The 72,089-nt window shown below is 41.9% G+C and overlaps 2 protein-coding genes and 2 pseudogenes across 2 annotated transcripts in view; 1 reads left to right on the top strand and 3 right to left on the bottom strand.

Annotated features, from left to right (window-relative positions):
* LOC145401308 (uncharacterized) overlaps nt 1–31,593 on the top strand; it is a 110,586-nt gene extending 78,993 nt beyond the window's left edge. Inside the window, exons 2-4 of the mRNA XM_080273635.1 lie at nt 9,034–9,288; nt 28,828–29,358; nt 31,212–31,593. Of these exons, the coding sequence (XP_080129761.1) occupies nt 9,034–9,288; nt 28,828–29,358; nt 31,212–31,457 (1,032 nt within the window). The 3' untranslated portion in view covers nt 31,458–31,593. The remainder of the gene's footprint in view (nt 1–9,033; nt 9,289–28,827; nt 29,359–31,211) is intronic.
* An 8,457-nt stretch (nt 31,594–40,050) lies between these two features.
* Nucleotides 40,051–40,169, bottom strand: LOC145401482 (5S ribosomal RNA; annotated as a pseudogene).
* Nucleotides 40,170–41,704: 1,535 nt separating this feature from the next.
* LOC145401307 (transmembrane protein 70 homolog, mitochondrial) lies at nt 41,705–70,390 on the bottom strand. Its single transcript, XM_080273634.1, has 4 exons — nt 70,386–70,390; nt 63,991–64,120; nt 48,834–49,016; nt 41,705–42,472 (listed from the first exon to the last, which is right to left on the bottom strand). The coding sequence occupies exons 1-4, from the start codon at nt 70,388–70,390 to the stop codon at nt 42,212–42,214; spliced, it is 579 nt and encodes a 192-aa protein (XP_080129760.1). The 3' UTR covers nt 41,705–42,211.
* On the bottom strand, nt 67,276–67,394 carry LOC145401465 (5S ribosomal RNA; annotated as a pseudogene).
* Nucleotides 70,391–72,089: the final 1,699 nt, after the last annotated feature.

Here is a 72,089-nt window from a genome sequence, read left to right as displayed (position 1 = left end):
ATTGTAAAATGAGATTAGCTCTGCAGTGATGCAGTTCATGAAGGAGTGCTATGGAGTGTACAAATAACCATAGTACTTTCGTCTTCCACCACTGAGCTACGTGAACTAAACTGCAAGACGACAAAAATCTGGTCCTAGTTAAGGTAAAAGGACTATAGTCGAGTTTATTCTCCTCATGAGAGCACCGCAGTAGTGAGGGAGTTAAGGAAAGCTGTATCAAACATCTCAGTTTTTAAAAATCTGTCCTAAGAAAAATTCGTCTGAAGTTGACAAGAATAAAGTACAAAAGGCGTCCTCGGGCTGTAGAGGCTATCCTTTCTGTTGCATAAAGACTCTCACGTAAGGTAAACCGTCCGGCTCAAGCAAGACAAAATATATTAAGTTCAGGGATTATGCAATTTTAAATTTTTGTCTGGGTAGGAATCATCACTTTTGAATAAATTCGTTTGGCACTAGCGAGAATATAATAACAAGAGCAATCCAAGATAGCAAACCTCTGTCAAGGCGTTATTTATCGAGTTAGAAGCAAAAATGTTGAAATTGGCAGTATCCCGCAATGGTAAAGAATCCTTCAAAAAATTCCTGGATCCGGATGATATCCGAATCACCACCAAAATCTACTGAATTGTTCCTTGGTCCATACCTTTCGCCTCCAAAAAAATTCAGCAAAATCCGTTCATAACTTTTTGAGTAATCCTGCTAACAGACAAAAGAAAAAAAAAAAATACAACGCCGGCAAAAACATATATAGCCTCCTTGGCGAGAATAATAAGATTCATCTATACCAGTGAAGGATTGTTTGATTTATATATTTATTATTTTTTATTTTTATTTATTTATTTTTTTCCCAAGGGTTATTTGAACCCACTGGACTAGGGGAAACTGGCCACAAGTGCCGGGCGCTCCCGGAGTTCTTTTGTTCAGGTTATATTGAATGATTGTCTGTGTTGTGTTGTGAAAGAGAGGTGTACATGAGGTTGGTAACTGTGTTGTAGAGGGCGGGGTGCATTACAGTGGATTGTTTGTGAGTTGTAGCTATTTTGTTTTGGCACTGAAGCATGTAAGGGTGTTGACCCATCAGTGTGATTGGCTTAAACGCTCTTTACACACCTGAACTGAGATTCACACTCACAGTTACGATCAGCTCACTGGCCCAGCTCAGTGTTGTGTTTCCAGAAGAATAAGAGGGATGGGAAAATTCTACAATAACCTTCCCCCTTTTTCTTCGCAAAAATATTAGCCACTGCAGTGAATTCATCGTGTCAGTTTATGAATCTCTGTGCTGGGGTCATATTCATCAGTTTCCTTGAGCTCAAGCTGTTCATTAATGACGCTGCTTATTTATACTTTCATCGTCATTCATACGGCCACCAAACACTTCACAGCCCAGACTGTGTGAATAGTGAAATAGTATTACCAAACACAATTATTCCTCTTCCCTAATCAATCTAAGTTAACCCCCCAAACTACCCTAACCTAACCTAACATCAGCAGACTAGCCTGACCAAATCTCGGCTTTCCTGGAGTAAAACAAAGTGCCAAATCGACAATAGCACGAAAACTTGCAACCCGGAGTCCCCTTGCCACTCCGACGCGGCACACGAGTGAAAGCAATCATTTTTTCCTTGTGACATCGCACGCGGTAATATTTTGACCACTTTTATTACCTATTTCTCTCATTATTCACCAAGTTTAATGGCCACCACATTTTTGCAAGACGATTTTCGAAATGAACGTGCGTAAAAAGAGAGGCTGAAATTCTCTCCACATTGCCACAACTCTTCCTTCACATCACATTGAGAAATCACTTGCTAAGTATTCTAATATACTCTTCCTCTTAGTAGTAATATAAGTTCAGTTCCTCAACCCTCTTAATATGCTAGAAATTGTACATCCTTTCTCAACCCTGTCATGATCACGTCTTCTTTATATTAGCCGATTTCAGACGATTATATTCAGCTGCGAATGAGTCATAAGAGCCTGAGAGTGGTAATGAATAAGTGAGTAATTAAACATTTTAATGTACTCATGATTTTGATAACAATATAATCAGCTTCTAAGAATTCTAATAATATAATAAATAATTCAGTATGTAAGAATTCGAGTACAATCATTGATTCAGTAACTAAAAAGTGTTATAATTTTCCTTTTACTTTTTAGTAAAATATAATCAGTAAATCAGTATCTTGTAATCTTGGTACCAATATGCTTAGCATCTAATACTTCTATAATCTTCCTTTTTAGTAATTCAGTATCTAACAGTTCCAGTACGAATATAACCAGTACCAAATAATTCGAAGTGAAAGTGATGCATGTGGCAGTGGAAGTGTTATAATGGCTATTACTGTGTGTCAGGTCAATATTTGTTATGGACAGGAACTGATAAGGTATACTGATATGTATGTACAAAAAAGAATATACTACCTGAACCCATTTTAACCCCTTCAATCCGAGGGATCGCCATTAAGCCCAATAAAGCCCTCAGACGTCATCCAGATTAAAATACAAAGGACTTTCTCATGCTGAATGTGTTAATGGAGTGTTTCTAACTCCATCACCGCGAATAATCTCACGTATGTTGAAGTCAGACTTAGCGAAAATAAAATGGCGTTCCTTTTGGTACTAAAATGTGTAAATGTCCACCACGGCATAAGTTTGCACCACACACCCGGCTGGTAGAACATACCACCACCAATCCACCCTGGCTGCATGTGGCTCTGCAGTAGTTAATTTAAAACTCATCGTAGTCAAATCGTTATTCTCTCTCTCTCTCTCTCTCTCTCTCTCTCTGCCACCAGTATGACATCACGATGCAACCTTGCCATTTCCGCCCTCACGCCAACAGTTATAAGTCGTGAGTGGGACGTGCTCGGGTCAATGCCAAAGACCCATCTTCACTCTCAGGCTTACTTGATAAGGTACGGTGAAAAGGTCGATAAAGTTAAGTTACAAGCATATTCTTTGAGGTATCCAGTATCCACATGCTGTGCGCTCTCAAACTTCACAATTTTCACGTCTTTTATTTCTTTTTCTTTTTTTTTTCATACCTGTTCAGCATCCTAATATTTTTCATTTTAATCGAGTTTTAATCAAGGATCAGCCTAAGATTATGCTTTAACTTAAGAGGTGACACTAGTGATGAAGCAATTACTAAAGGGTACACCTAATCCCTCCAGTGTACAGAGGATATTAAGCTTAATTTTATCGTAGGAGGAGAGCAAAAATAAAAATATAATTGAACTCTGAGTGACGGGGTTAATTAGCAGGGATAAAACATAATTTTAATGCACAGAACGCTAAGGAGGGATCTTTCGAATGAAAGACGTTGATAATCTTACCTCCGTGTGAATCTCCAGGGCTAGAATCATTTAGGTAATGTAATAAACACGGACAAACGTAATTACAGACCAATTAGCAGTAAATAGCCCTAGGCCTATCAAGTCACTCATCCAGCCATATTCGTTCACGGCCTCATTAACAAAAGCGGCATTCCTTCTTTATTACATTAGAGTGTGCATTCATGAAGGGAAAAAAATCTCTTCAATCTGACGACTTTTAACTCTTGCTGTCTTTTAACAATTTTAATCAGCTCTGGAAAACTTTCGTACTGAATTCATTCATGAAGAATACATCTAACCCATCCCAGTTTGAAAAGTCTCGCCTCATCTGATAAAAATCGTCTGAATGCAGCAAGAATAAATTGTGTATAATCTTAGTGAAGGGCTACAATAATTCTTACGATTTAAACAAAAATGAATAAAGTGAATTATCAGAATACGATTTGTTTGATCGCATGTTACACTTTGGTTTTGTTGTGAAATGTTTAGTAACCGAATGAATGAATGTGAAGAATCGCCTTGTACACAACTTGGGCTTGATAGATGCTTATGTATACGGGCCCTGAATGCCAAACTTTAGGCTTAATAACTAGCCATTGGAACGCTTATAATTTTCAGAATATGTGCGAATTTCACAATTCTGTATTAATTTTAAGTATGAATATGCATATCCGTACAACTGTTCTAAGGTGTATATCCAGACAGTTTCGGGGACCCCGTCATCCTTTTCAATAGTCCTGCTCTGATATGGACTTTCTTTTTATCCTTGTAACAGGTGGGCGATTTTAAGCAAATCAGAGATATCTTGTCGAGAAAAGATTAAGCGATTATTGTTTCATACCACTTCACTGTGAAACGTGTCTCTAAAGCTAAAAAGCTAAATGAAATTTCTGGAGAGAAGAGTAAAATTTAATTATACGAAGATGTCATTGTATTCCTCAAACCCCAATATAATTCACTGGAAATAGTAAGAAGTAAAAAAAAAAAAAAAAGTGTGTCAGTATTATCACAATCATGAAATGCCCAGTCTAAAGAATTTCACGGAAATACACTGGATTCCGTACTTGGGAAAACCTAAAATTTTTCCAACGTCATTGCACTAAAAGGGGTAAAACCGTACAGCCACTGTCGCCCCAGCACGCTAGGGCGAGCTCTTCTCACCGCGGCAACCAGCGATAGTGTACAGTGTTCCCACGAGACAGTACCGTGGGCGAGACGGTCGTTACACCCTGTAACAGGGCTGACCGCAGGATCCGTCAAGTAACTGATCCGACAGGTGGTATTGACAGCCTGAGTCGCATTCTCGATGTCATGGCAGACTTCGTACAGTTGCGGGAAACAGACTCGTTCCACGCGCGTCATGAGCTTGTGTTCTTAGGGGCTTCGGAGTTTCTTCCTTACCGACTTTTTCTTCATGCCTCTCTTCAGTGTCCTTTTGCATGCTGTTAATGGTAATTACGACGATATTAGAACTATATAAATAGCGCACAAGAGAATATTCATGTGCATAGTAATATGCAAAATAAATCGCTTAGTAAAGGGTGCAACGAAGGCTCCATGCAACCTTGACCATGGGCCTTGATATCATAGTGCCCTGAATCGTCCAAATGGAAGAATTATTCACGCATATAGAAAATCTGTTAACTGGGGAGATAAAACTGTTTCTGGACGACTAGGGCCCTCCTTGGTTATATTGTAGATATAACTTCTAAAATTGTCCACGTTTTCGTCAAGCAGTTATGAAACTTTCACATAATATTCTGAAAATATGTAGGGCTCCGAAGATCGCGTCACTGGGTTGGAAAATATTGTTTACTGTGTCGTCGTTTACCGTTGAAGTGAATTAGTGTTATGTCTGTATGTCTACACCTGTACTTTTTCCCTACCGAGTTGTTTTGCATTTTCGTCTTAGCCTGTGGACGACATTTATATTTAATTCTTGCAGCTGCCAGACGATTTCATGCCGGTGTGGGGAGCACCGTGGTATTGAAGGGGTTGATGAGCTACTTTATAATATTCCTCCACATCAAGAAATCATCCCTTGGCTAATAAAATCGCCTGGAGATAGCAAGAATAGTTTTTTCTTTTTTTAATCAGCGTTATGAAGGGGGTTTACTGTTTCCATTACTATAGGTTGTTCACCTCCACGTGGCGGAGATTATCATCATTCTGCAGCGTATTTCCCATAGCTCAGTCGCCTAATAAGACAGTACTGAGGCTCTACTGTACAGTCGACATCAAAAGTCTTGTCGCCTGTGCTGTTTTTCTCTCCATGTGTGAATCTGCAGCAAATGACACTGATGGTTGATTTAGATATTTACTAATGTCATCAGTGTCGATTGCTGCTGATTCATTGCATTAATAATCAAATTCCATGGAGAGAAAAACAGGAGACACAACAGGACTCTTGATGCCGAATGTACAATCTTTGTAATGTACATTCTTTGTATAGTACTTCGTGACTAGCATCATACTTTAATGTTATCCCTTGTTACAGCTTACTAGTCAGTATGATGAGGTGGCAATTTTACGCCAAGTTAGCGCGCACCGACAGAGTATAGTTTCTGCAGCCTGCTTATCTATCTTGAAGGATAATGAAGAAAAAATGTCTTTCTCCCCTTTCATGTTTCTTGATTGCTTTCTCGGATTTAGCCACTTTCTCCCATTGTTATTCCCATTGCATTTTTTTTTTTCAATTCATCCCTTGTGTCTCCCCCTTGTCATTTCCTCCATCCAGTATTAATGATTTTACCTCATCTCTGCCTCTGTATCAGTCTGTACTCCCACGGCATAGTCCGTGCATTGTCGCCTTATTAGTTCCTCCATCGTCCTTACACACATAAAGTATTCATTTATTTACGTCCTCCATCTCTATCTGTCCATCTTTGTGTCTTCTATCCACTCTGTTTACATAAAAACAAGAAAATGACCTAAACTTTATTAACTTTTTTTTTTTTTATGGTGCTGGACAGGGATGCCTTCCCGCTGTGGCACTGACATAGCTGGGCGGCTTCGCTGCCCGGTTATGCAAACTCCCTTCAACTCCCTTCGTATCCCCTGAAAAGAGGTTGGTGAACTGCTAGCGGGAGGCAGTTCGAGCCAGCAGTCTACTTGGTTCACATTTCAGATGAACTTAGGGTACTACTACTACTACTACTACTACTACTACTGCTACTACTACTACTACTACTACTACTACTACTACTACTACTACTACTGCTGCTGCTGCTGCTGCTGCTGCTGCTACTACTACTACTACTACTACTACTACTACTACTACTACTACTATTACTGCTGCTGCTGCTGCTACTACTGCTGCTGCTGCTGCTGCTGCTGCTGCTGCTGCTGCTACTACTACTACTACTACAGGGTGACCCAGAAAAACCTCCCACATTTCAAAGGTAAATTAAAAAAAAAAATGGTTAAAGATAATCAAAATATTATTTGCACACATGAAACTTCATTCAGTACAGTTTTTATTCATCATGTTTTAAAGATGATATCCTCGAAATGGTGGCTGTCATTGTCTATACATGCTTGGAGGCGATTTGTGAAGGCTGTCATGGTTCGACAGGTCATGTCGGGTGGAACAGCGGCTATCTCCTACTGAATAGCAACTGTAAGGGCTTCAAGAGTTTGGGGTCGATGAATATATACTCGTGATTTAAGGTAGCCCCACAGAAAAAAATCACAAAGGGCGAGGTCAGGGGAACGGGCCGGCCACCCAACATCGCCATGCAACGAAATCACCCAATCCGGAAACATTTCCCTCAGCACTTGCAATGATCTTCGAGCTGTGTGTGCCATAGCTCCATCTTGCTGAAACCACACATGGAGTTCTTTAAGCTCAAGGTGTTCCAAGTTGTGGCCTTAGAAAGTTTTCGAGCATATCGATGTAACGGTCAGAAGTTACGTAACAGTTACACCACTCTCTTCAAAGAAATAAGGACCCACGATGCCAACATCGGCAGCAGCACACCACACAGTCACTCGATCGGAGTGCAACGGTCTTTTGCGTATCGTGTGAGGGTTGTCTTCAGACCAATAGTGAAAATTTTGTTTATTTACAGAGCCACTCAAATGAAAATGAGCTTCGTCACTATACAAGAGAACAGCATCTTCCAGAACACGTTGCAGAATGTTCGCATATAACTCCCTGTGGCTTATCCAGTCTCTCGCATTGAGTTCTCGCACAACCATCATTTTGTATGGATGGAAGTGAAGGTCATTGTGTAAGATTCTCCTTGCAGTTTCCCGGGATATCCCTACAGCTAAAGCATGCTTCCGTGCAAAACGTCTCGGAGACTGCACAACAGATCACCTCAATGCTTCAATATTCTCAGGCATACGAGTGCTCCTAGGTCGACCAGGTGAATTTCTTTTTAAAGCTGAGCCTGTTGCCCTGAAATTCTCAACCCACTGGAAGATGGTTTTCCGATCTGGAACGTTTTGGTTCCATGGAATACTGAAACGTCTTCGAAAGGCCCTCTGCACGGCGATCATGGAACGGTTGTTTGAGAAGAATGCTTCGACAGCAAACGCATGGTGTGCTCCCGACCACGCCATGTTGGCGACTGAGGACGGTTGGTTGGGCTACCAACAGACCCTAGCCCCGACCCTCCTGCCACATTACTGCCAGTGCTACAGCCTTCCGAAATGTGGGAGTTTTTTTTGGGTCATCCTGTACTACTACTATACTACTACTACTACTACTACTACTGCCGCTTCTTACGTACGGTAACTGAGTACGGTAAGAATCGGCGTACCTTCTCTTCCCATTTTAACAATGTACCTATCACTCTGTATTCATAAAAATAAGAGAAAACCTTTGTTTTCCACACGGTAATTGAGTACACTAGGAATTTGCTGTCACTGTTTTTCTTGCTGATGACACTTTAATCCCAGACGAGGGTGGGTTTATAATTGCGAAAGCCCCGCGCTCTCTCCTTTTCACTTCTGAGACGACTTGTGGCGGGAGAGAGCGTGCGAAGGATGGCCGAGTCCTGGGAGCCAAAAAAGCAAAGTTTTTCCTTTTTACGTATTCTGGATGCTCCTTATATTGTCTTCCCTTGCATCTCACTGGAAGAATTCTTGTGCGTTATGGGGACGACTCAGTCAGTGTTACCAAAGTATACCCTGCAACATTTTCTACTTCCCATATGTCTTCTTATGCTATACAGTCTGTCTTTTTTATTTCCAGATATTGCACGGTTGGTCTGTAATTTCGTGAGGCAACCAAAAATCTGCACTTCTTACACCAGCTAAGTCGTCCCTGCGACACACAAGACACTTGTGTCAAAGACGGTCCAATTTACGGATTACATTGTACACAGTTCAGCATTTTTGTTGAGAGATCTGGCACGACGGCTCTGTGATAGGTGTTCAGCACTCCTCTGACATTCGTGTGATCATTCAGCTTTAATATAGCCTGTACGGGTACTTTACCGTTTAATATACTTAACCGTTTGCCTTTAGTTCGATCCTCAAGAAGTAATTAGTGCTTTTTCGACCATGTCATGCCACCAGAGAGAGTAGGCTGGTCAACTAACATTATGTACTGGACTGCGGTAGACTTGTCTTTGGTCCCTACACCTCGAAAGAGGTAAAAGGGATTGGCTTTTACTTTTTAAAAAGATAAATATAGCCCGTGCATCATTCCTGTCATCCTGTCACTAATAATTATCCTCTGTTTCAGGAGACGCAGGAGGAGGTGGTGGGTTTGGGCGAGGTGGTGATCCGGCGCCCGTCCGTGGTGGTGTCAGGGGCCCTGGTGCTGCTGGCGGTGTTGGACTGTATGCTGAGCCTGGCTTGTGTGGCAGTAAGTGCAAGAGAGGCATGTGGGCTATACTCACACCACGACAAGAAGGCCCGGGGGCTGGCCACCGAGGGACACAACCGCAAAGAGAGGCTGTACCGCTGGCTGGGACAACAGAAGACAATATTCCCTCTTGTAAGTGATTTTATTTGTAACAGACATTAGCGGCCGTTTTTTCGTCATTTAAGGAGCCTCTCTAGCAGTTCTTCGTAACCAGTTTATTTCAGTGTATGGCACGTCTGTATTCCCCTGTATGTTATTTATCCAGATTATGTGGATGTCAGAGAAGGCGTATATAGGCAAACATTCAATAGACTATCAAAGCATGATATGGAATCTAGTCACTAAGAAGGAGATGCCAGAAAACCTCCTAAACCCATGAAAACACGGCCCATCGTGTTCCCTAATGCCCTTAAATCCTGCTGTGGCCATTATATTTTGATCAGTTTATTAATTTTCTTATATCACTGGGAGGAGAGAGAGTGTCGAATTCCTCCCGCTTTGGGTAGACAATCCGTCAATATTCCCTCCTCGAAAAAATGAACTTGTATGTCCAACACTCCTGAAGTTAAACTGTGCAGTGTGCAGCTTTGCGGGTGAAGTGACAAGAAGTGGAGGTCAGGAAACCTCACCTCTTCATAATGACATTGGGATGTGGTGATCCCATCGCCCAACACTTGCGTTGCAAGTAGTCTGTTGCTTTCTAGAGCAAAGAAAGGGAAATCTGTTTCTGGAGCTTCCTTTTCTTCTTTGCCTTATGTCCGCTTTGAGCTCAGATAGCGGTGATTTGAATCTCTGCTGTATAAAATTATCGATTATTTGTTTATAATTATGGTAATAAAGTCAAGCGAGGTCCTTGAATTTATTCAACACTGCTATGGCAATTTATCCAGTTATACGGAAGGAGGCCAAGGTTACATACCTGACTAAAAAGGCAAAGGGACACAGAGGTATGTGCGGATAGTATGGATACACTACATAAGGCTTGATTATAGTAGCAAGCAAAGATCATCATCATCGTGAATGGTTTATCTGGTCCTTTGTATAACCGGACCTCTCCATCAGGAAGGGTTAAGCCATACTGGCGTAGGACGAGTTGGCATCATCCAAGGGGGCACTTAAAAGCTTGTAACTTGGTAACCTTGTTGGAAGCTCAGAGTAATGAGACAGCTAGGCAGTGATTAGTTTCATACAGACACTGGAACTTTAGTCTTGAAAAATGACTGGATTCCTTCAGCAAAGGAGTTAACTAAAGTTAACCACATCAGTACCGTGCTTTATCCTTACTATGTAGAGGCGATTATATATAACTTGCGAAAGATCTCTATCGCTAAAGAGGTAAATGAAGGATATACCTAACTCCATCCATACACATCTCTCGCATGTTCAGTAACAACGTCTGATTGTATTTTTATTAATTATCATGTGCGAGATCATCAAGTGCCGGCAAAACGGAGGGTGAAGGGGAGTTGGTTGGTGAGTATGCACGTTCGAACGAGAGTGGTTTTCTACTTTCGTTTTTTACCTCCCATTAGTGGCGTTACACAATAACATTCTAAGAGAAGCGAAACTACTATAGCTCGTCCACCTTAACGTCTCTGCAACTCATTTCTCGTAGCTCAGTGGCTGAACAAAATATTACGGCTCTACATTCTTCCCATAACAGTTTTCGTGACTAGCACCGTATTCAAGAGTTAATCTATTAAAACTCAGTATTCAAGATGAAGAAATGACAAAGTTAGGTAAGTTAAAGAGGACAGAGTTTAAGAATCAATTTTGAGCTGCCCGTCGAATGTGGTATATGTGGAATTAAGTGTGCGAATGTAACTGAGCTGCTGTGAATTTTGTTGATACCGTGTGTGTATATATATATATATATATATATAAGGAAAGAAGTCTGAAATCTTATACACTCGAAAATGCTGAAGTTATAACCGTATTCTTTCAACCCAAGGACGTCATTATTTTAATTTTGCAGCTACCAGATGATCTTATTAAGCTTATTACGGACCTCTAGTAGTGAGAGTAAATGGACGCTATATTTAACCCTTCCAGTTATAAAAGTATCCCAGAAGCTGAATAGAATCGTCTTGGAATGGCACGGATAAAAAGGAAAAAAAGTGATCCTCGAATAAAGAGGTGAATTATGTTTTAGCTTTGGATAGACTTGAATCAGCCTGAATAGTAATGATTGCAAGTGGTTTCGAGGATAAACCTGAATGAACTCGCCATATTCAAAAATACATTGGTAGGGAAGAGGTAATAATAATATTGCTAACCCATGGGAACACGGCCCTTGGTGCAGTGGGAGTTGGGAAGTGCGAGGAGTGAAAGCAGGAGGGAAAAAAAACAAAAAACAAAAAAAAACGTGTGAAAGGTGCGTCTGTCTTGCGGAAAATCATTCGGCCAGGCAACGTTCAAGTGACTAAGGTGTGAGCACAGAACTGGATAAAGTTGATAACTTGAGGTAGTTGAACTTGAGTGATTCAGGTTAACACTGAAGTAACGGAAAACTCCCAGATGATTATTTACGTAACATTGTAGCAAAACAAGCGGTTCTCAAAGTGGGGGCCGTCGGCAAGATTTCAGGGGAGCCATGGCGGCTTCTGTAAAAAAAAAAAAAAAAAAGTGGGGATTCTAAAACAAATAAATATCGTATTTTAGTTTGGTAAAGAAAAAATATATTTTTATATCATTTTCCCTAATCATAATACCAGTACCATTTTAATATGTAAACATTCAGTGATGTTACCTACCAACGGATTTACTCAGATTTCACTAATACAGTTCCAGTGAGTGTGACAGGCGTTGGACCGAGCCATTGAAATGTCTTGTCCAGTACATATCCGTGTGTCATTGATTGGTGAGTGGTAATGAGATCCTCGGTGCGAATGGTCTTAGTCTTGCTTAGGATATCATTAGGAAAACATATGAGCATACTGTCCTTGAACCAAATACAGTATTGTGCTGTAGCTGAACTCAAGCACAATGCGCTCTATAATCTGATAGGGGCAGTGAGGGTTTTAAGAGTTCCCCAGAGGGGGGATAGAGTGAAAAAGATTAACGGCCATATTCTTAAAAATAATTCCTTCCCTAAACTTTTCCTTCCCTTCGAAGGATTTTTCTTTCCCTTCAGTATGCGTAAAGATTTCCTTGGAAGGGAAGGAAAAATGTTCAGGTTGGTAGCCCTGTTAAACTAAAATGACCCATCCTGCTGATATTTGGTATGATGGAGCGTTAAATTTATAAACTAATACATCAAAACACGCATATCTCGTGCTGGATAATGAAAGCACAACACATTTGAGACGTGGGAGGTCGCCACCACATCTACAGTATACTGTTGGTTTGTATTCAGCCATAAATGCCATTCTGGCCAACACCGCAGCGTGTTCACTCCTCAGGACAATATTTTGATAAATTATATTCGAGGAATATTATTACGCTTAATGTTGTTATTAGTAAGTGTAAGAATCACTTGTTAACGTCCGTCTCGTGTACTCGCATGGCGGCGCTCACCTGTTTTTTTCCTGCTGGAAGACATGAGCCGAACCACACGTGTGACCTTGACAGCAGATTTTCCTTTTTCAGGCAAATTAACAACCAAAATGTTTCTTGAAATGAATCCTCGTTTGACCCTGGCCATAATGTATAAGATTTGTCAGTGTCAGATCATAAAAGACTGGATGAATATCAGAGGTGGTACGTCGTCTGCTCTGTTTATGTCTGGTTTATTGTCTCAGCCGACATGGGTAACACTTTTAAAGAGACACAAATAGCTCTTAAACATTAGTATAGCGTTGTAAATAGCATTAATGAAATTATACAGTAACTTCTGTCAACATTTTAAATATATATAAGACAATGAACCACAACAGAAAGCACAAAATTTATGAAGGAATTTTTGAAGAGAAGGGTCAAGGAATTCCTTCAAGTTCCAACAATTTCTGCTGCCCAGAGGAAAAATCTTTCCCTTCGCGCGGCCCAGGAAGGGAAGGATTTTTTTAAGAATACCAATTCGGCTAAAGATTTCCTTCCCATGCCTCTACAAGGGAAGGAAATGTTTAAGAATACGGCCGCAACCACTGGGCTGAACTGGATACAAAGGAAATGGCAGTAAAGTGTCAATGCGACAGGCTGATCGTTGTAATTTTAAAACAGTGGAACTAACCAAACTGAACGATATGTAATTAAATATCTAACATAAAAGTGTGGTCCATTCAGGTCTGTTCAGGATCATTTACGTCCAGTTGAACCCAGTACAGCTCATCACGTCATTTAGGTTCATTGCGGCCATGCACATATTCATCCAGGCTTATGCGGGTCAGTTCAGGTTGGTATAGGGCCATTCACTTTAGACCATTGAGGCACTTGGCCCTCACATGCAATATGGCCCATTTGTAACAAACAGTTCAGGTACAGTCACATCCATGCAGGTCAGCTTCTAATAAGTTTAATCAGTCTAGTTCATTTCAAGCATGTTCAGACCCAGCCAAATAAATTAATGCTTTTCCAGTCAGTTTATGTCCTTCACGACTTTTGAGGTAATGGTAGGTTCATCAGATCGACTTAAGTCAAAATACATGGATGCTTATAGAGGCATATACCAAAAATCAGGTTATATTTGCGTTGAGTCTAGGTATTGGTATTGGGTGGTAGGGCACAATGAGGCAATTATACCCTGTGAAGATGGGCGCAGCAGTTTGCTTGGTGGTCATTTTTATAATATTGACCACGTCAGAGCAGAAATAATTGGGCTGAACGGAATGGGCTGGGATGGTGAAGTGTAGTAGAGTATGGCGAGGTGAGTCCGGACATCCATCCACCCATCATCCAATTTTTTTTCTTTTTTTTCCATCAGGAGCGTGGGAACCTGGTACTAGGCTACTCATTCCCGATATTTGAAGCGAGAGTGACCAGCCTCATTCGCGGTAGGGTGGTATTATGTAAGCAATAAGCTATAACTACTCCTTGGATAAAACCCTTACAGGTTTATTCCTGTTGAAGCGCCTTAGCGCGTTAAACCATCAGGTGTCATTTAGTTATACGGTTACCACCCAGCGTAGTGAATGATATCGTCTTTTACATGAAACTGGCTTGTCACTAAGTGTATAGTCACCTGAAGACAGCCCTGCACTGAGTGGATGGTAGGCGTCCCCCTGTAAAGATGGGCTTTGTAAGCCATACACTGTGGACAAATAATGGAAGTAATGGACAAAGAGGAGTGGATAGGATGGGATGGAATGACTGAAGGTTGTGGGGAACAAACCTAATGAGGACAAGCCATCATTGGCATTGGACAACCTTTTGGTCTACCGAACTTTATAGCAAGTACTCTTTGCTAAAGTTTGGCTGAACGAAACAATGTACAATATCAATAAAGGGTCGTTCTCGTAAGGTGTTATCTTAAGTATCGGCATTCCTGCCTTTGCAATACATGATGGTAGGTTGTAAGGCAGGCTGCAGGAAGTACACCCTATGAAGGTGGGTGTAGTAGGCTGGCTGGTATGTTCGTGGTGATAATCTGAACCAAAGCTTTCTCCAAGGCCAAGAATAAGAAGGCGAAGAACAACAGCAAAAGCAACAGAAAAATAGGTATGCACCACTCGTGTATCTCATAACGCAGATAAAAAGAACAAAAGAATGAATGTCAGGCAGTCCATTGACCTGGTAACAGCTGAAATGTCTCGCCACACGTCCAGAATCAATCCTTTCACTGGTATTGTCGCACTCAACCATTTTATTGTGACTCACTCAAACGAATTTATTGAGCCTCAGGAAATCCATATCGGTCAAGCGGTTACAAACATTGTCGTTAACTCTTTTTCAGTTATTATCACCCTGAGGTATGTTACTTTGGTTAATGTGCACACTTTTAATCCGTTTCGGGAAAATCCTTATCGGTCAGATGTTTAGCCACTTAATTCCGGTTATTTACTTAGTATATAATTTTTGCAAGCTTCAGATGGTTAAACCTGGGAAAGCCTTGTCGAACGTGGGGAGTTAGATACAACCTTCATAAACTTCTCCAGTACAAGAGGTCGTAAGTTGAGTAAATTGTAGAGCCAGGAAGAATTAAAAAAAAAAAAAATGCATCAGCGCAATGACAGGATTAATACCTTCAATTTGTTAATGTAATTTTTCATTTTGTTCTTGTTATATATATATATTTTTTTTCTTTTTATGCGTTAGCCTCATCAGTACTAAGGAGTATCTTAGAATGTGTGTGTGCAGTTTTCTGGAAGCAGCAAGAATAAATTAAAAGTACCTCATTGGACTCAATGAACCACTGACATTTTGGCGGCTGGCTTACACACGCCTCGAGCAGGATTGTGTTGGAATGATATAATTATATGGAAGTGCGGCTTAATACTCTATCGTACCGGTAAGTGTTCGTAACTCTCCCAGGCTCCTGTAACTAACACTTCTCCGGTAAAATCATCTGGCTTTAACAGGAATAGAATACCGGTACCAGAGTTGTCCCGATCGCGAAAAGGGCTAAATGGCTAAGCTGATGTGTTTTAACTCGTGAGCTTAAGCGCGCCGGCACACACACACACACACACACACACACACACACACACACACACACACACACACACACACACACACACACACACACACACACACACACACACACACACACACACACACACACACACACACACACACACACACACACACACACACACACACACACACACACACAAAGAGAGGGGGAAATCAGTGATGGATGATTACGGCATCGCTATATGATAATATAACTAAAATTGGCCGGTCTCAAATCTGTATTTAAAAAAAAAATAATAATATGACCAGTAACGTTGCACAGACTTCAGATACCAGTTACTTAGGAATGTGTAACGTCAATAATAAGCGGTGTAGCGGTGTTATATACAGTATACGCCACTGGAAGCGAAGGTCGGCAAGTATTTTGCGCATCGGTTGAAATCCCTAGAGGACATATGAAGGATATTCACTTAACCCCTTGCATCCGGTGACGTTTTTGGTGTTTTTGCTGCATGCAGACGATTTTAGTTATCTGAAAGAAGGCAAGGTGAACAGGATGATCCGTTGAGACAAGTGGAAATGTTGGGTGGGAAAGAAATACAGGTTAGGGCTTTAATTCTTTGTTTTCTCTAACGTTTCGGGCTACATAAAACTCATATACAGAGGGGAGCGTTAGAGCAAATAAGAATAAAAGCTCTAACCCGTATCTCACTCCCACTCAACTTTCCTAATGTTGAACTGTAGGGGTTAGATATAGGTCTCACTGACCCCATCACTGCAGAAGATGTCCTCTAAGATATATTAAACCCGTTCAGAGGTTGCAGATACGCCGACAGAATACGTTACCGGTTTCACGGGAATCAGTGTCACCAGGTGGGTTAACTGGTCACCTTACTCGTTTGCTACGATTATTGTCCTATTTTTGTCTTATACTCTGGTCACTTTAACTAGGCGTGAAATTGCCATCTCTCCATATTGAATGTCTGGCTGTAACGCAATACTAGGGTATGGTGCTAGTCACAGAAATGTTATGGAAAGGATATGGAACCAAAATACAGGCACTGCCTTGCTCTTCCACTGAGCTGTTGGAAATAGGCTGCAGAAAGACGAAAATCTCAAAGTTGAAGTGAACGGACCATAGATGCCATTAGATGATTAGACTGTTTACCATATATAAGACGCCTTCATATAGTGTTAGGATTAATTAACACGTTCTGTTAGAGAAACTCCTCATTTAAAATAAGCTTGACTGCAAGTAACAAGAATAACAAAGATATACTAAACTAATAAGTCATGGCAGTGAAGGGAATGCTGTGAAATACGGTAGCACAGCCTCGGGCCTCTACACCTGGATGGGGGTAATAAGGGGCTGGATGGTACCGTTATGATAAGATCCATTACAAACCCGACCCACGAGTACTTCTTTAAGGAATTATAACGTTGGCAGTATTGGACACACTGCAACACTGGACACACTGCAACAAATCACACCACGCATCACCTGCTGCTGATTTAACTTCTTCACTGCCAGGCCTCCATCAGGCTGAATAGAATAGTCTGTTGGTGGCTTGCATGATATACCTACAATCGTGTAGAAAAAATCAGTGGAGATAGAGCTTGTCAGCTTCACTAAATTGAAATAAGTAAAGGTAAATAGAGGATTTATCTTTCAGTGTGTCTTGCTATGGGCAAAGACATCATACTCCTTTCCCTCAAGCTGAGCAGTCCTCCTGAATGCCACACACCTTCACATATCATCTCAGCGCTAATGTACACCCTCCATACTGTACACATGCCGTACTAGAGTTGTCTCATTCAAGAACGGTGTGCTAGTATTTGCCGGGCTATTTTTTATTTTTCATTGATTGATTGATTGATTGATTGATTATTATTATTATTTTTTTCATTGATTGATTGATTGATTGATTGATTATTATTATTATTATTATTATTTTGGTGGCATACCGGGGTCAGTAAAGTCTGCTTAAACGAAATTCCAACATCAGATTGTTCCCTGTCTCAGCCTGGAATCGAACCCGCATACTTTCATACAGCCGTTAACTTTTCTCACCACTTCACTGCCAAAATACTAAAGAGGATATCATTACATTACTATGGTATGAGATACGATGAAACCGTTGTAACGATACTTGCATTACCTCTGTTACGTTACAAAGTAATCTAATGAAAAAAGGTTACTATAAAATGAAACTGATGGTAATCAGAAATAACCTCCATAAATCTATTCATCTTTATAAATTGAAAAATTGGAGCTGGTCTGAAATAACCTTACCTAACTTATACACTGTCCTAAAATTAAACCTGATCTAACATCTGCAAAAGGAAGCAGCCGGTAATTTAACCTGATCTAACCTATCCATCCGACCTGACGTTGCATTTTTTTAGGCACTGTTACAGTCAGGTAACATATGATGCGGCAAAAGTTAGCCAGGTAGGCTCGCAGTGACCTGGTTGTAATTCGTCTTGGTGAAGTTTAGCCTGAGTATGATAATACTAACCACTTCATGTGTACCAAAATTTGAGATGACAGGAATATTTCATTGCCATCTTGCTACTGGCTTCTGTGTCGCTGACAAATGCGAATGCAAATTTCAGCTATAATTGTTTAAAACTTGCGTCGCGAAAGGAAAAGCAAGATCTTCCTTCTCTAACAAGGATTTGTGGAGAACTTGTGGTTATTTATATATCAGCCTGCATCACAGCACACTGCCATCAGCAACGGTACAATGACCAACACACTTTTACATACGGAGAAGGGAGGTGGAGGTCACAGAACCATTCCTCCTCAAATCTTAAACGCATGTAGGGGTTATCTACTTCAATGACTTTTGTGCAGTCGATATACCTTCGATTTGCCAGTCTATGTATTATGCCAAAGTGCTTCAGAAATTAACGTTAAAAAAATCAGGGCTTACTATCTTCTTCATGATGTAAGTTTTAAATATACCACCATGAGAAATTATGGCGAGTTAAGCGTCAAAATCCAACCACACTTACCCTTTGAAATGGCAGTGAATACCTTTCACATAATAATAATAATAACTATGGGCCCCCCCAAGGGGGAATCGCACCAGCCGTGAGCCGATACATATCTAGTTCGGCTCGGAATATGACCTTGACCTTGACCCACTTTCACCAATTTCGAACTCGTAAGAGACTTTCATCCGTACTACACACCAGCAAAGTTTTGTGATATCTTCAGCGCTTGCGAAGTTATCGTGCAGACAGACACACAGACAAACTAAATACAATACTCGTAGGAGATTATCATCGCTACTACACACCTGTAAAATTTTTTGATATCTTGAGCGGTTGCGAAGTTATTGTACTAAATCACACACACACACACACACACACACACACACACACACACACACACACACACACACACACACACAATGAAAACAATACCAGCATCGCTATCACGGCTTTTAATAATAAAATAATAATAATTCAGACTTTCACTCGGCCAAATACAACGGACGCAATAACTGTTACTAACTCGGTTGCGATCATCTTTTGCGAGAAGCAAAAACTAACCCATAAACTTGGCGTGTAAAAATAAGAGGAAATGGTAAATATCCTAAAGGGCAAACACAAATGCTTACAGACAAAATAATATAATATTCTCGTGGTATTTTCTCGGAACGTTATTATCATTATTATTATTATTTTTATTATTATTATTATTATTATTATTATTATTTTACGAATAGCAGTAAAATAAGCACGTATCCTACATTGTCCTCCGGGAAGCCACACATCCACCTACCCACCCACAAAGTTCACCCACCCGTCCACCCATCCCACTCACCCCACCGGCCAATCTACCCAACACACCCAACTCCCCACGCTGCCCACTCACTTCTTCCCACCTACCCACACACCCGGTCACCTAGCCTGCCCACCCCTCCCACTTGACCCACCCCACCTGACCACATACCCACCCACTCATCCACCACCCACACTATCTGTCCACTCATCCACCACCCACACTATCTGTCCACTCATCCACCCATTCGCCCGCCCTATCCACTCATACCACCTGCCCACCCACCCATCCATCCACCCACCAACCTACCCAGCAGGCCACCAAGCTCTACCAGCAAGCTCAGAGAGAGAGAGAGAGAGGAGGGAGGGGGGCACAGTTACTTTTACAGTAGAGATGTTAGAATATTAGAGAATCCATTTTTAACATCAGGCTCTTTTGTCTCACGTTTATATGACTAGAATTGCCGGGCAATAGTTAGAATACTAAGGTTGTCTCGACCACGAGAGGGTTAATGGTGACAACACAAAGGTTCCTACAACTGATTCTCACCCGTTAACCGAAATAGAACCCTAGAATTGACCAGACTGAGAGGGTTAATACTACCTGTACCAACTTATTGCCTCTGAGCCACTGCCAAACCCGGGGGGAGGGGGAGTGTGATGGTAATAAGGATATACCGCAAATGTTGCAAATACTCAGGCCTTGAAAGGGTTAATGGAGACTAGTTTTAGCTCAGCGCCTCACTCTAATGACGCCCATTATATTCCTACTTGTTTTGGAGGATTTTCTTTAGCTTAGAAGAGATTTTTATACAACATTGTCCTTCCCCACGACGAGGCTCTCTTAAGCTGAATAAATTAGTCTGATTGGAAGAATGTTAAAGTCGTTGTATTGAAGAGGTTAAAAGACGGAAAGCTACTCCTACGTTTAGAAAAAAAAAAAAATGGTGTAGCATAATAATTATGAGTCCGGCGGTCAGGAGTTAGTGTAAATAAAGTTAAGGTTCTCACACAAGAGGAGAGTCAGAAACAGTACTATTTTTATACTCGGCTGCCTTTTAACAAGCTAGATGGTGTGGAAGTCTGATTTAGCATGTATTTTGCTGACATTCTTGGTAACCCGTACCTACTGTAATTATATTGTTTACTTGTTGCTTTCTAGTCGCCTTTCATACACTGTCCATGGTGGATGTGTCCATTCTCACCACAATTGCCCGGTTTCCCTTGGCTTTCACTGAAGGTAATGGCAAGGCATGGACTAACTAGCTCTGGCCACCGTCATTATACGGTTCACTGAACTTTTTCGGTTTCCCTGTTATTTGGAGGTGGTTTCTAGAAAATAGTGAGTTGTGAACATATTCGCATTTACGGTCGTTTATCATTAACATAATTACTTCACTTACCTGAAACTTGATGCAAATTATTATACTTCCATATACACAATACTATCTGGGTAAAGAAAAAAATACAACTTAAATTATTAAGTTCTTAAAAGGTCCAGTTAGCCCTAATAATGGCCAGGGTGGACATGCTGACTTGGCAGTCTTCACTACATACAGATGGATATTCTCCAGAAGTGTCATAAAACTCAGGGAACCTGTCTTCCACATCCTGAGACGTTCAGCTTTTGCCATTGATGAAGTTCGAGACCCTAGTCAAGGTCTAGTGTAGACCTTGGCTCTAGTGTCAAAACAAACCAGCCCACACAAGGATCGTGAGAAACAATGTAGTCAGTGTTGACAATAACGACATAACCACCATCACCATTCATGCACCTATGTCGACAGGGAGTCAGCCAGGCTTCACCTGTCCCATACCATACCTTGCTGAAGGCATACGAAAACACGGGAAATATGAAACATAGGAAGCTCGCATCTAAATCGACTCTCCATTGTCCAGCTATTTCCTCTTATATCATGGCTTTTCACTTAAGTCCTCTGCAGTAACCATGTGCCATGTTGAAGTGTTCCCCTTCAGCACATCCTAGTTCGCTGTCACCCACTCTTCTTCCCCTTTTCCTCTCGTGTCAACCCATCCAGTTTCCAGATCTACTAGTGCTCCAGCACAACCTGGTAGAACACCTCGCAACTCCCACGTTGACCATGGTTAAGAAACACAATCAAAACAGTTTCTGGGATGGGGAAAAAAAAAAAAAAAAAGCTAATTCCATGCAGAGGAAAGCACATACATACAATTCGTGACCCAGAAACACTCCCAAAGGTAGAACAACCGCATCTGGAGCAGAAACCATCCTTGCACGTGTGGGTGATGACTGGAGTTTGTTATACGCATTCTTTTCTAGGTAGAGAAGTCCAGGCATGAGACATCGAGGACGGAAAAGACAACAAGGATTGAGGATCCTTTGCAAGGTCCTTTGCTACCTTAACGAGAACAGGTGACAGGAAGGAGGCATCAGAGATACGGGCGCGTAGCACACGTCTAGCAGCATGCTTTTATCCCTTTTCTGTTCAGCTCCCTAATGCAAGAGAAACTGTTACTCCCAGTCCTTCATGTAAGCAACAGGTCAGCTCTGGAACTGTCTTCTTTTGTTTGTATTTCCTACTGCCTATGATCTCTGGTCTTTCAGACGTAGTGTGTCCAGGCATCTCGAAATGAACTGATCTTGAATTTGGCTCTGTATTTTTTTTTTTTTAATGGCTTCTAGCCTCTGGTTCCTTTTCCTTTGCATAAAAAAAAAAGGCTCTTTGGATATCGAAAAACGGAACAATTAAGGTCACCCCGAGTGCAATGAAGGTGTCACCCCCAAGACGTACCAGACGCCGTGATTTACACATGAGACCGAATACTGTAGTTCAGTGTACATGGTATAACCAGTATAGTAATTAAATGGCCATAACTTTTTCATCCTAGAAATCCTTTTCTGTATCCGGGTGGCCGGGACAATAAATCTCAGTTCTAATAAACTGGCTGCTAAGATATGCGAGGCGTGATCAAAATGTTCTAATAATGGTTAAACTCATTTCGTTGATTATTAAACTTCTACTTCAGTCACCCCTTCACAGTACTCACCTCCTGCATCCACACTCTTGTTCCCTCTTGCATCCACACACTTGTTCCACCGTTCTTGCAGTTGATGGCAACATTGCTGGAACTCCTCTGTCTTGATTATCTCAGACACTTGTTAATTCAGATTGGATGTCTTCAGTTGTATGAAACGATGTCTTTTCATCACAAGCTTTGATCTGGGGAACAACCAGAAGCTACATAGGGCTAAGCCAAGTGAAGAAGATGGTTGTTGGACTACTGGATTTTTCATTTTCCTTGCCTTAAAACTGTTGGGTAAAAGGCGCTGAATAGCTGGGCACCTTGTCACGATGAACCTGCTACTCACCATTGCAATTTTCACGTCATTTGCGTCTCACTGTCTCATGCAAACATTTCAACACTACCACGTAGAAAGCTGCATTAGCAGTGGTGTTTTGGATAGAAATTCTGGGAGCACAATAAGTCCTTCCATGTCAAACAAGCACAGCACAACTGTACAGCATAATTCCACAACAGGAGACTATATTTATGGTACTTGAGTGGGAGATATTACTAACACTATAGTTAGCTCTAAAGGTTTTCTTTAACACACCTGGGTGCTAATAAATGATATTATAGTTACCCCTGAAAGCTTTCTGTAATGCTGGTAAATATTATAGTTACCCCTGAAAGCTTTCTGTAATGCTGGTAAATGCAAATGAATAATACCAGAGTTAGCCTTAAAAGTTTTCTGTAATGCTTTTGATTGCTATGACAGTTGTTTCTCTTAAACTATCTCCTCCACCTCCGCTGCTAACTGGAAAAAATGCTTGTGAGGAGCATGTGATCTTGACTCACTACCTGTTTGAGCCCTCGCTGACCCAAATGCAAACATGGAGAACACCAGATGTTGGCCTGCTAGCTATTTGTCTGGTAGACAAGTGCATGTTACACTCCAGACCAAGTCATCACGAACACAAAACTTTTGCAGTGGAGATCATCAGAGCTTCGTTCTTTCACCCACGCTTTTTCAGCCTACATGTCAGCCACTATCAAACATCGTCACTTCTGCAGACTACATCGCCCCGTCCACACTAGGGTCATGGAGTGCGCTCTGTTGTGCGTCATGTAGTCAAAGTCGAGTTTTCGTGCCATGGAGGGTCTTGCCACGCTGTCTGTCTATTTGTCTATCTATAGCCAGATGCCATAATCCCGTGAGGGGTGACCGTTTGACTCTGAGTTACCGTAGTTGTTTTACGGGGAGGGACGCTAACCTTCCGGCAACCCACTTGTTGACACGTAGGGAACATATGGTTTGGTTATATGGTTACCATCCACAATTAGAAATAATTCCCTGGGTTACAAGAAACCATTAGGCTTGTCATTCAGTGTAAAGCCACATGAAAAGGAAAGAAGAAGAATAAAAAGTGACAGGAAAGACGAGGGAAATAGGAAGAGAGGAGAGAGGAGGGCAGAGTACACAGAAAAAGAATGATAAAGGTTTCTGAAGAAGGAGGCAGCATTACATCAGGCGAATGGATGATGGTCACCACCATCTACACACTTCTAGCATACCTACCTGTCTGAGGAGCATTTCATGGTGACAGCGCGTGCTGCAGTGCATTGATGTCCTCACAGTAGTCGTCTGGCTTCCTTTGAGAGGAGTTGTATTGTTACCTCTTTTTTTTTTTTTTTTTTTTTTTTTTCAGTACGCAATGGCAGAAGAAAGTGCAGGTATTGAATGGTCAAAGAGCAACACTCTACATGTTGTAGAACTGCTGAAGATGCATCCATCTGGCAAGTGAAAAACAAGCAATACAAGGGGAAGAACGTAAGAAGGGCAAGTTTAAAATTACCTCGAGACAACCATAGCGTGCACCACATTTTGTTTTTCGTATTATTTTTCTGTCACAACATTCTGCCACAGTGCTCTACATCACAGTCTCTTGGACTGCTGCGGTTATGGTATCCATCCACCTCCTCACCTAACTGGCACATGCTGCCCATTGTACTAGTGTGGACATTGCTTGCCTCAGCAACACGATTTGTGTGTGTGTGTGTGTGTGTGTGTGTGCGTGTGTCCGACTCTGGGCATAGGCTTCACAGCTTGCTCTCAAGGCCCAGTAGTCCTCCTACATACCATACACCTCTACATGTCACCACTTCGTCACTAACACCCACCGTCCATATTGAATACATGCTAGGGCAGTCTTACACAGGACTGGTGTATTGGTATTAGCGGGGGTATTTTTACGACCTGTCTGCGGCTCTTCTGGTAGATCAGTAAAGTCTGATTTTAAGAAATTCAAATCCTTAAACTGTTCCCTGCCCCAGCAGGGATTTGAACCTGAGTCCGGTAGGACTGCAGGCCACTTCTCTACCGATTGAGCCACCGCCTCCTTGGGCAACATGACGTGCAACAAAGCACGCTGTATGACGCCTGGTGTGGAGGGGACTGTAGAGTGACATATGAACACATACAGTACAAGACATCAAGAGGTGGCACACCCCCAAACTCAGGTCACACAAAGCAATTACAGGGATAGACTTTGGGCAACAAAAACAACATCTCTCCCTCCTCTGCAAACAATATATCAGATCAGTTGTCCTGTGCCTTCCCGGCATGGACCCTTATCCTGTCTAACATCCACTGCAACACCTTGCAGGCCATACAGAACAATGATTTGTGCATCATCAGTTATTCCATCAGTAACCCCCACACTTCACATACGCTCTGAAACCAAAGTCCTCCCTGTCACAGAATATCTTGACGTAGGAGGAATACAGTTTGATGTAGAACACAGTTTGACGTAGCAGCCTATGTTAATACACAACACCCCTGTTGTAAGAGAGAGACAACACATGTAAAACAGTCACCATACAAACATTACGAGCGTCTTCAACAACAACAACCCACCTACAGACACTGTCCTAGCAACAAAGAACACCTACACATTTATTTCACGTGCAGGACAATATACAACACCTTGATTGAAACACTATACTGCAGGCCCTATCCTCATATCCAACCCAGATATCCTTGAATGGAACTGATCAAGTTGACATAGCTGGGCCTAGAACAGGACACCATCCAGTCCTTCTCAGTTACCAGCTAATATATGGATAAGGTGGGATCACAGATGAAACGTGTCCTCTTGTACAATAGGCGCACACAGCATACTCCACATATGGAGCAATGCACAGCACATGCCCCACTAAGATGCAGACTTATTAATCTCAACTCTTCTCCTCTTACTGGTTCCCTTCAACCTCTGTCCCTTCGCTGCACAGTTGCCACTTTATCTTTTTTTTTTTTTTCGCTACTTCAGTGGTCACTGCTCCTCTGAACTGTCTGCTTGCATCCATCCACCTCTACGACGGGCGCGTAGCACCCATCTAGCAACAAACTCTCATCCCTTTTCTGTCCATCTCTCTAATGCAAGAGTTAATCGTTATTCCCAGTCCTTCATTTATGCAACAGGTCAGCTCTGGAACTGTCTCCGTCTGTCCGTATTTCCTACTTCCTATGATCTCCAGTCTTTCAAACGCAGTGTGGCCAGGCGTCTCGAAATGAATGGTGTAATGCTGTGTTTTTAAGGCGACTTCTCGTCGTAAAAACACGAGCACTGGAACGGGGTCCTTTTACTAGACCGGATGTAATGCACTAACAAAGGAACAGGGCAGAAAAAGAGACAGTAGACCGTATCACATCTATTGCTTAAGTCCTACTCATTACAGTGTACATACAATGATATTTAGTACATAGGAGAACAGAGATACAAGATTACACTCAACTGCACAGAATGGTCACATATATATTAACACTGTGGCACAGGGAAGTCGTGGATATTCTTCACTGTCACTTGGACGGAATATTACATTACGGGGGTTGTTAGTTTGAATTAATTATTATGTCACTTCAAGATAATAATAAACTGGGGCGGTTCACTTTGGATCACTGAGATTGGGAGTCTGTTTCGGGGATATTTACTATAATAGAGGTAGGGTGCGGATGGCGACACTCGACACTGTCACCAGGTCGCGGGGACACATACACTTGCCTTTCGGCTCACTCGCGCACCTACCTCTAGTTTCACAGAAAACTCCCTGGTTCCTTGATGCAGGGGGGACTGAGTTATTTACCACTTTACACTTCTTACCCTGATTACACGAGTTTCTGTTATGCCACTGTTTAATATATCTTCTACATAAACACTGTCACTGTACCCTGGATCACTGTCACTGTCACTGTCTTACCCTTGTTTCCTGGGTTATCAAATCACTGGTACTTACTGTCAGGGAGGCTCCCCTGTCTGGGGCCTCGACCTGAGGGGCGGCTCCTTTCCTAGGGCCGCGCTGGTGGGGTGCAGGGAGGCCCTGTGGTCTGGGGGCCTCGACCTGATCGGGGGCCCTCGGGGCTAGGGCCGAACAGCTGGAGTAGTCGGGCCTGCTTCCTCTGCCTCCGGGGTGTGAGGGAGCCTGGATCTCCGTTGTTGTAGACTGCGGTGGTGGGCCTGGGCGTCCTGGGACTGCGGGTGCTCAGGGGGAGAGGCACCGTCAGGGCTGGGCTGTGGCAGCGTCTCCTGCAGGGCTCCGGCAAGGCCAAAGAACTCCCGGGTGTGGGCGGTAAGTCCGTTATCGGGCCTTGCCACCACTCTAGTGTCTCCTCCGGGCCTATAAGCCTGGATGGCGACGAAGGGCTCCCCGAAGGGAAAGAGGCTAAAGGGAGACTCACGCTCTTCGTGGTTCCCTGAGTGTGTCTATAGGTCTGAGTCGGGGCTCTACTTCCCCTATTGTGCACCTTGGCTGTAGCCGTGAACTTGCCCGGCGTACGGGGGACACCTATAGGGTGATCGAGGTCACCCTTTCGCCGTGGCAAGGTACCGCCGGCGTGGTGTTCCTCCCGCAGTAGGAGACAAGCCGGAGTGAGGGGCTCAGGAGCCGCACTCTCTCCAATACGGACAGATCCTACCGTCAGGGAATTCTCCACCCTGGTACGTGCCCCGGCCGAAGCCGAGTGTCTGCCCGTACGGAAAGCGACTAACGGATGAACTGGTTCACCCGTCCGTTGCGGCAAGATACCGACCCCGGGACGCCGCTTCCGTAATTGGGTAGCGCTACACGTACGGTAGCAGGGTCTCTCTACCCTGGACCGTATTCTGGCCATAGCCAAAGAGCAACTGGAGAGGGATGCACACAGGCAACTCTCTCTCCTCAGCGTGTTAAGGCCGGAGCCTGGGGTCACCTTCCCCTTTACACACTCTGTCAGGCCGTAGCCTGTGTCTATCTCTCTTTCTCTCTTTAGGCCGTAGCCTTGGGCCTCTTGCCCTTGGGCCTCCTGCCCTAGAGGGTGTAACAAGACCGTCAATACGGTGTTACCTGGGACTGACCTCTTTTCAGTCCCACCCCTGGTCTGACGATCACTACCCCGCCCGCACAGTAGTTCAGTTTGCCTGAACGCCTGGGGTTGGGGCACTTGCGGGGAATAGGGGCTCAGGGTCGGGATGCCCCGATAACCCTCTTGCCCGGAACTACTAACCTCACCAGTGTGTCCTCCTGGGGTGGTGGTGGGGTGGCAGCTTGGTGGTGGTGTGGGGGGTGGTGAGGTGGGAGGTCCTGCGGCGGGCACGGCGGGCATTTTAAATGGATCTTGAATTTGGCTTTGTATGATTTTTTTTTCTTCTTGGAAGGAATATTTTGTGGGCTCAGCCTTTGGTTCCTTCTTCCTCACATTAAAAAATAAATATATAAAATAAATGGTGACAGCCCTGAGGGGATATTATCCCGCATTTGGTCTATTCAGCTGATCAGGTCAGATGCAGGTAATTGGATGGGTCCATCATGATGTGGCAGGGGTAAACCAGCTCTGCTGAGGATGTCGCTGATTACGCTGCGCAGTTGACCCTCATGCGGTGTGGTACGGTAAGGATCTGTCCTCTATCCCCTTGGGGCTAAGATACGAATAAATGCATGTGTTTGGATGATTAAATTTGGAGTGTGTCATCCTGTCTCAGCTACCTCCCTTTCTTTAGGAGCAGCCTAGGTACATAGATATATAGATAGACAAGCCTCTTTCATTGCCTTTGCAGTGAAAAATTTGACAAGAGTACCACTATTTGTTTTCTTGCTGCTACTGACTGAAATTTACTTCAATAAATGTAGATCATTGCCAACAGCAGCATTAATCATAGCCATCCTTTGGCTATAATATAAACACATAGTGGCTGCCCATCCCTAAACTTGTCAGTCCACGTCAATACACATTATATTTAACATTACATGCCACGACAACTCATTTAGTGATACTTCATTTCAGGCACTATACAGTATTGTATTAATATGCAGTTTGTCTTAATCCATGCAATTAATTATGTTCACTTGTTTCAGGGTTCTCCGCATGGGCACTCTCGAGGAATCTCATCCATATCGCAGTTTGTGCCCCTCACCTCCTCTGATGCCTCCTCCTCTGCTACTCCTCGCAAGACTCCAGTCTCTCTCCCCTTCTCCCCATCCTCCTCCATACCCTCTTCAGCCTCACAACACCTTTCCATCCAGCCCTCTCAGCTATCCTCCTCCACCAAGCCCTCAGTGCCCTCCCTTCTCAAGCCCTCAGCTCTTCCTCTTCAGCAAGGCTTATCTCACTCTCTCCCTCCACCATCCACCACAACTGTTTCCTACTTAAGCCACCATGACCCACACAAATCAAGACAGGATCGCAGGCATTCGTTACATCCACTTGTTACTCCCCATCACCCACCACACCCACATGCCTTCCACTACCCTAAGAAAGTTCCATCAAACCATGCCTCCTATCCCCACCTACCAGGCACCCACTTCCCAGCTCACTCTCCCCATCCTTCCCTTTACTACCCCCACTTTGTCACCCCTATGATGCCCCACTATCCTGCAATGGGACAGGTAAGTGGTAGTACCATGGAAGACATTTTACTATTTTAATGGTTGCATTGGTAAGGCAATTGTGGTAGCAGGCTCAACACAATATTAGTAGGACACATCTATTCAGTAATAGATGTAATTCCTGATAATTATGGTAGTAATGGCAGGAACTGATCTGGTGTACGAATACCAAGGATTGGTTTTGCTGTAGTGGGGGTAATAGGCAGTGCCATTGATAGAGGTCGTGCTAGTAGTTGTGCTTTAATCCTAAAATGTCTACAGCAGCATTATAGTGAGTAACTGGCATGTATGGCAGTGCAGTGAGGAACATGGTGTATGTGCTGTAGTTGGAAGTGTAGAGTGCTGGAACAGTACATGAGTAGATCCAGAGGTGTTCCCCAGGTGACAATGGTTTTTGATACAGGGATCATCATTGATACAGGGATCATCATCATCCGGACCTTCTTTTCCACCCTAGGGCAGGGTGAGGAGTAGGAGTGTCCAGACAGCCAAAATTTGCCAAATCCAATGGACCAAGCTTCCATTCTCTCATCATTAAAGCCCCCGAAATCCTGGTTCTATCGGATACATCAAAAACATTTACCACGTTCTTTAGCTTCACGTAAACGTATCCGATAGGGATTATTTTACTTTATGTATAGAAACTGTACCTTTTCCTGGCATTTAATCATTTCTCCACACAAGTATGATACAGCTCTACCATGGCTTACAGACTACCAGTTTCACATTAATGTTCACAACTTCTCTTTCTTAGCTCACTAGTCTGATAATATATTAAAATATCAAACATTATTTTGGTAGTTACGAAAGAAAGTGTACAGAACTCTCATCAGTTTGGAAGTTGATGTGGCCAACTCATAAAAACTATCAGATATTCAATATTCCTGCATCCATCCTTCTTCCAGATCTGGTAGATTTTTGCTACTGGTTGTGCTAGGTGCTGTTGATATATGCATGATAGTTCTGAGAGGATCTGACACACAAGCAAAATGCTGCAAACCTTAGATGACAAGAAATAATGAAGATCAGGAACAGTTACTGGCAACAACAGACCTAATTGCTGTAATTTTTTATACCAGTCCACATTTCTCATTTACAGGATATCACAGTATATGTCATGTAAAATGCAGAAAGATAAATTGGCAACATCTTAATAGGAAGACAAGTGTATATACTTTGTAGTGATGGCATCATTATGGTTAAGGCCAGACAGTCTTGGTCAGTTTAAGGAAATCTTTACTTGAAAAGTTAAACTTACCTCACTAACCCATTCAGGACTGTTGTTCTATCTATCTATCTATCTATTGCCAGACTGTTGTTACACTTTAGTATTTTTACTCTTGCCAGTACTAAACAATGTTTTTTTCAGCCTAGTGATGTCCTTACTCTGTAGGTTAAGCATAGGAACTTTGTTGGGATTACAACTTATCTCCTTGAACCACTTCTGTATGATGATGGCTTTTAAATTACCATACCTACATCACCACTGAATGCAATACACATTAAGAGTTAGATATATTATTTCCATTCTTTTAAAAATGCTTTACTGGACTTTATGTCTGTATGCATGTACTCTCAGTGTACACAATAGCATAAGGCAGTGGCCGACGTAATATTCATGAAGGTAAAGTTTGTCATAAAGCTTAGTTCTTTAGTTCTGTTCATACTGTGATAATATTATCATTAATCCCACCTTATCTACAAAACATTGATATATATATATATATATATATATATATATATATATATATATATATCAGAAAATGGTTTTGCAATATCCCTTTATTATATTTATTTATTTATTTATTCAGGAATATCAACATCACATTTCTGGTAAAAAGAGGAGCAAGAAGCACCACAAAACCCCTGAAGAAGTCAAGCATCACAGTAAAAAGCACAGGAGGAAGCAAAAGAAAGACGAGGAGGAGAGGAAGAGGAAACGAAACAAAAAGAAACGAGAGCTGACGGATGAACAGATAGAACGAACCTATACCGGGTTGGACAGAGAGATAGCTGAGGAGTTTATAGACAGTGCAATGGAGCCTGCACTGTCTATTCAGCGGGCCTTTCACGGTAGTTTCAGCCAAGATTCCTTCTAGTGAATTTTGGAATTGAAGAGGATATGTTGTTTGGATGTATGGAGACGGGGATAGGACAGTAACAGGTAGGATAGGATAGGATAAGATAAGGAAGGGGATAGGATATTAACAGGTAGGACAGAATAAGATCAGATGGATCGAGACAGGATATTAACATGTAGGATAGAACAGGATCAGATGGACAAAGACGATATTAACAGGTAGGGTAGGACAGGATCTGATTAAGGAACTTTTTACCTGAGCTATGACATCCTATAGCTTAGTCAGTTCAGAATAGGTTTTAATACATTATTATTACACAGGAATATATGTGGCTCTTCAGATAATGATCACACTAAGGATTATTATTTTTTTTTAGTTAGCTTAGATGACAGCAGAAGCAATATTTGCAGTGAGCAGGTTAGTTGTATTAAGCTCATATTTATAAACATAACAGTCAGCTAGGTGGGTAAGAGAAAAGTGAGGGGGTATGGATTACTCTGAGCTGAAGTCAGAATTTTGGAGGTATGATAAAAGTATTTCCTTCAGATGATGGTGGTATGTTCAGTTTTATTGACGTATCAGTCTATATGGATGCAAGTTAAAAATATTTCATAGTATATAGCATATCCCTATACAGAATACACCAAAATGAATATGTATACTCTGTCCTGCACACTACAGAAATGTGTCACAACTATTCAGTAAAATACCACAGACGTACTGTAGTGGGCCTTCCAAATGCAGAATTTTTAACTAGCCAGTTTAGATAGTCGTTAAGGAAATCAAGTTTAACTGGTTGGCCAGACAACTGAAAATAATAATAATAATAATAATAATAAAAAAAAAAATAAAAAAATAGCAGATTGTCATGTCTTCCACAAATGGAAAGTTCCACTCCTTTATACTTGGGGAGGGGGGGGGGTGAGGAACACTATCCTTATATTGGACTTTTATACGTTATCTGGAGCCAGTAACAACTTGAGCTATTTATTCTGTGAGAGATAACCCAATGGTGAGAGCAGTCCCTTGCCCATAACAATAAATCTGGACTGTCAGTGGCACAAATCATACATAAAATTAATGTCTAACACAATGACTGCCAGCTATTCATGCTTTCTAATATTTCAGTTTTCTCAACAGGATACTGTACTTCCAGTGATGACCAGACTGGCTGATTGGCCAGGCCTGCATATGTATGCAATATTAAATGTAACTGAAGGCAAAGTCAGGCAAAACTTTTCAAATATCATTGTATACTTTTACAAACGTGCTTCTGACAGGACATGATGTTAAGAAATAAATTTTTCTAGAAGAACTTATAGAAAGACAACTTGACATGTGCCTATATCTAGTGCAAAGCATCTAAATGAAAGAGTAATTTTGGCACAATATGAAAAATATATTAGGACACATGATAAAAGGTATAACTGCAGAAAGCTAACAAAAACTTTATTGTACTGTAGGTAGAGTATTGAAATACTAATTATTTACATATGCTGGTCTAGTGAAAAAAAAAAATAACCACTAACAATTTACTACTTTATATAAGCTGTCAAACAATAAGTCCTAACATACTGTAGCATGTTACAAACTTTTCATTTTACTCATGTACATAAATATAAATTAGACATCTGCATACATCCTTCACATCGAAGCTAATGCTATAATGTCTGCACACAAAATTTCCCTATATTGATTTTTTCCATCCATCCAAGTTCATGGATACAGCTACCTGAAAGCTATTTAGTATTTAAGGATTTGATTATATGCAACATTTCCGTAAACTTTTAAACCGCATTTTCAGATGTCAGAACTTTTCTTCAATGACTTATGAGTTTCAAGACATATTGCTCTGCTTACCAGCAAATGGGTGTTTCAACTACATGCCATTTTAAATTTCCATTCACAAAATATATTTAATTTACTTAATCATTAAAATGCTGGATTCAGAAATATCCCTATGAACTTAAATTATTTAACAAATAATAATAAATACCGACAAAGATCTTTCCCAAATCATTACATGGAAAATAATTCGTGATGATGATGATTATAATGATGATGATCTGATGGAAATTTTCAGTACTGAATACATAAACGTGTATATATATATATATATATATATATATATATATATATATATATATACAGTAACCCCTCCAATATCCGGATCAATAGAGCCATAGGCAGGTCCGGATAGTGGTCCTGTCCGGATATTGGGCCCCAGCTTATGGACTAGTACTTACGGACCCTAACTCTGAAAAACACCTATACAACTCCCTCTGGACATGCATAGCACCTATTTAAGACCCAAATCACACCAATAAGGTACATAAAAGACTGAAATAAAAGCAAAAGAACCATAAAATGAGGTTTTAGAGGTGAGTTTATACAATATTAAACATTCTGGGTACTTACAAGTCCCTTGGTCTTGGACTGGTTTGAACCGCCAGTTTGCAGTCCACAGTTAATCCTCTGCACTCTAAATTGTAATTTCTTAACACTGCACAACACTGTAAATTCCTGTGTGTTCTAGTGGCAAGGTATTGCAGTTTATTCACTGTTTATTCACAAAAAACAAGCACCTGTGGCTTGCACTGTTATGAGTATCTGCTCTCCATCGGAGTTAAGCTGTGACTGTTGATGTTGGTGGGGTAACAGAGTTGCCAGATCGCAACAGCCACATTACCAATCTCCTCAACTTTCATTGTCAAATATAACTTTTCATTACCAAATTCGTAAAGCTAGCATATATTCTTCACTAATGATATGATACAAGTGGAAATACATGTAATCACTCTCCTTATATACTAACAACATGTTGATTATTTTCACACTATGTAGGGTAGCAGATTAATCATGAGAGAACAAATCCACCATCTCCATCCTGGTGGTTTATCCTCAGTACATGTGAAGGCACTCCATTTGGATTCAGCGGGTGCATTATTCTAATGCATTACCAAGGGTTGGTTGGGGTTTATTGCTCACACTTGGTAATGAAAAATACCAAATGGCAACCTGACAGGGGAGGCTGGTTACTTAGGAATGGAAGGGGTGAAGGGACCATGGTGTAACAGCTGTTTGGGGCATCTTTGGATTCAGATGATGAATGATTTTATATATATATATATATGCAGTTTATATATATATTGTGGAATATTGGATCCCAGGAGGATTATGTCCGGTTAGTGGGGATGTTCGGATATTGGGCGTTCGGATATTAGAGGGATTACTGTATATATATATAAATATATATATATATATATATATATATATATATTATTTAACAAATTATAATAAATAATGACAAAGATCTTTCCTAAATCATTACATGGAAAAAAATTCATGATGATGATGATGATAATCATGATGATCTGATGGAAGTTTTCAGTACTATATATATATACTGTACACCAGGAAACCATTTACTATGCTGGGTGGTAACCATGTGAGCAAATTCTGGCACCTGGTGGTTTACTGAGTAATTAAGGCACTCCAATTGGATTCAGCGGGTGCAGGTTTATATCCAAGGGTTGGTTGGGGTTTATTGCTCACATAATACCACTCAGGAATGAGTGAGGCTGGTTACTTATCTTAAATGGCTGGGCAACTTGCCTAGCCCAGGGCTCCTACACTCCTTATGGGGCATCTTTGGATTAGATGATGAATGATTTTATATATATATATATATATATATATATATATATTGTGGTAGGTGGGGGCTCTCACCATCCACTCACTCCATGTAGTGCTGCTCTCAGGTGTCTGCCCTTTCCTCTCCTCCATCCTTCTTTCCTTCCATCCTCTTCTGTCTTCCTTTCCTTCATTCTTTTCTAGTCCTTCTGCCTACGGGTAACTTTACACTCCTCTACTGTCTTTCTTCCCTTCCTTCTCTCCTCTTCCTTTTGCCTGAGGGTGACTCTGCACTGAGTGACAAGCCAAATGGTTTCCTGTACACCAGGAAACCATTTACTATGCTGGGTGGTAACCATATAACCAAATTTTGGCACCTGGTGGTTTAGTGGGTAATTATTGCGTTCCAATCGGATTGAGCCGGTGAAGGTTTATATCCAAGGGGTGGTTGTGGTTGATTGCTCATGTAATGCCACTCGGGGAAGAGTGAAGCTGGTCACTCATCTTAAATGTCGGGACTAACTGCCTAGCCCCGGGCTCCTACGCTCCTCGTAGGGCAATGTAGGATTGGATGATGGATGGGATGGATGATATATATATATATATATGTACAGTATATATAAAATCATAAAGAGGTTTCAGTTACCTATTACTTAACAGACATGCAGTACAGAGTGCTTTTTTAATTTCTGTGAAAAAGTCATACCTTACTAAAGATAATTTATCTAAACAAAAATTCACATACCAAGATATATACTGACAAAGTATGCACAATATGGAAGTATCCTAGCACAGTACCTTTGATGCTGTCTAAAATACACTGACCAGATAATAGTGTTCAGATAATTTTCAAGTCATTAGGATCTAACCATGGCAAGAATGCAACATCTTAGCTTACGCTCATACAATTCTGTAAAATTATAAGAAATACAGGTACATTTTTTTTTTTTTTTTTTTTTTTTTTTTTTTTTTTTAAAAAGGATATGGGAGCTGCAGTTCGAAAATTTGTATTATACACAAATTATCACCTGTGCTTTGCATTTAGCTTGCAGTAGTGCAAGATGTGCTGCTCAAATATGGATGGAGATGTAGGCTAAGTCTGTAAATACTTATGATGTATATATTGTACTACAAAAATAAAGAGTAATTATACTTACTGCATTCCATTCCTATACCTTATGGTAAACTGAACCTATTGTATGCTCCTTTTTTTCATGCCCACAGCTCTTCAGTTCTCTGAACTGTCTAATATTAAATTGAATCTTGGTATCTCTTATTATCACATGAAAAGACATAATGGCCCAATGACACACATTGTTAAATTAGTAAAAAATACAGCCAAGCAAGAATACACACACATAAATGCTACACTACCAAATTTTCGAAAATCTGTCATAAAACCTAGCTCATTTTTAAGGGATGGAATTTTGGTTAAGAACCACTACTTTAAATTTTCAAATATGCAGCAACGGAAATGCACTGGAATCAAACTGCCCACATCAAGAAGACCAAACACCATAATCTGTCGCAATGATATTGGACCATTTATGGATCTGGGTAACTGGACATATGCTACATGTAGGAAGGGCATGGGTTATAGTAGCATATTCTGTTCTGGATGCATGCAATGGCTACATGAGAGATATATTGAAGTGCATGCAGCTTGAGGCTGGGGGTGGAATACCAGTTTCGTAGATGTAGGGGCACAGCCAGACTATTCAGTACAAAATATACAATCCTTGGAAATTGAAGATGAGATGACTGTGAACAAAGTCAGCTACAGTACTTCAGTAATATCATCAGTACATGAGGTTGTGCCAAGCAGAGTGCCATTGCAAGGGTGCATAGTGGTTTGAAAAGTTTAGGGAATTATTACCCATCCAGACACTTTGAGCATTCTCGCTTTCTATGAAGTCAAATGTTTCGTACATGTGTTAAAAGTGTCATACTGTACAGCAGTAAAACATGGGATATACATGAGAACACAGTGAGACCAGAAAAAAAATTAAATTAGAATGATCTGATGGATATAAGGAATAAAGCAGGATGATGGGATATCTTCAAAAGAACTGAAAAGATGGCTAGGAGTGGAAAGCAGCATGAAAGAAGTAGAAAGGAAGGAGACCGAGATTGGACATGCTGAAAGGATGGACCAGGGGACATGGCTGTCTACGTGTAGAAGTACAGTACAGAGGTAACGGGCCATCAACAGAGAGGTAGATCAAGGAAGGGGGAATCCCCTGAACTCTGCAGGGCAAGGGGAGTTCCTTGGAGTGCCCATTATATCTATCACCAGAAGTATGCCACCCTGGTGCAGGTGTGAACTGCCAACTTTACGGTCGTGAAGCGCGAGCTGTAGATCATGTAAGACACAGGATGAGGTAGTGTGTGCTGAACTAAGATCTAAAAGTAATATGACAGAGCTGATGCAGAACAGAGCACAATGGAAGAGTGCTATCAAATGAAGTCATCTGAGGAAAACAGATGTAAAGCCAAGAGTAAAGATGGATGTTTGAAATTAAGCAATAAATATGCTCTCACCATTTGACAATATACAGTAGGTTAGTACTGTAGGTGGGGATGTTCACCATCCACTCACTCAATGTAGTGCTGCTCTCAGGCAGCTGCCCTTTCCTCTCTTCCTTCCTATTATGTCATTCTTTCCTTCATTCTTTCCTCTACCCTTCTGTCTATGGGTGACTCTACACTAAGTGACAAGCCAAATGGTTTCCTATACACCAGGAAACCATTTACTATGCTGGATGGTAACCATATAACCATACGATGGTGCCTGGTGGTTTACTGTATAGGGTAATTAACCCCTAAAGCGCGGGGCGTCGCATTTGCGACGCTCGCCAAAAAGGACATAACGGCGGATCGTCGCGTTTGCGATTAGAGTTAATTATGAATAAACACGGGCAAGGATGTTCCAGCTGGTATTGTCTATCAGTACCACCACCCTTTAGCTACAATTAACATACTTTACCTTTGTACTACTGACCTCCGTTGTTGCCAAGTATCACGTTTTTCCCCCCTCCCCCCCCCACCACGGCCTGGCCAGCCTGGCTGTGATACATGGCAGCGCTCTGACTGCTCAGAACTGTAAATCTGCGCTCTCCTCTCACAAGCAGTTTATGCTAATAGGAAACGCTTGTTTCCCCAGTTGTCACACTAGCTTTTTTTTGCAAGGTTTGCCCCTGTTTAGCGTCAGTTTACCGCAGGCTTTCAAAGTGACATTATGGCGAGTTCTAGCTCTTCCGAGTCAGTGCAAGCGGCCGACAGGAACGAGAATAAAGTGACGGGCGTAAGGCAGAATAAAAAGCGCACTACGGTGATCTTTTGGGAAGTAATATGATTGAAAATAATGTAAAATACGTGTTTTTAGCTGTGAAAATGGAAGTGTTTGTTGAGTGACGGGAAGACCGCCGCCGCACTGCATGTCGGCCGTACGCTTCGTTGATTTTAGCCTTATTTTCAGTGCTTATTGTACAAATACAGATTCCAAACTACCTGTACGTTGTAGTATAAAGTTTACTGTGACAGAATGAGGCTGTGGTAGAGGGGAAACCGGGTTGCTGGAGGTGTGAAAGTGAAGATTTTGTTACCCAACTTTGCAAGTCTCCACAAGTCCTTGGGTAGTCCACGAAGGCTCGACACCTGTCTCTGGAGAAAGCTGAATGTAAGTACTATCTGCCATACCAAGTATAATGTTCTAGGGTTAATCTCTGATTTTTGGCTAATATTTTCCTACAGGTACTCAGACCGCGATTGAACCCCACCATCCGGGGGGGGGGTCGACTGTCCATTGTCCGCGCATTAGGGGTTAAGAAGCTCCAACCAGATTGAGCCTGTGTTGGTTCATAGCCAAAGAGTGGTTAGAGTTTACTGCTCACGATGCCACTCGGGGATGAGTGACGCTGGTCACTCTCATCTTATGAGTCTAGTCCCGGGCTCCTGCGTGGTGCAACACAGGATTAGATGCTGATGATGATGAGAGTACAAAGCCCTTTAAAACATGAGAGAATAATGATGATGATGATGATGATGATGATATTTTGGCATACAACCTAATAGTCAAGAGCATCCTTCATATTAATACAATACTACAAATAACACAATGTTCAAGGAATACTACAATGACTTATCTTCAGCAAGCAATGTGATGAGTCTTCAGTCCTTTACTGCTGAGAATTACATGTCCTCCATATAAGGAACATCACTGGTGCTTGACAAGACCAGTTTAATCATACACTGTAAATTTTATTTATGGGCCTGGATGTTCAAAATCTAGCCAATACCAATTCAATATAAAGCTTGGAGGTACCTCCTCAGAAATAATTAAATAGAATCCACCTGCATGGCTAGTGCAGAATCTAATGAGACTTAGAAGGTGGATCATCTGTTCATAAACCCCACGTACTATACTGCCAATGGCAAAGCCATTACGAACAAAATTTCATAATACAAAACATTCTGTAAACACTGGCATGTGGCATCTTCAGCATTAAAGGTGTTACAGTTCTGGATACAACACTTAACAAGATACAACATGCAGTTTTATGTAAGCTATCAATAACTTTCAGTCATTCGCTGGTAAAGTGAACCTAAACATGATTCATTATGCACAAATTTAAGTATGCTATAATTAACTTTTTAGTCACTATCTTGTGCTGTGACTGCAGCTTCCATATGTACCATATTTACAAAAATAAGAATGCAGCAGTAGAACACAATGAGCAACTCCTCTGTAAGGGATGAATATATATATACATACATACATATATATATATATATATATATATATATATATATATATATATATATATATATATATACATATATATATACAGTATATATTTCATTCATTGCCAGATGCCATGTATCCCAAATGGGGTGGCCAAGGGCTCAGAGTTAATTGTTTTACAGGGAGGGGCACTAATCCTCCACCAACCCCACTCGACACGTAGGGAGAACGTTATGCCAACAGCATCTGGTCTTCCCAGGCGGTCACCCATCCAAGTACTAACGAGACCCAACGTTGATTAACTTCGCTGAACGGACGGGAAGCGGTGTACTCAACGTGGCATGGCCGTTTATATATATATATATAAAACATATTTACTGACATAAATACAACCATCAATGACAGTTTTATATACAGAGATATCAACTACGGCCAGCTATTTAACATTTAATATTAATGAAAACAGTTTTGAAAAATATAGGTTTACTTTTAAATCATTACTTTGTATCTGCAGTGGTCCATATGAGGTCCTCTTCACAAGAAAATAACATCATGACTTATACCTTCCTCATGCTGGAAAAGTATGAATCAGAAAAGGGTGTTAGTAGTGAAAACTGTGCAATGGAAGTAGAGGAGTGTGACAGAGTCAGAATATGTCATTACTATGAACTAAACACATGAACTCCATAAGACAATTTCACACTTGGAATTTCATAAATATGCAGTACACTTTTACAATATAAGTATCTTGTAAACTGTAAAGGATATTCACGAATCCCCACCAGGTGACTACGACACTAATGTAGCCATATTTTTTATGTTCTGTGATTTATTTCAGCTGGAATTACTGTCATCTGACCAACAGTATGCTGTTTAGTTACAGTACATTCTAAAACTAATCCCATGTCACCCTTCCTACTCCTGACACCTTCAACCCACTTACCACCCTTCACCTCCTAACATCCTACCCACTTCTGTCTATCCAAGGGACTGAGGTGAGTGGGCTCACAGGGCACTGTTTTGGCTGCTATCTCTCACCATCCACCAATCCTCACCTCCTCCTTGTTCACTGCCAACTTGATGAAATTTTAAAAAATTTAGTAGTAGCAGAGGCAACCCAGGGCTCAACTGAAACATAAATCAGGTGGACTGCAGGATGCTGCTCTTCTCCAACAGTTCACCACCTCCTTATCAGGAGACATGAAGGGAGATGGGGGATGTCTGTGTAACTGACACATGCCAGCACCCCTCTCCTGCACCAAATTGGCATCACTAAATGAATTAAACTATTTGCCAACTTTATGGCACATTATACCTTAGCAAGTACTCTGCTGTATTATATCCATAAAAATTATCTGTGATGGGTCTTGAAGAATTTTATATTGCATTTCAGTATGCCGTGCTTATAAAAATCCAAGTCTACTAACAACCATGCTGGCCATACTAATGTACCTTACATAATGCGATAGAAGCTGGTTGATGTATTCCTGAAAATTTGCTCTCGATCTCATCACACTAAAAATTCTCAGTGATAAAAATAAAAATTTGATATTTTCATAGCTAGTATGAAAAACTCTGAACTTAAGTCCATTATGACTGGAGATGGTGCCTTCATATTACAGAAGGCACTGTGTACTTATACCTTAACACTCATTATTTTCAATATAAAGGTTGCAACTGTCTTAAGAAACTTGATCAGTCCAATATTTTTTGCACACCATGGGAAGAACAGGAAATCTGGTGATACAGTTTACAACTTAATTACCAATAACATATATTGACTCTTCACAATTTGTAATAAAAATCCATAACTACATTTTAAAAATCTGACAAATAATAAAAATGGCAAGCTTTAAAACATAAATTTTTACTTGCTGCCTCACAGAATACAGATCTGGCAAATAACAAAAACAGTCATTTCACTATTATTATTTGATGGCAAGATCAGTATCATTTTTTAAAAATCAATATTTACACTTTACTGATGATTCTTCCATATAATGCATTATTTCACTAGCATTTCTCTCATTCTTCACAGTCCTACAGCAGACTTTTTACATACATCATCATTATTATTTACATGCAGTAGTGCCTTGAGTAATATAGATATTGTACCTGCTTGTGGCATGTTACTGCATTAAACAAAACCACACTACATTAGTAAAGGCAAAAAACACTATAAAGGTCTACCTGCATACGGCAACTCAGCAAAGTCACCCTTTTCTCATATATCTCTACAAAAAATACACTAAATACCTAGCCAAGAAACAAATGTCATAACAGTGTACTGTACACACTAACAAGAGACATACATACTTTGAAGGGCTAAACTTTGAACACCTTTCCTTCTCTTCTCCTCCACCTCCTCATTCTTACCTCCCTTGTTTAAGTTTTCTTAACATCCTTCCTTCCCTCCTACTCCTTCATTATCTCCTTTTCTTTCAGCATTATTATCTTTCCTTCTTTCCTCTTCATCCTCTTTTTTAGGTGAGCCCAGGTGGAAATCCACAGGCTTGTCATACCCCATCAGCCGACCATAGTGTTCCACATCAGAGAAGGTACTAGGGTCGAGGAACAACGGTCGGGAGTGGACGAAAAGTGTTGTGAACGGACCAGGAACTTCCGGCACATTGACATCATTCACGCAGAACTCCAGCTGTGGATGAAAGGGTGATAAGGGAAAATGAGAAAACCTGTAGGGAGGGAGAGTGAAAGTTGTCAAAAATGGCAGTAAAAGGACCAGGAACTTCTGGCATACAGACATCATCCACGTGGAACTCTAGCTGTGAATGAGAGGGTGATGAGGCAAATATGAAAAAGCCTGTACAGAGGAGGAGTGAGAGCCGTCAATGAAAAGCAGTCAGGAGTGATCAAAAAAGATAGTAAAAGGATCATGAACTTCTGGCACATGGATGTCATCCAGGTGAAACTCCAGCTGAGAATGAAAGGGTGCTAAGCAGATGTGGAAAGATGTACAGGCTGAGTGAGTATGTTCTGAGAATGTCATATGTATTTTAATCTTACTACTGGTTTGTTCCACACAATGTCGTACTATACACTGTAAGAGAGACCCTCCCCCCCCAGAAGTGAAAGGGCTGAAGAAGGAAATATCTAACCTTACCAGTTTTAAAAATATCATGTCAAATGAATAAAAATGTCTGTTGCTGTTGTGACCCCAGGGTCATCTGAATCCTAAATGTGAACTTGGTGGACTGAAGGCTAAAGGGGCTCTTCTCCTGCAGTCTACCATCCTCCTTTCGAGGAACTGGGAGAGACTGAGGGATGTTTATAAACTGAGCAGAGGAAAAATATGTCATTGGACTTAAGAGGTTAAGAGTGCAGGGTAGGCTGATTAATTTTGTGAGAATGGAAGCAGCTCAAAGATGACTGCTAAACTATGTAAGAGTGAAGATAAATGATAACATGGCAGAAAATTTGGTGGACTTGGAGAATACATATATACTGTATATATGTATATATATATATGGAGCCTCTGTGGTACAGTGGTAAAGTGTGTGTTTTCGTACACTGAAGAACAAGGGTTCGCGCCCCACCAGGGTAATAAACTCTGGGAGCATTCTTCTGGCCACGTACTGCATTGGCGGACATCAGGGGTGCTGTGGTTGAATCAGTGTCGCATACTATAAAGTATGCTTGCACCCAGTTGGCTTGCACGGTCCAATTACACTTAGTTCACAGACTACACACACATCCAAAGCCACTCCAACACTACAATACACTTACAAGCACTTCTCACCCTACATACAATCTCTACTAGACAGCCTAAGCTGTCAGACCTCCACATTATCCTCTCATGGTCCTCATACCAGTAACCATTCCCATCATCAACCTCTCTGCGAGCACATAATCAATCGGGCTTCTTTCAACACAATCCCTGTTCCCTCTATACCATGTATATTTATGTGCATCTTTGTGTTTGAAATACGAGTTACAAATGCACAACCTCCTCTCCTGACACATATCCTTTAGTCGCTTCCCATTATCATTTTCTCCTGGTACTCCATTACAACTCATAATGTTATCCTCAGGACCAGTGCCTACTCTTCCATTCATATCACCCATTATAATTACCTTATACCTCCTGGGCATTTCTCCCACTGCTTCATCCAACTCATCCCAAAACCTGTCTTTCTCTCTCTCACTCCTGTCCTCACACGGTGCATATGCTACAATTACTGCCACTTTCACCTTCTCAAACTTGAACTTGACATACATACACCTTGAGCTGACACATTTGTAGTCTCTCATTCCATTCTGCCACACCTTATTCATCAACAAAGCATCTTCCTCGCCCGTTCATGCTAGATCTTACACATTTCACACCCTCCCACTCCTCCACTTCGCACTCTTTCATCTTCGTTTCACACGATGCCATCACAGCATATCTTGCACTCTTGAACACATTCACCACCTCTACCCTCTTGCTCTCCTCATTCACACCTCTTACATTCCACATGGCCATGCAAGTCTGCCCATTTGGTTGGGGCCCTGGGCAGGTATTGGGCCCTCTGAGGCTCTCTGAAACAGCTGCCATGATTAAGTGATTTTGGATAGGGGAATCTGGAGGACACTTAACCCTGCCAAAAACCCCAGTCATATGGTTACCACCAAGCGAAGTAAATGGGTTCCTGGGTACAGGAAACCATTTGGCTTGTCACTCAGTGTATAAATCATATTGCATCTCTACACTGAGTGAAAGGATGATGGGAACCCCCATCTGCCACATTTTTATTATAACCTGATTAAGCCTGCATAATCATTATGAATGAAGAAATGAAACAAGGCAGCCAGCATACAAATGCCTGACACTGGCCATTAGCTCTACTTTACACATTCACGCAGTATGTTATGGGTTCTGAGGGGCATCAGCTCTACTGGGTCAAGAATACTACCTCCTGGCACTAGAGAAGTGACCTACATCTCTGTGGTACATGTATGAGTATACTGAAGGTGTTGCAGACTTTTGAACAGTAGGATGGAAAGATATTCTACAGGAACTTCAACACAGAGTGACCATACAAGGACACACATAAGCTGCACCCAATTAAACAATCACAATGTTCAACTGGTTGGGATTAAGGCCAGATCAAAATGACTGGCAGACTAATGCAGGTCCTACCTAACTCCCAGAAGCTCTCCATCATCATACTGTACAATCTGATTTACCTACCAAACCCAATGTCTGCTGAAGAGTACAATAGGTTGGTTAGTTTGAAAGTAAAGAGAGCTCTGAGTTAAATTCTGTTGCCTCTGATGCTCTTACTTGGAAATTATACCTGACCACCAAATGAAAGAACTTAACTTATTGCAGACTGCAAAAAAAAATGACTGAATACCTGCATGCATTACATATGCATGCAGGTATTCAGTCTATACACATATGAAAAACTTTATGACATCAATGGAATGAAAGGAAGTGCTGTTAAGTGTAAGAAGCTGATTTACTAAATGAGTAGGGAGGTAATCTGAAATTATATGAATATGTTCAGAAAATGTATATATCAGGAGTGAAAGTCTTTTGAAAGTTGGAATAAAGATGATAACTGAATAAAAAGACTACAGCATTTGGTATGGAACAAGAGGGTGGAAGAGTAAATTTCACAGAAAAGAGTATGAAGCTGAGTAGCTGAGACTGCGAGATGTAGTATGAAGGCAATTCTGTCATGATCATTCTCTGCTGGGAATTCCTCATATGAAGCAAGGTGTCAGAATAATAATGAAGATAATGATACATTATGATAATTAATAAAAGCTTCCTCTCATTATTAATTAATTCTATCTTTCACCTAAAACAGCTGAAGATATCCTAATAACATCTGAATCCTATTACCTAACCTTTAAACAATTTATCCATCAATCATGATTGTGTGCAACACATATTTTAGGAAAAGGGAGAGTAGGTTAATTACGTATGAGTCTGGGGGACTTAGCAGACAGATAGATTATTTTCTGGTTAGGAGGGCTGATAGGAGGTTAGTGAGGGATGTTAAAGTTATAGGAAGTGAGGAGTGTGTGCAGCAGCACAAACTATTGATTTGTGATATGGTGCTTAAAGAACGAGTGATGAAAAAAAGGACTTATGTACCTAGGAGGAAAATACGGAAGCTGGAAGACCCAATAGTAAGGGATGCCTTCTATAGCGAGATGAGGAGAGTGATGGCTGAACAGGGAGCTGTAGACAGAGGCGTTAATGAACAGTACCAGAGCCCTCAAGAACACTCTCTTGAGAGTTACTGATGTAACATGCGGTTGGATAAGAGGACCACCAAGACATAAAGTAACTTGGTGGTGGGATGAGGGTGTAGAAGATGCAGTTAAGGAGAAAAGAAGGCTTTTCCGGGAATGGAAGAAGGGTGGTGGCATGGAGGAATACTCGGCTGCCAAGTGTAGGGCTAGAAGAGACATATATAGGGTGGGGTCTGAGTCACAAAGACTTTTACTTGATAATCTAAATCATGGGGAAAGGAAAAATATGATATTTAAGGTGGCAAATCAGATGAAAAGGGATAAATGGGATCTTATAGGTGAGCAGTGTGTGAAGAATGATGAAGGAAGGATAGTGGTGAAGAGAGAGGATATTAAAGATGCATGGAGAGAGCATTATAGCTTGTTGTTGAATGAGGAGTTTGACTAGGACAGGGAAGATTTGGAGCCAGCAGATCCAGTGTTTGGCCCTTGGCTTTTGATTGATGCTGCTACTGTGAGTGAGGCAATAGGCAGGATGAAGGTGGGGATGGCAGCAGGTATGTCTGGGTTGACTGTCGAAATGTTGAAGGCCTCAGGCAATATAGGGGTGAGGTTAGTCACTGACCTGATAAATATGACTATTTATCCTCTCCTCTCTCCATTCCTTCCATCCTCTTCCATCTTCCTTTACTTCATTCTTTTCTTGTCCTTCTGCCTAGGGGTAACTTAATACTTCCTCTTCTGTCTTTCTTTCCTTCATTCTTTCCTCTTCCTTCTGCCTGTGGGTGACTCTACACTGAGTGACAAGCCAAATGGTTTCCTGTACACCAGGAAACCATTTACTATGCTGGGTGGTAACCATATAACCAAATTTTGGCGCCTGGTGGTTTAGTGAGTAATTATTGTGTTCCAATCAGATTGAGCCGGTGAAGGTTTATATCCAAGGAATGGTTGGGGTTGATTGCTCATGTAATGCCACTCAGGGATGAGTGAGGCTGGTCACTCTCATCTTAAATGTCAGGACCAACTGCTTAGCCCCGGGCTCCTACTCTCCTCATGAGGCAATGTAGGATTGGATGAAGGATGGATATGAGGGTGTTGTTCCAGATGATTGGCTGAAGAGTGTAATTGTAAATGTGTATAAAGGGAAGGGTGATGCCCTGGAAAGAGGAAATTATAGAGGTATAAAGCTTTTAGATCAGATAATGAAGGTAATGGAGAGAGTTTTAGAAGGTATGATTAGAGAAAGAGTGAATATTGATGAGATGCAGTTTGGGTTTATGCCAGGTAGGGGGACCAATGATGCCATATTCATTGTTCAACAGCTTCAGGAAAAATATATTGGCTGGAGATGGGATCTGTATTTTGTTTTTGTTGATTTGGAAAAGGCCTTTGACAGAGTCCCTAGAGAGGTGGTGAAGTGGGCAATGAGAAAGCTTGGCTTGGAGGAGTGGCTGGTTAGGGTGGTTATGGCTATGTATGTGGGTGCTCGCACCCAGGTGAGAGTGAATGGAGATTTGAGTGATGAGTTTTCCATGAATGTTGGTGTGCATCAGGGGTCAGTTTTGAGTCCCATGTTGTTTATCATGGTACTTGAAGCCCTCTCAAGTGACTTTAGAAATGGACTCCTGTGGGAGATGTTGTATGCTGATGATTTGGTGTTGATTGCAGAGAACGAAAGGGAGGAGGAGGAAAGGTTTAGGAAGTGGAGAGATGGTATGGGGCACAAGAGCTTAAGGGTAAATACAGATAAAACAAAAGTGATGATATCTAGGGTTGGTGGCGGTACAGTCAAAGACGAGGGAGAGTGGCCATGCGCAGTTTGCCACAAGGGCGTGTGAAGTAATTCTATCTTGTGCAGTGTTTGCGATAAATGGGTGCACAAGAGATGTAGTGGTATCAGAGGTAGACTGCGAGATAATGCTGATTTTATGTGTACAGCGTGTTAGGGAGAGCAGGTGGAGATTGTCAGGCATGAAAGGATTGAACTTGCTGGTGAATCTCTTGAGTGTGTGGAAGAGTTTTGTTATTTGGGAGACATGTTGTGTGCTGGAGGTGGGGCTGGAGCTAGCTCTGTGGCTGGGGTGAGAAGTGGTTGGAAGAAGTTCAGGGAGCTCTTGCCTCTTCTGACATTGAGGGCTCTCCCTACGTGCTAAGGGGTCTTTGTATGCAGCATGTGTTAGGAGTGTAATGCTATATGGTAGTGAGACCTGGGCAGTAAAGGGGGAGGATATTCGCAGGCTCAGACATACAGAAATGACAATGATTAGGTGGATGTGTAGTGCGTCCCTGCGTGCAAGGTCCGGAGGGGCTGGGTTTACGATGGAAGAGTTGAGAGGTAGGAAGGGACTGGAGTGTATTGTTGTTGTGATGAGGAGAGGTAGATTGAAATGGTTTGGACATGTGGAGAGGATGAGGGATGATAATTGGGTGAGGAAGGTGAGAAGTGTTAATATTGGGGGTGGGGTTATGAAGGGTAGACCGAGAAAGACATGGGACAAGGTCATTAAGTGTGACCTCAGGGTTAAGGGACTGAACAGGGAGGCTGCAATGGATCGTGCAGCGTGGAAAGCTGCCATTAGGTGACCAAGGCCGACACATGCAAGCATGTTGGAGACTTTAAAAACAAACCAAAACGGATTCAGCCATTCAGATTAATAAGAAAACATCAACTCCAAACTACAGAAATACCTTCAATCCACTCATACAAATAATCTCATATACAAAATAACCAAATCTTCCAACAAAAAATATCACATATCATGCAGGTAACAACTTACTCTAACTTTGTCTCTTTAACAGCTTCTCACCTTCTTCTCCCTCAAGAAAAAGGAGAGTGTAGTGGCCACATACACATCTCTCCCCTGATCGTAGTGGAGGGCAGTGACATATTTTTTGGAGATCCAGTGAATGAGGAATGGTGTGACAAAAGTGAAGAAACCCACAAAGGAACCAACTGCCACTGCTAGTCCAACATGAGACCCAATGGAACTCTGCATAATAAAAATAAAACAGACATGATGAACCTTCGGTAGTTAAGTCTTACAACTGGTAAATATAGTAAACACAAATTAAGCTACTGCAGGTACTGTACTATAATGTTCTATACTCACAAAGATGATAACAATGCAGTTAGAATAACAGGAATGTACCTAGAGATTTGGGGGCCTGGGGGGCTAGGTTCTTTGCGGGGCCCCCCTCCAACATCTAGTGAGCTTTGATGAAAAAGATTTGCAATGAACAAACATGCTCCACCATTTAGTTGATAAAAAAGCCAAAAGCTGACCCACTAGATTAAGAATTAGCATTCAGCTCTACGCACAACTGAGTTAAGATATAAGCAGATCGGGTTACATTAACAGTGTTTTAATTAGGGAGGTGTGTACAATTATTATGCTGTGGGCTTAATCTCAGGATAGAGGAAAACACACACAGATGCAGGTAATACAGTATATTCTTTCTTTACAACACAAAAGCCAACAAATATTATAGTAAATTGACTGGAAATTATTATTACCATTATTATTATTATTATTATTAATGTTATTATTTTATAAATTTTCAAGGCTTTTGGGGCCCCCCTCGATTGGGGACCTAGGGGGCAGTTTCAAACAGCGCCCCCTTCCCGCACCCCCTCAGGTACGCCACTGTAGAAAGAGCTAAAATAAATGAACATGAAACACTAATTTCTTCATGATACACTGCATACAGAAAATTTATTTCAGGTAAACATAAACTATCTACCCTCATCTCTTCCTATTTTTCCCATCTTTCCTGTCACTTTTTATTACTTCTTTCCCTTTCAGGTGGCTTTACACTGAGTGACAAGCCAAATGGTTTCCTGTAAGCCAGGATGCCATTTACAATGTTCACTGGTAACCATATAACCAGTTCATACCTGTTCCCTAGGAATCAACAGGTGGGTTGGCAGAGGGTTAGTGCCCCTCCATGTAAAATCACTAACTCAAAGACAAACGGCCACCTCTTACGGGATTATGGTGTCTGGCTATAGATACAGCGATTGAAACATAAACCAACATATCTAGTCTCTAAAATTAAATACCCTATATAGTAATATCCCAGTGACATACAAATAATTCACACTATTTTGCCAGTTAAGAGAGCAGAATGAATGCAATACAGTAATATACATCCCTCAAAATAAACATTATTACACAATGACGAATTTGGGATATAAAGTCCACTTGTGATAAGAGTGCAAGTTCAATATAGGCCTTGGTATTTCTTAGTGCACTAATGGAAACAATAAAAAATTGCACAAAACAAGATGCTAAATAGTCTGAGGCAGCTTACTACACTGGATCTATTTGAGAAATTTGCTCAATTTCATATTCACCGACTCCCAGTGGCAAGATGCAGTACAGTACTTGTGTTTTGTGTAGTTACTGTAAAAGCTGTACTGGAAAAACAGTACATACTGTACATCAAAACAGCAGTCTGAAATCATTCTGCTATCCTGCCACTAGATGACCACTCGAATTCCTCTATCAACACATCTTCAGTACAGGTAGGTCCCGTTACACAACCACTCGATGTACGAGAAACCGATGATATGACCTGGGTAAATTAGGGGCTATTTTCGATATATGATCTCGAAAATCCAGTGATACAACATTCAGTCTGGGGTGCGGGGTATGAGGATTCTAATTCAGTCATCCCACCAAACGCAGTCACCGCTGTTTTCTCTCAACCTCGGAGAGAAACAGCGAGACTGCTCGGCTGCAGCATTGCCAGACGTGCGATAATTATCGCAAGATACAATATTTTGACAAACTTTGCATGCAATGTGTTAATGCAATAACTTTCATAATTTCATAATCTGAAAAATGAATCGGGGATTGCAAAAATAACAAGTCTACTGTAAGACTAGTACAACAGTAGGATTTAGTAACTCTTACGATAACCAGTATTATAATCTGGTGGGTACTTAACCCCTAACCGCCAGTTGATGTCTTTGAATGTCACGATTTTGGGCGCTGAGCAATGCCGGTTGACATGCATAGCCGCAAGCATCTTCCCTCCCCCCTTTGAACTTCAACTTACCGTATCCTTACTCATCAATGAGACAACCTAGAGACGTGGGGTTACTTACATTTGAAAGAGGAAGAGTTGTTGATTCTTATGTATCTTTAATTTTTTCTCTAGCTGTTATAGTTCAGCAGATATTAGAGTTTGAAGTAAGAGTATTTTTTCGGTCACTGATATCCCCCATAGGGAGAAGCGTGCAACATCGGATAACCCCAGGCGTGTAGGGGTTAACAATTAAACATTCTGAGTAATGTTAACTAATCACTCCACATATAAATATATTAATTCCACAGTAATTACTGATTTATGTGAAGAAATACCTTTGTTTATGACTACGATAATTTTGATAAAAAAGCTGTAATTTTAACGTGCCGGGTATGATAATATGCGTTTGGAAATCCAGCAATGCTGCTCAGCTGGCGACCGCCAGGCCAGCTTCCCACCTCCAGCACAACATTACCACCAACAGATGAGTGTTATGCACGTTTTGTATGTTTAATTAATGTGCAGTCATGTTATTTGCATACTATTTGCTCTTTCTGGTTGCTTTCTCAACAGTTCAGTAATACAGGTATGTTTGTTGCATTTGATATCGTATATTTTAGCTTGATAACTTACCTTTGATGGGGTCCATGAACCCAACCAATATTTTACCATTAGATTCGTGTTTCGTTATATGAGAATTATTTATACGACTATGCCAAATGGAACCTAACTGCTCGTATCTTCGGGACCTCCTTGTACAGTACAGTGTACTGTACAGTAATTTAAATTCTAAGTTGCCCAGTCTTACAACACTTACAGTACAGTATTCACAAAAAACATCAAGCTATCTGTCATTAACAAATTTCTACATCATTATTTGCAGCAGAATCTGGGGCACTTCATCTTCAGTCATCTTTCAGTACTGACAGTCAATGGATGGTTAAACTCTGGCCTCAATTTCTATTTCATTATCAATTTTTTTTTCTTTTTACTTATGGCACATATTTTTTCATAATCTTAACACATATTTCACTGGGATAAGAATTTTGAATGAAGTCTCTCTTCTGATCCACAGCTTCCAGGATGTGGAAGAATTGGTGGTTTACTTCTCGGCATTAGAAAGTCTAACTCCCCCCAAAAATCATGCCATTTTTTAAAGCACTGTAATGGTAACTAAAGTAATGCTTAACATCCTCTTGTTTTGTTGTTGTTGTTGTTGCTTAACCTCAATCTTTCTGAATGAGGAGACCTGTGATCCACAGGTAAGCAATAGCATCTGTGGGGTCATCCTACAAGTACAGTACAGCAAACAGACCATGTACTGACCAAGTGCCTCATTGTGGATGGCACCTCACCAGAGTTGGACTAGGAACCTTCCCACGGCAAGATGCAGGAAAATATGAGGTTTGGCTCCTGAGTGGACACTGGTGCTATTCCACCTAAGGTGTAAAGTGCTACCATGTGTAGGCTACTTGTTAGCACCATAAAATCCTGTAAATCCACAGAATAAACTAGCCTATGCAGATCAGCTGTTGAATGTGTTGGAGTTACCTACTCATTTTTGTTATTCCACAGAATAATGAGAATACTGGCAGGTTGATTCACATTAGCCAGTTCCTGTCCTATGTACAGTAATACTATCTATCTACCCAAAGCCAAAATAAATGCCTTGATCCTGTAAGGGGTGGCCACAAACGAAATCTCCTCCATGTCACCCTTTACCTTGCCATTTCACTGCCCTCCCCCCAGCATACACCCCACTCTCTCATATACTACCCCTCTACCCCATCCCTCCATCTTATCCTCAGTCTCCCCCTCCCTCTCCCCTCCTTCACCTCATTCACATGCACTCTCCTAGTCAATTTCTCAATCTCCATCCTCTCCACAGGACCAAACCACCCCAACGTATTTCTCCTAATTCTTTCTATCACATCCAGATCCACACCATAATGCTCCTTCACTTCCTCATTTGTCAGTCTCACTCTCCATGTAACTCCACATGCTCCTCTCAAATAACCCATGTTCACTGCTCTCATTCCTGACTTGTGTCCTTCCAACAATGTCCAAACTTCATTTCCATTTGTTAGCATAGGGACCACAGAACTGTCATGTAGTGACTTTTTTACAGTGAAATCTTGAATTTCAATGGACATGAGTACTGAAAAATCGCATCAAAATTCAAATTGAACTTCTTAATGGGAAAAATTAGTTTGGATCTGGGACCTCCAAACCTCACTACATAAAATCATATCTTGCCCAGACCCCCTGTAAACTTTATGAACTATAATTGTGGTTAAGTAACTGCAGTTCTGCATTGAACTGCTATACTGTAGTGTAGAATAGAGATTTTCCCCGTCAGCAAGGGTATACTCGGTGTATTTCTGCTCAATGTAGAGGTGCCATATGATCTTAACACTGAGTGACAAGCCAAATGGTTTCCTGTACCTAGGAAACCATGTACTACACTGGGTGGAAACCATATAACCGGGGTTTCTGGGAGGGTTAAGTGTCTCCCACAGATTCCTCTATCCAAAATCACTTAACAATGGCAGTCGTTTCAGAGAGCCTTGGAGAGTCCAATACCTGCCCAGGGCCCCAGCCAAATGGCAGATTCATGTGGCCATGTGGAATGTGAGAGGTGTGAATGAGGAGAGCAAGAGAGTGGAAGTGGTGAATGTGTTCAAGAGTGCGACATATGTCGCGATGGCATTGTGTGAAAAGACCATGAAAGGGTGCACAGTGGAGGAGTGGGAGGGTGTGAAATGTGTAAGATCTGGCATGAATGGGTGAGGAAGATGCAAGGAAGGAGTTGCTTTGTTCATGAATGAGATGTGGCAAAGCAGCATGAGAGACTATAAAATGTGTCAGCTCCAGGTGTATGTATGTCAAGTTCAAGTTTGAGAACGTGAAAGTGGCAGTAATTGTAGCATATGCACCATGTAAGGACAGGTGTGAGAGAGAGAAAGACAGGTTTTGGGATGAGCTGGGTGAAATAGTGGGAGAAATGCCCACGAACTATAAAGTGACTGTAATGGTGGATATGAATGGAAGAGTAGGCACTGGTCCTGAGGATGACATAATGGGTTGTTATGGAGTACCAGGAGAAAATGATAATGGGAAGAGACTAAAGGATATCTGTCAGAAGAGGAGGTTGTGTATTTGTAACTCGTATTTCGAACACAGAGATGCACAGAAATATACATGGTATAGAGGGAACAGGGATCGTGTTGAAAGAAGCCTGATTGATTACGTGCTCATAGAGAGGTCGATGATGGGAATGGTTCCTAATACGCGGACCGTGAGAGGACGATGTGGAGGTCTGCTAAGATCATAAGATTGTGGTATGCAAGATCAAGCTGAGAGGAGTGAGGTGGATCAGGAGGGAGAGGAGCAGTCAGGGAAAAAGACTGAAAGTTGAGAAGCTGAGGATCAAAGAAATGACAGATGATTACAGGACCAAAGTAGAGGAGGAGTTAGAATTACTGATTTGGAATTAAATGGATCTGGACAGCATGTGGAATGCATAAAGGGATTGCTTAGTTAGGAATCCTATAGCGGTGTGTGGTGCGTCAACAGTAACAACAAAGAAGAATGATATGGCATGGTGTGATGAGGAGGTAAAGAGAGCAGTGGAGGAAAAGAGGAAGAAGTGGCTGAAGGGGTTACAGAACAGGGGTTCAGTTGAAATAAGAACTGAATATGTTCAGAGCAAGATGCAAATGAAGAAACTAGTGAAGAGGAAAATGAAGGAGGTAAATAAGGATCTAGGAAGAAACATGAATGTGAACTACTCTGGAAACAGAAAGTTATTCTGGAAAGAGGTGCAGAAATGTAGAAGTGAAAGTGGAAAGAAATGTGATGGTGAGAAGGATGTAGGTTGTAGATTAATAACCCATGAAGATGAAGTAAGGACCAGATGGAAAGACTATCTTGAAAGCCTGATGAATAGGAATAGGGAGAGCAAAGCGGCTGTAAACATGATTGGTTTTGGGGGTGTGCAGAGAAGGAATCCAATACTAGGAGAAGTGACACTCAAACAGGTGAGGAGTGTTGTGAAGCGGCTGAAAAATGGGAAGGCAGCTGGGGTTGATGAGGTGTATGCAGAATTGATTAAGTGTATGGAATGACTGGAATGAAGTGCTTGTTGGAAATGTGTAAGAAGGCATGGATGAGTGAAACTGTGCCTGCAGAGTGGAAGAAGGCTGTGATTGTACCCCTGTACAAAAATAAAGGTGAGCGAAGTGAGTGCAAGAATTATCGTGTCATAAGTTTATTGAGTGTGGTAGGGAAGGTATATGGAAGAATTATTATAAAGTGAGAGGGATATCAGAAGTCCTAATGAGTGATGAACAGGGTGGCTTTAGAGTGGCAGAGGATGTGTTGACCAAATATTTGCAATGAGACAGATAGTAGAGAAGGCTTGTGAGAAAGACCATAAGGTGTTTATGGCATTCATGGATCTGGAAAAAGGATATGACAAAGTGGACAGAGAAGGATTGTGGAAAGTTTTGCGCATGTACGGTGTAGATGGTAAGCCGCTAGGTGCCGTCAAGAGTTTTATGATGGTAGTGGAGCATGTGTAAGGGTTAATGGGCATCTAAGTGAATGGTTCACGATCGATGTGGGCGCGAAACAAGGTTGTGTGATGTCCCCATGGTTGTTCAATATATATATACATATATGAATGGGACGATAAGAGAAGTAAAAACATGAGTAATGGTGAGGGGGATGGCGTTGGTAATGAATGGTGATGGATAGAATATCTCAAATTTGTTGCATGCTGATGATACAGTACTGCTTGCAAGTACCGGACAGGAACTTGGTAGGCTAGTGCAGAGTTTTGCTGATGTCTGTAAGTGCCGTGCCTTGAGAGTAATCGTAGAAAAGAGTAAAGTGATGGTTACTGAGAGAGAAGGTGACTCCCAGTGTGATGTAACAGTGAACAGAGAGAGACTGCAATTGGTGAGAGGGTTCAAATACCTGGGTAGAGTGACAGAAAAGAGAGGAAAATGTGCAAAAGAAGTTGAAAGTAGAGTGACACAAGGAAGAAAAGTAGCTGGTGCAATGAAGGCCTTGATAAGAAACAAAGGCTTGAGTGTTGCAGCTGCACGAGGCTTACACGAAGGAGTGTTAGTGCCAACTTTAACACATGGATATGAGACTATGGTGTGGCATGAAAATGAAAAGTCAAAAGTAACAGCAGTGGAGATGGGACTGCTGAGGAATGTATGTGGAGTACAGAGGGTGGATAGGATACGAAATAATGTGATTCGTGAAAGATGCGGAGTGAGGAAGTCGGTGGACACCAGAATCGAAGAGAGTGTACTGAGATGGTATGGTCATGTGGAAAGAATGGATAACAATAGAGGGGTGAAAAAGGTATATCTGAGCGAATTCGAAGGAAGGAGGAGACGAGGTAGGCCAAGGAGAAGATGGAGAGATATGGTGGATGAATGTGTGAGGAATAGAGGTTTGGAAGTTGGTGAGGCTAGGGAACTGACAAGAGATCGAGCTGGCTGGATGAATGTTGTGAGGAGACGTGCATGATCAGGGATTTTGGCACCCCTTTTAACATGGCAGCGTCTGGATTTACTCTATCGGATACAATTATGTGAAGCTACAGAAAATGGAATTCCCCCGAGCTAAGCCCTGTATTGGACTATATAGCCCCGCTAGGGTTACAGGAGGGAGCTACCCCTCCCGGCACGGCAGCCCGGGCGAGGCTCGAACTTGCAATCCCCTGATCACAAGTCCAGCGCGCTACCACTGTGCTACCGCGCCCCCCCATGTGAAGCTACAGAACGTGGTGAATGTTTTTGGCGTATCTGATAAAGCCAGGATTCCAGGGGCTTGAATGATGAGTGAATGGAAGCGTGGCCCATTGGACTAGACAAATTTGGGCTGTCTGGACACTGCTAATCCTCACCCTGCCCTAGGGTGGAAAAGGAAGTCCGGATGGTGATGATGATGATGATTTTTGCCCCTGCCTATATTCCCTTTTCTCCTTTGGCCGTGAAGATTTAGAGGTGACAAGCTGCACTCGTCCATTACCACTGCTACCCAAGGAATCATTCTTGCTTGCCATCTTGAAACAGGTAAGCTGCAATGAAAACACAATGAAAATACATACAAAATTGCAGCGAAATGCACGTCCACACGTGGAAGGTACAGGCTGAAACTGTGGCGCTTGGCTGTTGTTCTTGTTGGCGCCTATTCCCATCCGGGAGTTCTTGTCTTTAAATAAGATGGCTTTTTTTTTCTCTCTTTATCTCTATTGTTCATTTCTATGTTGCTCCCTACATTCATAATTATGTCTCTTCATATCAGTATTCTGCCCACTGTATTTGCCACCACCTGTAATTCATTTTGTTTTAGTATTTCTATTATTGATTCTTTTCCTTTCATTTCTCTTGTTATATCTTTGCATGCTTCACATATGAATAAATGATAACACATTGGCTGTAGAGGGCAGGACAGTTGCAAGATGGCCACTGACAATAGACCAATGCCTTGTGCACGGCTTGTTTTGGTTGGTGTTGAGCCCCAACAGCATCAAAAAACGCGATTTTGGCATCGAAAAGTGAGATAGATGGACCACTCGAAAATGCATCGAAATTTGAATCATCGAAATCTAGATCATCGAAATTCGAGACTTCACTGCTGTTCCCTCTCCTGACATTGAGAGGGGTCTATCTCCGTGCTAGGGAATCTTTGTATGCTGCACGTGTTAGGCGTATAATGCTGTACGGTAGTGGGATCTCGGCAGTAAAGGAAGAGGATATTCGTAGGTTCAAACGTACAGAAATGACAATGATTTGATGGATGCATAGTGCGTCCTTGAATGCGAGGCCTGGAGGGGGCTAGGTTTATGAATGAAGAGTTGAAAGGAAGGATGGGACATTGAGTGTATTGATGTTGTGATGAGGAGGGGCAAACTGAAGTGGTCTGGGCACGTGAAGACGATGGTGGATGACAACTGGATGCGGAAAGTGAGAAGTGTGCATGCTGGGGGAAGGGTTGTGAAAGGCAGATCAAAAATGACCTGAGATGAGGTCACAGATTGTGACCTCAGGGATAAGGGCCTGAATAAGGAGGCTGTCCAGAGATCGAACAGCATGAAGTGCCACCATCAGGTGGCCAAGGCCAATATGCATGCATGTTGGAGCCTTTATAAACAGTATCATGCTCACTTCCCTGCTTCTTATCACTGTTTTCAATGAACCAGAAACCTATCTTCCCTGCTGTACCCTTTCATGCACTTCATCCTCCCAGTTTCCATCCTTACACATCACACAGTAATACTACTGTACATACATCACTCATCTCTGATAAAGTGTCCCTGATTCACTCACTAAATTCTATTGCACACTTCCATCTTCTCCATTTTATGCCACCTACCATATCTTATTTTTTGAAGCATAGCTCATGACCTTATCGATGTATGACTGTCATTTCTCTTGAGCACAAACTCTATAATGGTAGTTATAAGTGCTGTATCTATCTATCTATATACCTAGGCAGCTTCCTCCAAGGAAAGGGAGGTAGCCGAGACAGGGCGACACACTCCCAATTTACTCATCCACTCTAACACATTCATTTGTATCTTAACCCCAAAGGGGTGAAGGAACAGACCCTCACCGCACCACACCACACGAGGGTCAACTGCGCAGTGAAATCAGTGATATCCACAGCAGGGCCCGACAGCAGAGCTGGTTTACCCTTGCCACATCATAATGGAACCATTCCCTTACCCGCACCTGACCTGATCAGCTGATCAGACAAAATGCGGGAGAATATCCCCTCAGGGCTGTGTCATCATGTATTCATTCACAATTTCTCTCCATTCATTTCTATCATGCACAGCCACTCTTCCTTGCTCAACAGACATTCCTCTCACATCCAATGCTCTCTTCACAATGTCCATCCATCCTATTCGTGGTCTTCCTCTCAGCCTTACACCTCTAACATCAGATCTAGTTATCTTTTTCACCAATAACTCATTATCCATTCTCCCCATGTGCCCAAACCATCGCAACACCCTCTGCTCAACTCGATCAGCCGTCTCCCGAACAACTCCAGTTCTCCTTCGCACTTCATCATTTCTCACTTGATCCATATGCATCACTCCACACATACTCCTCAGACACCTCATCTCCATTACAATCAAACTTTTCCTCTCTGCTACACCCATATTCCATGTTTCAGCCCCATATAACGTAGTCGGTACCACAACACCTCCATACAGCCTCCTCTTTACATCCATTCTCAGCAAACGACATCTAAACACTTTTTCATTCATTCCAGCACCGTTCCTACTTCAATCATTCTAAACTTCACTTCTGCATCTATGCTTCCACCCACAGCAACATGTGACTTAAAACACTGTACCTCCTCAAGCAACTCACCATTCAAAACTATATTAATCTTCCTACCATCTAACAACCTCATGTTCTTCATCACTTTACTCTTATTCTCATTTACTTTCAATTTCCTCCTTTCACACACCCTTCAAAACTCTTCTACCAACTTTCTCAATCTCTCCTCTGAATCAGCCACCGCTGCAGTATCATCTGCAAACAGCAGCTGCTTCAGATTCCACTCTCTACCATCAACATTCACCAGACTCAGACCTCCACCTAACACTCTTGCATTCACCTCCCTTACAACACCATGCTTATAAATATTAAACAACCATGGTGACATCACACATCCCTGCCACAGCCCCACTCTCACAGGAAACCAATAACTCACAGTATTTCCCACTCTTACATATGCTCTACTATTTACATTTTTTTTTTTTTTTTTATGCGAGGAAGAAGGAACCAAAGGCCATGAGCCCGCAGTAACAGTTCCCTCCAAGAGAAAAACAAAATACAATATAGAGCCAAATTCAAGATCCAATCATTTTGAGATGCCTGGACACACTGCGTTTGAAAGACTGGAGATCATAGGCAGCAGGAAATACAGACAGAGGGAGACAGTTCCAGAGCTGACCTGTTGCATAAATGAAAGACTGGGAGTAACGGTTAACTCTTGCATTAGAGAGTTGGACAGAAAAAGGATGAGAGTTTGCTGCCAGACGGGTGCTACGCGCCTGTCGTAGAGGTGGAGGAATGCAAGCAGACAGTTCAGAGGAGCAGTGATCATTAAAGTAGCCATAGAAAAGAGATAAAGATGCAACAGTGTGGCGAAGAGACAGAGGTTGAAGGGAGTCAGTAAGAGGAGGAGAGTTAATGAGACGAAAAGCCTTTGACTCCACCCTATTGAGAAGAGCTGTATGTGGGGAGCCTCCCCACACATGAGAGTTGTACTCCACACAGGGGCGGATAAAACCCCTGTATAGAGTCAACAATTGTGCAGGGGTAAAGAAAGAGCGGAGTCGGCTTAGCACACCCAATCTCTTGGAAGCAGATTTTACAAGAGATGTAATATGATCTTTCCAAGATAAGTCCCGAGTAAATGAAACCCCAAGCATGTTCAAGGATGATGCAGGATTAAGCTGAATATTATTAAACATTAGTGGGTATACCTGTGGAAGATTTTGTCGGGTTGATAGGTGTAAGAACTGAGTCTTAGATGCAGTAAAGACAACCATATTATTTTTACCCCAGTCAGAGATACCAGCCAAATCAGACATTAGGTGTGCCACAGCCTCATCCCTTGCTTGTTGAAGTAACTGTTGAGATGGGCGTTGCGGGAACCGAATGGAAAGGTGAAGGGTGGAGTCGTCAGCGTATGAGTGGATAGGGTTAGATGTACAGCTTAGAAGATCATTGATGAATAAAAGGAAGAGAGTTGGTGATAGGACAGAGCCCTGAGGAACACCACTGTTGATAGATCTAGGAGAAGAACGATGGCCGTCTACAACAGCAGCTATAGAACGACCAGAAAGGAAGCTAGCGATGAAGGCACAGATAGAAGGATAGAAACCGTAGGAGGGCAGTTTGGAAATTTATGCCAGACTCGATCGAAAGCCTTTGAGATGTCAAGTGCAATGGCAAAGCTTTCGCCAAAGTCCCAAAAGGAGGATGACCAGGAGTCTGAAAGGTAGGTGAGAAGATCGCCAGTGGAGCGTCCCTGACGGAACCCATACTGACGATCGGAAAGAAGGGTGTGATAGGAAAGATGCCTTAAAATTTTTCTATTAAGAATTGACTCGAAAACTTTTGAAATACAGGACGTTAAAGCAATTGGACGATAGTTGGAGGGTTGGGAGTGGTCACCCTTCTTTGGGACTGGCTGAATGAGAGCAAACTTCCAGCAAGAAGGAAAGGTACAAGTTGACAGACAAAGGCGAAAGAGTTTGCCTAGGCAGGGTGTAAGCACAGAAGCACAGTTCTTGAGAACAACAGGAGGGACCCCATCAGGCCCATATGCCTTGTTAGTACTGAGGCCAGTGATGGCAGAAATTACATCAACTGAAGAAATTTTAATGTCAGCCATGAGGAAGTCAGAGGGGGGAAGTGATGGAGGAACAGCACCGGAATCGTCTAAGGTAGAATTGGAGGAGAAAGTCTGTGCGAAGAGATCTGCTTTATCAGTAGAAGAAATAGCTACAGAACCATCAGAGTAGAAAAGAGGAGGGAAGGATGATGAGGTAAAGTTGTTAGAAAGATTTTTGGCAAGATGCCAGAAGGAGCGGGAAGAATTCGAGTCGGAGAGTTGAGAGCATTTAGTATGGATGAAATTATTTTTAGTAGAGCGAAGAACAGACTTAGCACGATTCTGGGCAGAAACGTAAAGATGATGTGATTCAGGGGTGGGTTGGCTCCGGTACCTTTTGTAGGCCCTCTCCTTGTTGCGGACAGCATTAGAACAAGCGTGATTAAACCAAGGCTTTCTTGCATTAGTCAAAGGATATGAGAAAGGAATGTATGCTTCCATGCCCGAGAGAATAACCTCCATAATACGCAAGGCACACTCAGATGGCTCACGGCCACGGAAGCAATAATCATTCCAGGGAAAATCAAAGAAGTACTGCCTGAGGGCCTCCCAGTCCGCGGCTCCAAAATGCCACAGACGACGTTTCACTGGAGGGTCCACAGGCCGTACCGGAGTGATAGGACAGGTTAAGGTAATAAGGTTGTGGTCGGAGGAGCCCAACGGAGAGAAAAGATTAACAGAGTAAGCAGAAGGATTAGTTGTGAGGAAGAGGTCAAGTATGTTGGAGCTCTCTCCAAGACGGTCAGGGATACGGGTAGGGTGCTGTACAAGCTGCTCTAGGTCATTAAGGATAGAAAAGATGTAGGCTTGTTCACCAGGTGGATCCGTGAAAGGAGAGGAGAGCCAAAGGTGGTGGTGAACATTGAAATCTCCAAGAATGGAGATTTCAGAGAAAGGAGAAATGGATAGAATGTGTTCCATCGTAGAAGTAAGATAGTCGAAGAATTTTTGATAGTCAGTAGAATTAGGGGATAAGTAAACAGCACAGATATATTTAGTCAGAGAATGACAGGAAAGCCGGAGCCAGAGTGTGGAGAATTCAGAAGAATCAAGTTCAGGAACACGAGAGCAAGATAAGTCGTTGCGTATATATACACAACAGCCACCTTTGGCTTTGAAATGAGTATAGAGAAAGTAGGAGGATACAGAAAAGGGTTTGCTGTCAGTTGCCTCAGACAGCTGAGTCTCCGTTAGAAAAAGAAGGTGTGGTTTAGAGGAGGAGAGGTGGTGCTCAACAGAGCGAAAGTTTGAGGAAAGGCCGCGAATGTTGCAGAAATGAAGAAGAAGAGAGTCAGACCGTGGTTCCAGGCACCTTGAGTCGTCACCGGGAGACGGGCAGATGGTGGGGGCATTTATGGTCCCCCCCCCTGGGGACTCCGAGGCTTGATAAGACGACGCCATTTTGGTAAATTTTGAATAGGAAGTGTAGTGTGTACTGTGCATGTAGTTTGGTGAAGATAGTTACAGAAATTTGTACTGGAGAGCATGCTGGCCTACTCTCTGTGTAACTGAGACACTGAAAAAGTTCAGCAAAGGGGGATGGTCAGGAACTAGTCCTGAGGGCTGATGAAACGGGAGCTCCAGCACTCCCTGTCATCAGCTTTCCATCCACCTCGGGAGTACTGCCCTGCTTGACTGGTGCTACAGTCTACTCCTCACTTTTCACTCCTTTTAGTAACCTAACATCAAGTCCATACCATCTTAAAACTGTCCACAAAGCCTCCCTATCAATTCTATCATACGCTCTCTCTAAATCCATGAACACCCAAAACACATCCTTACCTTTCGCTAAATATTTTTCACACACTTGTCTCACAGCAAACACCTGATCCGAGCATCCCCTTCCTCTCCTAAAGGCACACTGCTTATCACCAATCACTCTCTCTGTACCCTCTCTAACTCTCTTAATTAAGGATGTACCATACACATTACCTACACCACTCAACAGACTTATACCCCTAAAGCTAGTACATTTATACTTATCACCCTTACCTTTATACAATGGGACCACACAAGCACTTGCCCAGTCAACAGGCACCATACCCTGCACAAAGCACACATTCAACAATCTTACTAACCAGTCAACAATAGTTGCTCCACCACCTTTCAGGCATTCTCCAAAATCCTGAAAAAATACTATTCTGACTTGAAAACGGATGAGACAGTCATATGGTACTTAAAATCCTGAAGAAGACTGATATTTCCCAAGAACTGCAAACCAAGTCCATTGTAGAGAAGACATCTAAGTAGATTTAGAATAACAGCTACCGGAAACAATGCACAGCTGTGAAAGGCTACAATCTAGTTAAGTTTATAAGCACTCAAAAAGTGTTTCAATCAAGTCATACAAACAGCTAATGACAGCATTTACCTAAGTTCTAGCCATTCTAACCACTGCAATTATTTGGTATACATCCACCCACCAGAAATAGTATGCATTCATTCAGTTTATTCACCCATTTTATTGTATTCATCACACTATTCACTTACTTGAAATATGACTGGTTGAACACAGAGACCAAGGACTGAAGTGGAGAGAGAGAAGGTTTTCACAAGTTTAATCTGTGTTGACAGTACACCACGGTACACCTCCTGCCACGTGCCTGGCCCGATATTTGGTCTGGGGAGCAGGAAAAGGCTCTGTCAGTGTATGATGCTGAATTAAAATATTTCCTGTAGATATACAGTACATTCAAATAATACATATACAGTAATCCCTCCAACATCCGACGTAACAGAGCCATAGGCAGGTCCGGATAGTGGTCCTGTCCGGATATTGGGCCCCAGCTTATGGACTTGTACTTATGGACCCTAACTCAGAGAAACACCTATACAACTCCCTCTGGACATGCATAGCACCTATTTAACCCCTACACCGCGGGCTTGTTTACCAATGACTTGCGTGTGCCGCGGGGTTATTTGGGCTCCGACAGACTCTCAAAAAATATTTGCCAAAAATCAGTTATTAGTCCTAGAATAATAAAATTACATATGCTTATGGCACATACCTTCAGCTTTCTCCTGGAATGATTGTTGAGCCTTCGTCGGTTACCGTAGGACTTGTGGAGACCTCTGAAGTAGGGTAACGAAGTCTCCACTTTACACTTCCCGACAACCCGTAATATGATTACCACAGCCAGATACAAACACTATAAACACTATTCTACAATTTTCAAGTAGTTTGGGATCCATACTCAAAAAAAAAAAAACACTGTGAAAGCAATGGAAATTACGAGCGCGTCTGATCGTCGCACTGGCACTAGTTCGCTCTTGGTAGTCTGTCATTTATTATTCATAAAACCCCTCACACTTTATATTTCTATTACTATATAACACTTATATATATCTACAGTCTTTATCCATAAGTTTCCTTCAGTAGTATTAGTTTATTGTCACTGTAGGGATTCAATTTCTTTCAGTAAAATACGTAGCATTCACTTTCTCGTCCTGTATACTGGCATTGAGAGTGAATGTCACTTTCATCTTCACTCTCATAACTCATAGCATTCAGACATGCTAGAGTGAAACTTTCACTTTCATTACTCCTAGGGTATATATTCGTATTCTTATAATACTACTCATTTACATTTCTATTTACGTTCTCTATTTTATTTACATTATTTACATTTCTATTTAATTTACACTGTGTTGTGCACTGTCACTTGAAATAACTTATAAAACTATTTTCCATTGTTCACGTATATTTACATTCATTACTTTCACTTGCTGTTTACACATTATTTACAATTCCACTTGCACTGTTTTACTCAATAGAAAGATCGTAATCACTCTTTTATCAATTGTCAGCCCTTTACCTCTTTCCACACGAGGTTTAGTAGGGGGTAAAGGTCACAGGGCCATTTGCATGGGGGTGAAAAAAGGCCTTGAAGTCAGCAAGAAGAAACATACGTACTCTCACTTCGGAAGATGAGAGTGAACTGATAACGGAGGACCAGCGTGGAGGCCTGCTAGGGGTTATTCAGAGTTACCAATATTACTTCTTGAAACAGCTAAGTCTAGCACTGATATGATTGGCAGGAAATCTAGACAATACATTATAAATTTGGTAGTTCCAGGTGAATGTAAATATCACTTAGGCTTCTCCCTTCCCTCCTTACATGTATATTTATTACGAAAATAGATTAGAGGCCTACTTAGGAGATATATATTCAGAGCTACCAATGTTATATCTTGAAACAGCTTTGTCTAGGACTGATATGATTGGCAGGAAATCTAGACAATACATTATAAATTAGGTAGTTCTAGGTGAATGTAAATATCACTTAGGCTTCTCCCTTCCCTCCTTACATGTATATTTATTATGAAAATAGATTATACGGCATATTTCAAGGGGAAAAAAACAGCGAAAATTAGCGAACGAGTGCACGTGAGGTGTTGTCAGGTGATAATTAGCCAATTCCAGGTGTATGGCACTCTCACTTACCTTATTTCTTTCTTGTATATATTATTTGGTATAAGAATAGGACATAGGGCTTATTTCAATGGATGAAATCAGTGAAAAATTCCAGGGAAGATTTACTTAGCGTAGCACGGCCGGGCAGGCGAGAGGATAGGGTAATGGAGGGGGGGTAGGGAGGGGAGTCAAGAACGGGGAGAAATGGCTAAATTGTCAACAATGGATGGGAGTACAGATGAGATTAGGAGTGCTGACTAGTGTTGGACATTGGCAGTACTGATAGATGATACAAGCCCCCACTTGGAAGCCCGGGTGAATTCAAAATAACACAGAAACACAAAAGCGATGCCCCGCGGTATGATCCCTTGCTCCCAAGCGTCACGAAAGTGACGCCCCGCGGTTAAGGGGTTAAGACCCAAATCACACCAATAAGGCACATAAAAGACTGAAATAAATGCAAAAGAAGCATAAAATGAGGGTTTTGAGGTAGGTTCATACACTATTCAACATTCTGGGTACTTACAAGTGCCTGGCTCCTGGACTGGTACTTATGGACCCTAACCTAGCCTAACTCAGAAAAACACCTTCCTACTGCACATGCATAGCTCCTAACACCCTATTCATACCAATAAAGAACATTAAAGAGTGAAATGAGGTGTTTGAGGTAAGTATAGTATGGAAAAAAGTACAGTATGAAACATTCTGCCTACTTACAGCAAGTCCATTGCCATCTCGATGAATAACCGCCTCCTCTCGGACTCTGACAGTAAGAAGGATTTCCTGAAGCACTTGCAGTACACTGTTCATGAAGTCTTGCACTGAACTTAGTCAATCGCACTCAGAAGTCTGTTCTCTTCACAGTGCGCACTCTTGTCTATTTTTATTTATTTATTTATTTTTTTTCAATAACAGAACGGAGGAAGGAAAAACAAATGGGGAAAAAAAAAAAAAATCCATACACCAGATTACTGGTGTCCTCTGTTCATAAAATATCTGTAACAGTTAGACTTGAACAGTTGTAGGTTGAAATTTGGAGGAAAACAACTCTAGGGAAGCGAGTTCCAGAGAGATGCAGTTCGGGGAATGAAAGAATTCTGATAGGCAGAAGTTCTGCAATATGGTTGAGTGACATTCCAGTCATGAGCACTACCAGATGCCCGTGTAGCATGAGGGAAGGCATGGAGAGGTGGCACCATGGACGCAACTTCGTCTGAGCATTTGCCAAAAAAATATTCATTTCATTCATTCATTCATTGCCAGACGCCATGTATCCCAAACGGGGTGGCCAACGGCTTAGAGTTAATTGTTTTACAGGGAGGGGCACTAATCCTCCACCAACCCCACTTGACACGTAGGGATGCCAACAGCATCTGGTGTTCCCAGGCGGTCACCCATCCAAGTACTAACCAGACCCAACGTTGCTTAACTTCGCTGATCGGACGGGAAGCGGTGCACTCAACGTGGTATGCCAAAAAAATATCTGTAAAATAATGCAAGGGAGGCAACATTGCTCCATTGTAACTTACTAAGTGTTGCACTCTGCACTTTTAACTTTTCCTACTCTTCTAACCATTTTCTAAAGCAAAAACAATCAAGTCTATATACGTTAAATTTTGTTCCAAAATTGTATTCTCACTCACAACTGTAAATCCTTAACACAACACACTGTTTTTTTCATTGCACAACACTGTAAATTCCCGTGTGGTCTAGTGGAGAAGTTCTTGCTGTTTAATCACTGTCAGAGTCCGAGAGTATCAATGGCAGGTGACCTAGGGGTGCGTCGCTGGGTCGTGGTGATGGCGTACCCACTGCAGACGACTCTGAAGACAGACGCAAACTCACGTCGAGAGGTGACTCCACCATGGCTGATGTGCTGGGCTGTGGCTCGGAGCATGAGGGCCTGTCTTGGGGAGGCAACGGAGTGGAGCCAGGGCTGGGCACAGCGGGGGTCACGGGCCTGAAAAAACTGTCAATCGTTGATTGACACAAGGACCGACGATTCTGATGATTGATGATGCGCTGCCTGAAAGCACGCACTTCCTCCACAAGTCCCAAGGGCCCCATGTCCCTGTTGCAGTCCGGGTGTTCCAGGTAGTCGAGAACAACCTCTACGTGTTCCCGGAGTGCACTCAGCTTGGGGATGGCTGGAGTAGTGTCATGATGAGGAGTCCGCATCATCGTCGCCGTCCTCGTCGGAATCTTCAAGCTGGGTACTGACACCTGCAAATGAAGATGTGATCTCGATATCATACAATGTCTGAAACCCAGGATCGCCCTCGTCGTCATCCAACCACTCACGCACATCGTCCACATCAACATCATCGCCATGCGTACGTAGCCGTGCATGGAAGTCATCCACGTCAAACCCTAGAAAATCGTACTCCACATCTGTTCCGAGAAGCAGACGAGACCAACCATTTTCTAGAGTCTTGACAGGGACTTCCTTCCATGCACTGGTCCAGTTGTAGATTGCAGACTTGATGTTGTAGCGGCGAAGGTTTTCCAAAGTCCACTGGCCTCGCGTGTCCTGTCCCTCCCTGCGCTCGTCCTTGTCCTTGAGAACAACCATCACCTCGTCCAGGAACTTCCGGCGGTGTAGGCGCATTGTTGCCACAATCACTCCTTGGTCCATTGGTTGGATGAGAGCAGTTGTATTAGGTGGCAGAAACATGCACCTAATCCGGCCATTCTCAGCCACCAAGTCCTTGTCGCACGGGTGGCCAAGTGCATTGTCGAGGAGAAGGAGGGCCTTTACCTGGTCGCGCGGGATTCCCAGTGTCTTCGTCTGGTAATTGATGACCTCCTTGATGAAGTGGCGGTGGAACCAGTCTTTGAAGATTTGGGCTGTAAACCATGCCTTCAAAGAATGGTACCAGATGACAGGAAGGACATCCATCACTCCACGAAGACACCGAGGCTGCTTTGCACGGCCAACAATAACGGGCTTAAGCCGGTGCATGCCGTTAGCATTGGCACAACACAAAGCAGATATCCGTTGCTTGGAGAGCTTGCGGCCAGGTACACGCTTCTCCGTCTCCTCGGCTAGAGTGTTCGTTGGCAAAGAGCGATAGAATAAACCAGTTTCGTCAGCATTGTAGACTTGACCGAGAGTGAGGCCCTCCCTGTCGATCAAGCCCTTCACCTTGTGCCAAAACTCGTCAACTCCATCCTCGTTAGCGTCCAAAGCTTCGCCATGAGCTTTACAGTTGGTAAGGCCATGCCGTAACTTGAACGCGAAGAGCCAACCCTCGGATGCCTTGAAGTCTAGGGTGTCGTGAAGCCTGGTGAACTTCTCAGCAGCAGCCTTCAGCTCCATTCCACATACCATCACACCAGCAGTATGTTGCTGTCGATACCAAATCAACGTGGAGCAGTCGATTTCAGCAAACTTGGGAGTAAACATCACCTTCCTCTCCACATTGCGTTTGCTTCTTGACGAGAAGTCAGCCGTGTACTGCATGAGTTTGTCTCGGGATCTCTTGATATCGAACAAAGTAGATCGGGCCAGGTTGAACTCGCAGAGGATGCGGGAAGAAGACCACCCCGCATCTACTTTCTCCAATATCTCCCGTTTCTTCTCCAGAGTCAACACTACTTTCTTCCTCTTCTCAGGCGGTGGGGCCATCATCACACACACTAATAGGAGGCCCAAGAGCAGCAGGAGTGCCTGCAGCAGGTAAGGAACCACCACAAAAGCAAGCACATGGGCAGCCATGATGACGAGCGTGCACTCGCGACGAGAAACAGGTGGAAAGTGGGGAGGATGCAGCGGCACTCTATCGGACGTCAGAGGAATGACGCGCCACAACAAAGCTGTCCCGCGCCCCGCGCGCCAAGTTCAAATTACGGGAAAAATACGGGAAAAATTCGGGTTTTTTTATATTTTTTTGCGGTTTTCTGACCATTTTGGGAATATTGGATCCCGGGACGATTATGTTCGGTTAGTGGGGATGTTCGGATATTGAGCGTTCGGATATTAGAGGGATTACTTAAATATATATATTAAACATATATATATATATATATATATATATATATATATATATATATATATACAGTATATATATATATATATTTATATATATATATATATGCATATATATACAGTATATATATATATATATATATATATATATACATATATATATATATATATATATATATATATATATATATATACAGTATATATAAGTAATCCCTCCACTATCTGCCGTAACAGAGCCAAAGGCATGTCTGGAAAGTGGTCCTGTCTGTAGTGGGCACCAGCCTCCTGGACTGGTACTTATGGACCCTAACCAGCCTAACTTTGAAAGCCACCCAACTAACTCCCTACTGGACATGCATAGCACCTATTTAAACCTATTTAAGACCCTATTCACACCAATAATGGACATAAAGCATGAAATAAATGAAAAGGAACCAAAGAATGAGGAATCAGAAGTGACTGTACCTCAGCCAGGGTACTTACATCATGCTTGTGGCTGCCTCTCTAAGGTTTTGGCAGCGGTGAAAACGCTCTTGAAGCACGTACAGTAATCCAGTGTTGTGCTGCACTTAATTCTTTGCACTGTGAGTTATAATTGTTTAACACTGCACATTGTTCTTAACTGCACTACTGCAGTTCTAACTGCCTGTTTAAACTGCCAATTTGCACTCCACCGTTGATCCTTTGCACTCTAAGTTCAAATTTCTTAACACTGCACAACACTGTAAATTCCCATGTGGTCTAGATGCGAGGTATTGCAGTATATTCACTGCTTATTCACAAAAAACGAGCACGTGTGGCTTCCAGTGCGATAAGCATCTATTCACAATTGAAGTTAGGGAGTAACTGTTAATGTCGGAGAAACAGAGTCGCCAGATCGCAACAGCCACATTACCAATCTCCTCAACTTTCATTACCAAATTTAACTTTTCATCACCAAATTCGTAAAGCTAGCATTTATTCTTCACTTATTATATATACAAGTGGAAATACATGTAATCACTCTCTTTATAATTAACTGCATGTTGATTATTTTCCCACTATGTAGGGTAGCAGATTAATCAGAGAGAGCAACCAATCCACCATCTCCATCCTGTGTATCCTCATACATGTGAAAAATCCGTTTGGTAATGCATTATTCTGATTCATTACCAAACGAATTTTTCATTACCAAATTGGCCCACATTTGGTAATGAAAAATAACAAACAGAAACCCTGACAGGGAAGGGGGGATGGGGGAGGATGGAAGGGGTGAAGAGGCCATTGTGTAAGCAGCTGTTTGGCGCCGTGCGGCAATTTCAAATTACGGGTGGGAAAAAATTCAGATTTTGGGGGGATTTTTTTCTTTTTTTGGCCATTTTTCGGTTCCGATGGTCCAGGCCCACAATGTCCGGTAAGTGGGGATGTCCGGAAAGTGGGCATCCGGAAAGTACAGGGATTACATATATATATATATATATATATATATATATATATATATATATACTGTATATATATATATATATATATATATATATATATATATATATATATATATATATATATATAAACACACACATATATATATATATATATATATATATATATATATATATATATATATATATATATATATATATATATATATATATATATATATATATATATATATAATCAGCCGTTTGAGTATCCACTGCAGGACCGGCCTATCCCGACTGAAGTCGGGAAGATACAGCCAATGTATCTCTACCAAGTGGCTTTGGCTGTCTGGTATAGATTGTATGTAGGGTGAGAAGTGCTTGTAAGTGTAATTGCAGTGTTGGAGTGACTTTGGATATGTGTGTAGTCTATGAACCAAGTGTAATCGGCCCGTGCAAGCCAACTGGGTGCATGCATACTTTATAGTAAGCGACACTGGTTCAACCACAGCACCCCTTGTGTCCGCCAATGCAGGACATGGCCGGGTGAACACTCCCAAAGTTTATTACCCTGGCGGGGCGCGAACCCTGGCTCACCCATATACAAAACGCACACTCTACCACTGTACCACAAAGGCTCCATATACAGTAACCTCTCAAATAACGCGAAGGTTAGGTTCCTGGAGTGGTCACGTTAGTTAAAAACGCGTTTTTTAAACATAATTTTTCCATAAGAAACGATGGTAATATTGGGGGTTACATTCCTGGACTCTGGGAAAGTCTTCCCATT

Source organism: Coenobita brevimanus, chromosome 55 (assembly GCF_032717465.1).
Source record: "Coenobita brevimanus isolate Jiangsu-jjx chromosome 55, ASM3271746v2, whole genome shotgun sequence".
Lineage (NCBI taxonomy): Eukaryota > Metazoa > Arthropoda > Malacostraca > Decapoda > Coenobitidae > Coenobita > Coenobita brevimanus.
This window is presented reverse-complemented; position numbering and strand designations above follow the sequence as displayed.

Excerpts from the sequence above, each read along its gene's own strand:
- LOC145401307 (XM_080273634.1), bottom strand. Across the intron at positions 49,017-63,990 it reads TTCAACCAGTCATATTTCAA|AGTTCCATTGGGTCTCATGT; the intron begins GTAAGTGAATAG and ends TTTATTATGCAG. Across the intron at positions 42,473-48,833 it reads TTTTCTTGAGGGAGAAGAAG|CTGGAGTTCTGCGTGAATGA; the intron begins GTGAGAAGCTGT and ends TTTCATCCACAG.